Source organism: Aquarana catesbeiana, linkage group LG01 (genome assembly GCF_042186555.1).
Source record: "Aquarana catesbeiana isolate 2022-GZ linkage group LG01, ASM4218655v1, whole genome shotgun sequence".
NCBI classification, from domain to species: domain Eukaryota; kingdom Metazoa; phylum Chordata; class Amphibia; order Anura; family Ranidae; genus Aquarana; species Aquarana catesbeiana.
Window position 1 is genome coordinate 879092334 of NC_133324.1, and position 72089 is coordinate 879164422.

Genomic DNA, 72089 nt, shown 5'->3' on the forward strand with positions numbered 1-72089 from the left:
GGCCGCTGGTGCTTGCCAGTTCACCAGAAGGAATAGCGGCGCTAGTACTTCTCTGCTCCATACGAGAGCCCTGCGGTTCTTGCACTTCAAGGACAGAAGAAGATTGGGGTCTGGTACGCCTGACCCTAGCAGGGACCACAACTCTGTCGTCAGAGCTATCTGTCATGGAGCCGCTGTCCTCTACAGGATCGTATTCTGAGCCTGAACTTGACAGATGAGTGACTTCCTCTTCACTATCTGTCATACTCAGAAACGTGTAGGCCTCTTCACTAGTGTACCTTCGATTTGCCATTTTGGGCTCTAAATTTAGGGGTACACTAGTGAGACTCACAGGCAAAAAAGCTCCTGACTGTTAGCGACTGTATAAAAACGCTACCAAAAAACTGTTAGCGATCGCAGGGATCAGGCCTGACTCTGCGAACGCTGCAGTTATGTGTGCTTAGTGTTTTGTAAGTGTCAGTTATCGATCGATACTGCACTTGGGTGGGCTGGGCAGGGCTGGGCCGAGGAGCAAAACGCAGGTGCTAGCAGGTATCTGGGCTGATCCCGCTAACACTGCGTTTCAGGGAACCCTAAACTGCTGGGGAGTATAGATCTGATCGGATCAGATATCGATCCGTTCAGATACTATAGCACTAAGGGAGGTGTATGCTGCGTGCGTGGGTTTTAGCGGTACTGGCGCTAACCTGACGCTGCCTGGGGCGACGCAGACCTAAGCTGACCCTAAAAATGTAATTTATATCACCGCCGGGCAATTAGGGGGTTAAACCTTTATAGGGTAATAAACGGTGGGTGCCCTAAAACTATAATAAACTGTAATAAACTGTAATAAACTACAAAAAACAAACTAGCTAACCAGCGTCACCCGTAACACTTATACGGTGATCGCTGGTGAAAGGGTTAACTAGGGGGCAATCAGGGGGTTAAAACCTTTAGCAGGTAGTATATGGGGGTCCCTGTCGCTATAAAACACTGACAGCGAACCTATATACTTACCTCCCTAACTAGCGTCACCTGTGTCACTAATACAGCGATCAGAAAAACGATCGCTTAGCGACACTGGTGACGGGGGGTAATCAAGGGGTTAACTTTTATTAGGGGGGGTTAGGGGGGTACCCTGGACCTAAGGGGGGGTACCCTAGACCTAAAGGGGGCTAACCTAACTGCCCTAACACTTGTAACTGACACAAACTGACACCAATGCAAAAAAAAAAAAAAATGCTATTGGTGTCAGAGTGACAGGGGGTACAGGGGGGTGATCGGGGGGTGATGGGGGGTGACAAGTGTGCCTGGCGTGTTCTACTGTTAGTGTAGTGTTGTGCAGACTTACTTGATGTCTTCTCTCCTCGGCGCCGGATCAAAAAGATCAAAAAGACCGACTCGAGGAGGGATGACATCACTTCCTTTCGCTCTGTTTACCTTACAGAGGGAAAGGAAGCATTCTCATTCGCCGGGAGCGATCGGGAGGGGGTGGCCAACAATGGATGGCCTCCCCCTGACCTCTCAACACCCAGGAACAAATGGCGACCGCCTCGGGCACCGGGGGGGGGACCGATCGGACCCCCCACCCGTGGAAGGCAAATCACGTATATATACGTGATTTTGCCTGTCCGTGCCACCTTGCCGACGTAAATCGGCGTGAGGCGGTCGTCAAGTGGTTAAAGGTAGGTTTATTTTAACAGTGAAAGACAGAATAACAACAAAATATCCAGAAAAATGCATTTCAAAAAAGTTATAAATTGATTTGTATTTTAATGAGTGAAATAAGTATTTGATCCCCTATCAATCAGAAAGATTTCTGGCTCCCAGGTGTCTTCTATACAGGTAACGAGCTTAGATTAGGAGCACTCTCTTAACCACTTAAGGACCAGGCTCGTTTTGGATTTTAGGTGTTTACATGTTTAAAACAGGTTTTTTTGCTAGAAAATTACTTAGAACCCCCAAACATTATATATGGTTTTTTTTCTAACACCCTAGAGAATAAAATGGCGGTCATTGCAATACTTTTTTTTGCACCGTATTTGCGCAGCAGTCTTATAAGCGCACTTTTTTTGGAAAAAAATCACTTTTTTGAATAAAAAAATAAGACAACAGTAAAGTTAGCCCAATTTTTTTTTATATTGTGAAATATAATGTTACGCCAAATAAATTGATACCCAACATGTCACGCTTCAAATTGCGCCCGCTCGTGGAATAGCGTCAAACTTTTACCCTTAAAAATCTCCATAGGCGACGTTTAAAAAATTCTACAGGTTGCATGTTTTGCGTTACAGAGGAGGTCTAGGGCTAGAATTATTGCTCTCGCTCTACCGGTCGCGGCGATACCTCACATGTGTGGTTTGACCACCGTTTTCATATGCGGGCGCTACTCACGTATGCGTTCGCTTCTGCGCGCGAGCTCGTCGGGACAGGGCGCTTTAAAAAAATTTTTTTTTTTTATTATTATTTATTTTACTTTATTTTATTTATTTTTTCACTGTTTTAAAAAAAAAAAATTTGGATCACTTTTATTCCTATTACAAGGAATGTAAACATCCCTTGTAATAGAAAAAACATGACAGGTCCTCTTAAATATGAGATCTGGGGTCAAAAAGTCCTCAGATCTCATATTTACACTAAAATGCAAAAAAAAAAAAAAAAAAGTCATTTAAAAAAATGACACACAAAAAATTGTGGGCGGAGCCGTCGTAATGACGTCGCTCCGGCCGTCACATGGTATAGAGACGGGTGGGGGCCATCTTGGCCTCACTCGTCTCAGTACCTCAGCAGTGACAGGTCCCGATCTCCTCCGCCGCTACCGGCGGCTCCGGTAAGCAGTGGAGGGTGCGGGAGAGCGGCGGGAGGGGGGGTGGCACCTCTCCCGCCGCCGATAACAGTGATCTCGTGGTGAACCCGCCGCAGAGACCACCGTTATCGTGTACAGAATCGCCGGCCCTAAAGATGGATACCTCGGTTGTGGCAGCAGCTGCTGCCGTTACCGAGATATCCATCTTTAAAAAAATGACGTACATATACAGTGAGCGGTCGTCAAGTGGTTTTAAAGGGACTTGTATAAAAGACAGAAGCAATCAATCAGATTCCAGTCTCTCCACCATGGCCAAGACCAAGGAGCTGTCCAAGGATGTCAGGGACAAGATTGTAGACCTACACAAGACTGGTATGGGCTCCAAGACCATCGCCAAGCAGCTTGGTGAGAGGGTGACAACAGTTGGTGCGATTATTCACAAATGGAAGAAACACAAACTAACTGTCAGTCTCCCTCGGTCTGGGTCTCCATGCAAGATCTCACCTCATGGAGTTTCAATGATTATCAGAATAGTGAGGAATCAGCCCAGAACTACACGGGAGAATCTTGTTAATGATCTCAAGGCACGTGGAACCATAGTCACCAAGAAAACAGTTGGTAACACACTACGCTGTGAAGGACTGAAATCCTGCAGTGCTTGCAAGGTCCCCCTGCTCAAGAAAGTACATGTACAGGCCTGTCTGAAGTTTGCTAATGAACATCTGAATGATTCAGAGGAGAACTGGGTGAACGTGTTGTGGTCAGATGAGACCAAAATCAAGCTCTTTAGCATCAACTCAACTCGCCGTGTTGGAAGGTAGAGGAATGCTAGCTATGACCCCAAGAACACCATCCCCACTCTTAATCATGGAGGTAGAAACATTATGCTTTGGGGTTTTTTTCTGTTAAGAGGACTGGACAACTTCACTGCATCAAAGACACTATGGACAGGGCCAAGTACGTTAAATCTTGGGTAAGAAACTCCTTCCCTCAGCCAGGGCATTGAAAATGGGTTGTGGATGGGTATTCCAGCATGACAATGACCCAAAACACATGGCCAAGGCAACAAAGGAGTGGCTCAAGAAGAAACACATTAAGGTTCTGGAGGGGCCTAGCCAGTCTCCAGACCTAAATCCCATAGAAATATTGTGGAGGGAGCTGAAGGTTCAAGTTACCAAATGTCAGCCTCGAAACCTTAATGACTTGGCGAGGCCAGGTCAACGGGCACTTAATACAAGCGTGACAAAATCTTGTAATTTGTCTCCTGCATTTTAGAGTCAATAGAGCTCCAATGAGTGAGCTGGTACAGTAAGTGGATCAGTTGAGTAGCTGTAAGCTCAGACCCTAGGTCCTTTTCCCAGGCCCGGATATATGTGGGCTTGGCGGCTGAGGTGGCAGACCCCAACAGTTGGTAAAGTTCAGAGACCATGAGTGGTTTAGGTTCATCAGCTAAAAAAGGCCTTCAAATAACGTAAGAGAAGTAATATCTCTCATGGAACTGCCTTGCACCTCAAAAAAGTGGTGTAATTGTCTGTACCTCCAAAAATCCATTTGAGATCTCCCATGTTTGGCTTTCAGAGTCTCAAAGGGCAACAGTTTACCAATCCTCATAAGTTTACCACAACTAGCGTTTCCTTCATCCACCTAGGGCCCAAAGAATGCCATCTGTTCTCCCCGGGAGGGAACCAGAGGAACCCCCCCAATGGCGCCAGCAGGGACACAGAGGGAGCCAAATTGAGCATTTGGTTGATTCGATCCTATACTTGAAGTGCATGAGTCATGAAAAGAGAGGTGCTATCTGACACCCCCCCTGTGTTCCCGAGAGAGCCATGAGGCATAGGACAAGTTCCTGCCTGACATATATTTCTCCATAGAGACCAAGAGCTTAGAATGGGTATGGAAGGGCCAGTTTAGGATCCGTTGGAGAACTACTGTATAGCCCTATAGTATCTTTGTATGTCCGGGATACCCAAACCATTTGCACGTTTCGGGCACTTTAGTACTCTCAAGGCTATTCGCAGTTTCCGTGAGTTCCAGACAAAACCAGCCAGCATGCTAGACAATTGAGCAAAGAAGCTTTTGGGTAAGGGTACAGGTAGCATCTGCAAATAAGGTAGTATCCTAGGGAGGATATTCACTTTTATGATGTTTACCCTCCCCAGCCAAGTGAAAGCGGTCTTAGTCCATGTCGAAAGGTCTCGTCTAACTGGGGACAGCAACGAGGGGTAATTGGTCGTGTATATAGTGTCAAAGTGGTCTGTAAGCTGAATGCCTAGATATTTCAGGGAGGATTTTGCCCATGTAAAGGGGGAATGCAGTCTTAAGGCTATTTGTCATAGCAGGGGTTAGCTGGATGGGCAGAATTTCAGATTTTGTAAGACTAATTTAGAAATTCGAGAGCATCCCAAAATGCTTGAATTCTCGCATCAGGCAACAAGATCAGGGGGTCTGTAAGGTGGAATAGTACATCATCAGCTAAAGCTAAAGGCTTATGTTCTGTGTTGCTCACCTTTAAGCCCTTGATATCTATGTTCGCTTGCACCTTGCGCAATAGGGGTTCACCCCTATCTTGTGCCATTCCTGATCAAGAACATAGAAGGAAAAAGTCCATTGACTTTAACCTGTGCACTGGGTGTGAAGTAAAGGGCCATGATCCAGGTTAGCATATTCTGTCCCAACTCCATGGTCTCTAGCACCACGTGAAGGTAAGACCAATCAACGCGGTCGAACGCTTTCTCTGCGTCCGTTGATAAGATCAAACATGGTGAAGATTCCTGACAATTTCTAGCCCATTGTATAAGTTGGATAGCTCTTATTGAGTTTTCCCTGGCTTCAAGTCCTATAATGAATCCTGTTTGGTCATAATGAATAATGTGAGGCATGAGACACTTCATTCGGTTCGCCCAAATTTTTACCAAAATCATAATATCCGTGTTTAACAGGGATATGGGATGGTAACTTTGGGGGGGCAGTAGGGTCCATACCTTCCTTCCGTATCAACGAGATATGTGCTAACAGTGCCTCTGGGATATATATTACTTTATGCAACATCATCTTTTATATTTTACCAAAAAATCTGGTATAATATTGTGTTTGTGAAGATTAATTTTAGTGTATTTTTTCCTGAAAATCTAGGTTTGATAAGCAGCTGTGCAAATATCATGTGAAGAATAAAAGAATGGCAACATTTTATTCTCCAGGGCCTCTGCTTTCAGAAAATATATTATATTTGGAGGTTCTAAGTAATTTTCTAGCTCTAGCAAAAAAATAAATCTGATTTTAAGGTGTGTGAGAAATTAAAAAATTGCCCTGGACAGCAAATGATTAAAGTATGTATGCCAATATAAATACTTTTTGTTAGTGGCAGGGACTTGCCTTTATTTGCTGTACATTCTAACAGATGATGTGACATAAATGTAATGATAATATATATTTTTTGTAGCTAACAGAATATTTACATGACCACATCCTAGATGTGATTAGAGATGAAAAAAGGATGGTAATTCAGTGAACTCAGCGTACTAGATTTTTTCTGACGAACATGAAGAGGAAGTGTGTATGAAGGGGACCGTGTGTATGCCGCCAGCTGTCATATCTGGGTTTCCTGCATTCACAGCAAACAGTTAGATCAGCTATGACCATCCAGAGATGTCCATGGAACTTCTACTTTTTCTTGTATGGCTTCACGTGTATTGCAGATGTAAGTCCATTTTTCTTTCCTTGCAAAATGTATTGCTCTAGCTTTTGGCAGTATATCTTGTTGTGATCTCATGGTTAACTGCACTAGTGGGATGCATAAGTGGACCTGTCAATATAGAAACATTGAAACTGCCCTTGCTAACCTGGTTTTTAAACGTAAAGGTCCCAAGGTCATCCTGATCCTTCTAGCTTCTTTTCCTGAGTTAACTGACCTAGAACAGGCATAAAGGTCAATTAGACTTTGTAGGCTTTATGCTTTTTTCAGGTCAGCCAAAAATGGCAGCTCGCACATTTCTTAATGACAGGTTCACTTTAAATGTTATGTGCACTTTTAGTGCATTTAACTTTCTTGGTGTCCACTCTTCCTGTTGCAATATAACATACTTGCCTAAAATGCATCTCCATCGATTGTCACGATGCACTTTGCCTGGTGCTGCACAGCACCTCTTCTGAGTCTACTCACTTCTAAACCTTGCAACTTGTGCCAAGATTTTGATTACTTAAAATGGGAGCCAGGCAAGAAATGTATAAGCTTCTGCATTAACATGAATGGAGTGCAGGTCTCTTGTGCACCGGGGGACCAGCACTGCATGGCATTCCTGGTGCGGCACCAGGAATACCACTCAGCAATGATCACCAGATTAGTAGATTTTAGCTAAGTATGTTGGACTAGAAAAATGCTGGAGGAGGAGAACCTTGGAAAGGACACAAGCACTAAGCCCTTAAGGAGTAAGGAGTAAGCCCTTAAGGAGTAACTATTCAAGCATCATTTGAATAGATAATTTGACTTTATTTTTAAGGTAGACAATCAGAAAAGACATGGTGACCATATATGGAAATTATTCTGTAGAGCTGAGATGTGACGCACATGAAAATCAATCATAACCATGTATATAGGGGCAAAAGCAATAGCTAAAGGATACATTTCTAGGTTTTATAAGTATTCCCTGAAGATAGTTGTTTTTGGATAAATTCTGTTGCTACAAGTAAGGGTTTAAAGCATGGACAAATATATTTTAACCGTCCCTTGCATAGGAGCATGCTGCTCCCCCATTGATGCAGTGAAGTGAGTGAGTGTAGCCATCCTAAGACAGGAAGTGTGTTAGCAGGAATACTAGGTGATAATAAAAAGAAAATGCTGAAAGAATGGAAACTAATGAAGCCACTAAGTCTAAAGCAAACCATAGATGGTGCAAGAAAATCGCTTGATTTCCCCATTAATACAGTCAGTGTTGATGAGGGAATCCCTCCCGTGGAGCTGTTGTGTTTTCCTGGTGGGGGGGCATAGGGAGCCATCCCTACTGGGAGCACACAGGATGGGGATTTACTAAAACTGGAGCATGCAAAATCTGGAGCAGCTCTGCATAGAAACCAATTAGCTTCCAGGTTTTTTTGTCAAAGCTTAATAGAACAAGCTGAAGTTAGATGCACCAGATTGTAGGTGCTCCAGTTTTAGTAAATCTCCCCACAGTGATTATTGCTAGTGGCTATAAGTGCTGGCAATAATCACATGCCAAAAATCCGACATGCTGGTTGTACCCAAGTCGATTGATGGATCGACTTGGGTACATTTACCCTGTCCAATGATGGTTTGAATCTCAGCTAGTTCCTGCTGAATCGACCAAGATTCGAACCATCTATGGCCAGCTTCAGGCTCGGTAAACTGCAATATTATATTTTTGTACTTGTGTTTAGATACTCTAATGCCGCGTACACACGAGTGGATTTTCCGTTAGAAAAATCTTGGATTATTTTTCCAACGGAATTCGGCTCAAGCTTGGCTTGCATACACATGTCACACAAAAGTTCGCTGAACTTTCGACCATCAAGAACGCGGTGACGTACAACACTACGACGAGCCGAGAAAATGAAGTTCAATGCTTCCGAGCATGCGTCAAAATTTTTCCGAGCATGCATAGGAATTTTGCGCGTCGGAATTGCTGCAGACGATCGGAATTTCCAATCAGAACTTTTTCCGACCGAAAAATTGAGAACATGCTCTTAATCTTTTGCTGGCTGGAATTCGGCCAGCAAAAGTCCAATGGAGCATACACACGATCGCATTTTCCGACCAAAAGCTCTCATTATCATTATATTATAGTATGGAAAAAGCACTAGGAAGTACTTGGAAAACAAAAAGGTGGGTGGGAACACCCAAATCTCCCGGGTAGACACGAAAACATTTGGAGATTGGGCTATTGGACTATCCAAAACATATAGGATGCCAGGGTTGGACTGAGCAGGTACCACCTATAATGCCCCATACACACGATCGGACTTTCCGCCAACAAAACCGTGAATTTTTGTTCGAAGGTTGTTGGCTCAAACTTGTCTTGCATACACGCGGTCACACAAATGTTGGCCAACAATTCCAAACGTGGGAACGCAGTGACGTATGACGAGCGAGAAAAAGGAAGTTCAAAAGCCAGTGCGGCTCTTCTGCTTGATTCCAAGCGTGCGTGAACTTTTGTGCAACGGACTTGTGTAAACACGATTGGACTTTCCGACAACAAAGTTTTGTTGGCAGAAAATTTGAGAACCTGCTAGAACCTGCTAGCAAACATTTGTTGGCGGAAAGCCCGAAAGCAAATGTTCGATGGAGTATACACACGGTCGGACTTTCCGACAACAAGCTCACATCCAACATTTCCCGTCGGAAAATCCGATCGCGTGGACTGACCCTTTTATTTATTTTTTAATATGCAAAGCCATCAGGAAAATAAAATCTTTGTTAATAAAAGTGTTAACCTTCTGGGATTAATTGTATTTTTAATCAAATTTGTATTCCTGATTCTCACTTGTGTAACATGAATATACATATACACACTTAAACATATACAGTATATAGACACACACATCTTTTTTTTTTTTTTTTTTCACTGTTTAGTTATTCATTAAAAAGCAGTAATGTCAATCCTATAAAGGAAGTTTATTGCAGTCATTTCATTTTCAAGTATTTTACATTTTCTGATCGGTGATCATTTGAATCGTGACTGTAGCGTGTAAAGCCTAAACAAATTTTTTTTCCTTGAACATTTAAAGCTCTAAAATGTGAATTGGCTTCTGATCAGAAGTTTGATTTAAAAAATAAACAGGAAATATCAGGCACTGTCAAAGAAAAATGTCCTCCAATTCTTTCCAATTTGATGGAAATGTGCGTGGCCTGCTTAAAAATACAATAGATCAGTTAGCTACATGATTTACTTGGAAAGTTATATTCTGTAGAATGTATAACAGTCAGTGCTGCTCACTACAAAAGAAAACATCTGATTTTAATTGAAATATGTGTAATATAAAGAATTTTTAGAATTCACAGTTAAAAAATTGTTTTGAGAAAATTAAAAACTACTATTACACATACCCTGATATAAGACACAGTTCAGGACAGATATAAGTATTTGTGATGGGTTGAGAAACTACTTCTGCTTACTAATGTAAAGCTGGCCATTGATATTTTTATTTTTGTTCACCCAGCAGTCTGAACAAAACAAAACAGATTCCACCACCCACACATATGAGGTGGATGGAAGGATCTCACCCCCGCCAGGACATTGTGTTCTGAAGGAGAATACATTGATCAGCGGCTGCAGCCAATGATCGACAAAAGTTTAACATTTTCCGACATGTTTATTTAACAGAAATCAATCTAACGATGAGCCACACTCTCAATATAGCAGAGACTTTCCATCCATCTATGGCCACCTTATCTTAGATATAACTGATTCGAAATTTTAACAAACAATACATTCAATATAAACTGGATGTAAGCTAATATTTTTGTTAAAGACATTTCAGAACAGTCATACAGTTTTAAGATTTAGAGCTAATGACTGTGCACATACCAAGAGATCTCTTATATGACAGGAGCCATACAGGGTGGTAACCGATAAACACAAGCTTTTAAGGAGTAAATTCTTTAATAAAGTTAAGATACATTGTTGTAGGTCAAGTCGCAGATGTTCATGTAACATGCCACGGAAAGGTTGCTGCATGCTCTTGAACTGAATTCTGTTTCCTTTTTTTATTATTTATTTTATATCTTTCATAAACAATACACTGCATATATACAAAGTATATAAGAGTGCAGAAACCAGATAGGCATAAACATGACACTGGAGGACTATATGCAAATACGTATAGGTCAATACATCATTCAACAGTTTAACATAATGTAATGTACATAGATCCTTATTTATGCAAGTAGTTCTTTTACACATTGTCAAAGCCTCCAAGTGCTATAAGAGTGTATCTCAACCTCATTTTTATTTCATATCTTTAGCAGCAACTGGGGTAAAATAGTCTCAATGGGATTACTGTTATAGTCTCATTCCTTCACCTGAACCTCAACTCACCACCTCCACAGTCCTAAAAGAAAGCTGGCAACTCAGTAAAGATCAGCTAAAGAGTGTTAATTTATTGGTGAGGAACAATTATAAACAGTCACTTAAGAAGCCTACGCGTTTTGGCTGCTCAGGCCTTAATCATGGCTAACCACCTGTAGCCTCAGTGGGCCATCAACAGAGTTTGCTCTATACTGAATGCTCACCTAGCATGATAAAAATGATTCTGTTGGCTTGTAATTATAACCACTTCCGGACCAGCTGCCGCAGTTTTAATGTGGCATGTTGGCTCAGCTGGGCAAATCGATGTTACCTTACACCGCTTTTCCTTTTGGCCACTAGGGGCGCCCCCGGGCCCACAGCGTGTGCCCGGAGCCGATGCGAGTGCCCGGCGGGCACAATGCTTGCCGGGCACCCACGATCACTCGTGACAGAGCGAGAACCGGATCTGTGTGTGTAAAAACACAAATCTCGGTTCTTTCAGATGAGTAGAGACAGATCGTGTGTTCATACTAAGTATGAACACCGATCTCTCTCTCCTCCTAGACAGTCCCACCCCCCCCCACAGTTAGAACACAGGGAGGGAACACAGTTAACCCCTTGATTGCCCCCTAGTGTTAACCCCTTCCTGTCAGTGACATTTATACAGTAATCAGTGCATTTTTATAGCACTGATCGCTGTATAATTTTCAATGGTCCTAAAAATGTGTCAAGTGTCCAATTTGTCTGCCACAATATCGCAGTCCCGATAAAAATCACAGATCGCTGCCATTACTAGTAAAAAAAATAATAATAATAAAAATGCCATAAATCTATCCCCTATTTTGTAGACGCTATAACTTTTGCGCAAACCAATCAATATACGCTTTTTTCGATTTTTTTTTTTTTTTTACCAAAAATATGTAGAAGAATACATATTGGCCTAAACTGATGAAAAAAATCTGTTTTTTCGATAAAAAATGTGGGATATTTATTATAGCAAAAAGTAAAAGATATTGTGTTTTTTTCAAAATTGTCGCGCTTTTTTTGTTTATAGCGCAAAAAATAAAAACCGCAGAGGTAATCAAATGCCACCAAAAGAAAGCTCTATTTATAGGAAAAAAAGGACGTCAATTTTGTTTGGGTACAGCATCGCGCGACCACGCAATTGTCAGTTAAAGCGACTCAGTGCCGTATCACAAAAAATGGCCTAGTCATTGAGCAGCCAAATCTTCCAGGGCTGAAGTGGTTGACATAAAAATTTTATAATTTTCAACATAAAAATAAATGTTAATTAATTTACTTTGATATTTTAAGTACCTTACTTAATTTCCATTAGTTCTTAAAACACACCTTTTACATTTACAAAAATAATGAATAATATTGAGTAATCTAGACAAAACTTTTAAGGTGCATTTCCATATTCTAAATGAGTTACATTTACTGCAAAAAATTATCTATTCATTTGACTGAAAGTGCGGGACACATATGTTTGCCAAACGTGCAAACGCATGAGTTTTGATGCTGTCTATTTTAAAGAGTTTGACGTCTTTTGGAACTTTGAAAGCCTGCACAAGGCAGTTCTCATACCTTTGAGGCCCATCAGGACAAACGAGCACCACCAGTGACAAGAATTTTTCCAAGTCACTACAAAGCCATTTAATGCCATTGAAAGGTAAGAATGAACATTGAACAAATTATCGTTCACTTGCTTAAAATGTTGCTTAATATACCATCCAAAATGTTTATTTTATTTGCAGATTAATATAATTATAATAAATGGACATTCGTCCATTGTATACACCTATTGAGACAACTCACTTGTGCGCACGCAAAGTTTGCGCTTACTGCATGCGACAGAACGCAACCAAGATGCAGGGTGAGAGACCACCGGCTGTTAAGCTTAAAAACTATTTTGTGCCACAAAAATGAATGTTTCCGCCGGTTCGGTTTTTGAGATATTGGAATTAAAAACAAAGATAGCATTTGTTTGCACTGCATCTGTGCCGATTTGTGCTGCAAAAACGAATGGATGTGCTGGTTTGGTTTCAGAGATATTGCACATTATAGTTGATGAAACCTCTCCATTTTTGCACCACATGTTATTACATTTTAAAAACAATTATACAATTTGTTTGTGCTGCATTTGTGCTGATTTGTACCACGAAAACACAATTTATGTTTGTTCGGTTTTGAGATATTGGACATTCAACATTAGATTATGTAACCTAATCCTCCGCCCACTTTGCACTATGTTATCACATTTCAAAAACAAATATACCTAAGCATATTGGTATAGTGTATTATTTCATATAGCACTCTCATTTTGTATCAGAAAGAATGATTATGGGACTCATTTATGATTTTACTTACTTTTGAAGTATTTCAGAAGATCTTTTTAGAGCTACATGTGGGGAATCTGTCTTCAAAAGTTGACACTTTAACCGCTTGCGGACCAGCCACCGTCATTATACGGTGGCAGATTGGCTCTCCTGCGCAAACCACTGTATGTGTACATTGGTCTTTGCAAAGGAGATAGCGGGCGTGCGCGCCCGCCGTGTGGTGCGGGAGCGTGCCCGTGGGTCTGGTGGACTGGATATTCGCTGACGACCCACGATTGCGGTATACAGAGGCAGAATGGGGATCTGCCTATGTAAACAATTCCCTGTTCTGCCAGATGACATGTCAGAGATCTTCTGTTTCCAGTGATCGGGAACAGCGATCTCTGTAATGTTCCTGGTAGCCCATCCCCCCTACAGTTAGAACACACCCAGGGAACACACTTAACCCCTTGATTGCCCCTAGTGTTAACCCCTTCCCTGCCAGTGTCATTTATACATTGATCAGTGCATTTTTAAAGCACTGATCAATGTAATAATGTCACTGGTCCCCAAAATTGTGATTTGGGGTCAGATTTGTCCACCGTTAGGGAGTATTTATAATGAAGAAATCCCCAGTTCTAAGTCCATTACTGTTGGTTTTTGTATTGGAAAGCAAAAGGTTCTAAGTGGTTCTAAGTGGTACTAATAAATAAAGAAGGGAACTACTTCTTTACTTATTTATACGTTTTTCTTTTATGAGCCGAACCCCCCTGGTTCGGTTCGCACCAGAACATGCGAACAGACAAAAAATTTGTGCGAACATGCGAACACCGTTAAAGTCTATGGAACATGAATGTAAAAAATCAATAGTGTTAATTTTAAAGGCTTATATGCAAGTTATTGCCATGAAAAGTGTTTGGGCACCCGGTCGTGCCCAGGGGACATGTATCAATGCAACAAAAAGTTTTTAAAAACAGCCGTTTTTTCAGGAGCAGTGATTTTAATAATGCTTAAAATTAAACAATAAAAATAAAATATATTTCTTTAAATATCGTGCCTGGGGGTCCCCTTAGTCTGCCTGTAAATTGGCGCATCTTTCTGATGTGTTTTACTGTGCCGCAGCAAAATAACAGTTCTAAAGAAATAAATTTCATTTAAAATTGCTCGTGGCTGTAATGTATTGCCAGCTCCTGGCAATATAGATATAAAAAAAAAAAAAAAACGCCCCTCTCCATTGAAATTAATTGGAAGCCCTTCAAAAGCGCATGACAAGCTGCCATAACCCTGGTATCCTCTTCTTCAGCCGGCAGTCCGGTTTCCGATAATAGTAGTCTCTGCTGCAGATTTTCTGTGAGATCACTTTTATCGGGGGCGGGAGGGGGCCCCCACCGCGCTCCGGTGCCCACTGCAGTCGGCAGCGGCGGAGGCGATCATATGCTCTTCCTTGCTGGGTATGGAGACGAGTGAGGGGAAGATGGCCCCTATCCGTTTCCATACCATTGCAGGGAGGAAACAACGTCAAAACGTCACTCCTGCCCATAGCTCTTAAAGGTCCATTTTTTTTTTTTTTTTTTAAATTACAAATTTTTTTTATTGCATTTTAGTGTAAATATGAGATCTGACCCCCTTTTTGACCCCAGAGCTCATATTTAAGAGGTCGTGTCATGCTTTTTTTCTATTACAAGAGATGTTTACATTCCTTGTAATAGGAATAAAAGTGACACAATTTTTGTTTTTTAAAATAAGAAAAAAAATGTTTTTTAAATGTGCCCGTCCTGCCGCGCTCACATGCAGAAGCGAACGCATATGTGAGTAGCACCCGCATATGAAAACGGTGTTTAAACCACACATGTGAGGTATTACCGCGATCGGTAGAGCGAAGGCAATAATTCTAGCCCTAGACCTCCTCTGTAACTGAAAACATGCAACCTGTAGACGCCTATGGAGATTTTTAAGGATAAAAGTTTGTCGCCATTCCACAAGCAGGCGCAATATTGAAGCGTGACATGTTGGGTATTAATTTACTCGGCGTAACATTATCTTTCACAATATTAAAAAAAATGGGCTAACTTTACTGTTGTCTTATTTTTTAATTCAAAAAAGTGTATTGTTTCCCAAAAAAGTGCACTTGTAAGACCGCTGCGCAAATACAGTGTGACAGAAAGTAATGCAATGACCGCCATTTTATTCTCTAGGGTGTTAGAAAAAATATATATATAATGTTTGGGAGTTCTAAGTAATTTTCTAGCAAAAAACAAACAAACTGTTTTTAACTTGTAAACAACAAATCTCAAAAAGAGGCTCGGTCCTTAAGTGGTTAAAAAAAGCGCATCGCTAATGCCTCAAAAGCATTTGAAAAGCACTGCAAAAGAGCCTGACGTTTTATGGGCAGTTTTCAAGCACCTCAGTGTGAAAGGGGTCTTAGTAATAAGAAGTTTTTGGACTATTGCAGGCTGGGAGAGCATTAGGAGACTTTCTCTTGCAAAAAAAAAAAAAAGAAAAAAAAGAAGGGAAATGGTTGTCAGCACAGCATAGCCTTTCTACTACTTTTCTCAACTTCTATTATAAATCTATTTTTGTTTAACAGATTTTGTCTTTGGAAAGCTGATGATCACCCATGTTCCAAATGAATTAAAAATACATAAAGGAGAGTCTGTCAATATGACTTGTAGATGGAATATTACAGATGCCCAAAGGATCAGAGTGGAATGGAGAAAATACAACAAATCACATCCATGGGATGACAATGGAACTCTCTTGTCATCTGCCTTGTGGACACATCCAAATAATACGACTATATTTATAGTGATGAACCAAAACAGAAGTTCTTATGTAATTACCAATGACACAGCAATGATGACACTGGAATCCATCACAGAGGAAGATGAAGGACTGTATGTCTGTAAGATTGTTTCTGAAATACCCACACTGATCACAGTACAAGGAAATGGTACTCTGTTACATGTTCATAATAATGAATCAGATGGTAAGTGTACATTATATAAGCTTCTATATAAAATGTTAACTGCATATAGCTGTAAAAATATACTTATGGGACGTATAGTCACATATTTATTAAATTTAAGGGGAACTAGTATCGCTTTCAATATTATCCAGCAATCAGTGCTGGTCAGTGAACTAGGAGAAGAACGATGTACAATGTGGAAATTACACTCACAGGACTGTAATGTGTATATTGGCTACACAATTTTCATTTGGTTTGTACAGTCTCTCCTTTTATTGTTTTCACTGTTTGCTTTCCTGCTTGGGAGTTTCACCCTGGTGAACAATGTCTCAGGACAGAAAGTGATACAAAATCAAAAATGTTACAGTTCCCTTCCGTAGGCAACCTCTTCACACCTACAATCTGTTGTCTTCTGTATTCTGATCTCATAAAAGTATTGGATGTATCATGCTCGGAATGTGTTTGTGCCATTCATTTGACAGCTTTAATGCACTAAACCTTGGGATTCCCTTTGTTACTTGGCCAAACTATATGTTCAGGACTGCTGACAGAAATCACGGGGCCTCGTACAGCCTACCTGACAGGCCCCCCTCCTCCGAAAATATCAAACATTATTTTTGCTAAAATGCAACACCAGTAATCCTGTGATTTGCAGCCCTGGCAGAAATTATACCCCCGTCGAAAATGGACCCATTCAAATGAATAGCGGCACAGAGGCAATATCTGCACACCCACAGTGACCAATCGCTCACTGTGTTCATTCAGGGTGGTGTGTTCATTCGTTCATTCGGGACGGTGAGCCCCCCCCCCCAGGTTTACCACCTCACCATCCAGAAATTGCCCGCCTGTGTGTCCTCAGCAGCAGCCAGCGGGAAAGGAGAGGAGGGAAAACGGGGGCACTGCCAGCACAGAGGGTCCCCAGGCAGCAGGGGGAAAGGGGCACAGATACTAAAACCAATCCTCCTGCAGTGCAGTCGGAAGAAAAGAAAATTAAAACCTGGCCGCAATGCACAAGAGTCACAAGCATCAGCAATAAGGCAGTACTGCTGGCCCTTCTGCTTGGCAGGTGATTGGGCCCCCCTTTTGAACTAATGAGGCCTGGGCCCAGTACAGGAGGGCTGGCTGTACTGCCGTATCAGCGGCCCTGTATATGTTTACCATGCATATGTGCCTTTTGTATAGATAAAGAAGGTAAGAGAAATTCTTCCAGTGAGGACACCTGTTCCAATAGCAACTAAATAGGATTCCTCCTTCATATGGAGAAATACTTCTCACTTCTTATTGCATCTTTGGGACAGAAAGTGAAAGAAAATCTTCCCAAAAGGCCCATTTACATTTTTGAGGCATGTAATGCGCATTGTGTCCTGTGTTCACATTCAGGGTCTTAAGGCAGCCAATTCGAAATAATGGGCTGCCAACACACCAAAACATCCTGCAAATTGGACATGACACAAAATTTGTAACGCAGCACAATGCATTATAGTTGTGCTTTGCCTTGCTGCATTGTGTTGCCATTTAAAATGAATGACACTGTACGCTATTGCTGTGTACAGGCAGCCTATGTTATGCTATGGGGACGCAGCAGCTCCAGAGGTGGTTCTGGCCAGCTCAGTAGATTGCATTCAAAAAGGTCTGGATTATTTCCTAAATGTACATAATGTAACTGGGTGCTAACCTTTATATATATATAGTTGATCAAGGGAAAATCCAATTGGATCATTCTTTGCTGGGGTTTTTCGTCTTCCTCTGGATCAACTGTGGGTGAAGGATTGTGTATATGGGATTGTATATTTTTTTTTTTTTGGTTGAACTAGATGGACTTGTGTCTTTTTTTAAACCAGACTAGCTATGTAACCATGTAACTATGAACACAGCTGCAGGTCCTAACTTTAAATTGTGCAGATGCAGGTGTACGACCCCAAACGCATACAGTGTGCATCCAGGTTCACTCACCCGCACCTGCACACCTGTTTAATTAGGACCTGCGGCTGTGTTCATACAGCCACTACATCTTCATAGAGTAACAGGCGGCCCCAGCCTCACAAACAAACTGCTCATTCACAATGTATGGGCAAGAGAACCTATGTGAATGAGCCCTTAATCTTTTTAAATTATTTTTTACGATTTGTTATTTTTGTACTATTTTTTTTTTTTTTTTTACAACGCTGTTGGGGGGGGGCTTTGAATGAAATATCAGGGGTCTAAACAAACCCCTGACATCTCTCCTTTGAAATAGAGAAAGGATTTGAGGACACAGTTTCTTCAATTCCTTTCTTTGTAGCTTCAGTTGCACTGAAGATGAATGGACAGGATACAGAGGCTCCTGTTTATTCATAAACTGAAGCACAGTTTTACTCTGCTTAAGTTTTGAATGGACACAGAAGTGATCAGTATTGATCACTCACTGTGTCCAATTCAGAAAAGGAAGGGGTTGCTAAATGACATATTTACTGGCACCTTCCCCCCACTCTTGTCACTGTGATTGAAAACAACCATGGATTTGACTCCTCTAACTATTAAAAAATCAAATGATTGTTCCCTAAATTAAAATGTCAAAACCAGCTATTAACTCTTGCAGTGGGGGGCACAGCGCCACTGCATGGGGTAATTTTTTTCTGCCCAGAGTTGGGCTTTAAGTCAACAGACACTGTCAAAACAATTTATTAATGAATTCTGCATATACACCAAATAATGACATGGAGGTCCTCTTCATGTGGACTGATGACTTTACTGCTTTCAAATAAAGGGCTAGAGTTTGCTTGGCCATAAGATCATAGCATCAAAGATCAAGAGATAACAAAAAATAAACCTTAGCTGATATTAAAAGCTGGGCTTACACAAAGGCAGAAGAGTCCTTGGGCGTTACAAATAGATGGCTTAGCTGGGGACCTGCTTTACCAGTCCTCCCAATGTAATCTGAAAGGCTCTGCTGTTTAACAGTAGGGAACTGCTCTATGTATTAGGAGTGCTGACATTGACTTCTGAATGAATCCTGAAACATGGTAACATAATTGTTACAATGTATTTTGACTACAGGTGTATGAACAAAGCCTGCAAATAGTTCACAAATACAACTACAATGTATCTTGACTAGTGCTTGTATATGATACACAGTGTTTTAGCAAACTGGTTTCTCAACCTGTGGTACACGCACACCTGGGGGTACCTGCACCAAGGGCCGAGGGTACGCCCAGTACTGTGTCTCCCCAGTCCCACACACATACATTCCCCAGCGGCTTACTCTAGCGCGGCACTATGACCCACCCTCCATGCATGGATGGTCCCCTGGACAGCTGAAAAGCTATGCAGGAAGATCTGCGCTCACAGCTGTTCCTCCCGCCGCACTGATCCCTGACGGTTCCGTGTCCTCCTCCGCCCCCCACCTCCTCCACCCCCCGTGTGCTCCAGCCACTCCTCCGGGCCCCTGTCTTCCTCCAACGCCCCCCCGTGTGCCCCGGCTGCTCCTCCGCTCCCCTGTTCACCTCCTCTGGCTTCCTGTCCTCTTCCTCCTCCCCTCCACGTGCCCCGCAATCGACTTCCCTCCTCTCCTCTCCCGCCGGTTGCTGGGGAGATATGTCAGGATGGAGAACGGAAGAAGGGGTTGGTAAATATGTCATTTACTGACCCCTTTCTTTTCTCCATTGGACACAGTGAGTGATCACTCCTGTGTCCTTTGATAACTGAGCAGAGTAAACTCTGCCTCTGTCTCCTGTTCATTCATCTTCAATGCTGACAAAGGAACTAGGGAATCTGTGTCCTCAGTCCCTTTCTTTGTCTCAAAGAGGAAATGTCAGGGGTCTGTTTAGACTCTTGATTTTTCATCCAAAGCCCACCAACAGGGCTGATAAAAAAGTTGCAATAAATATTTAAAAAAATGTAATTGTAAAAAAATTATACAAAACAAAATTGTAAACAAATATAAAATTAAAAACTACTGATAACCCCCCCCCCCCCCCACTGACACTACTGACACTATCCACTGATCCAACTCCCTCCCCCCAAAAAGCATTGTGAAAGAAAATAAAAACAAATTAAAATTGTAAGTAAATACATAAAAATAAAAAACTACACCGTCCACTGCCACATACACACCACCCCCCCTGTACTCCCTTCCCTAGAAGCACTGTGAAAACAAAAAGTTAATTATTTAAAAAATATAATAAACAAAATTGTAAAAAATAATAGTAAGTGAAATTGTAAATAATATTTTTGTAATAAAACAATAAAAACTAAAAACTGCTGACATTGTCCACTGCCCTACTGACACCGTCCGCTACCCCCCAATCATTGTGAAAAAAAAAATACAAAATAAAATAGTAAAAAATAATACTAATAAAAAAATTCTGAGACTGTCCATTGACCTACTGACACCATCCACTGGCCCCCAGCCCCCAAAAAGCATTTTGAAAAAAAAAAAAAAAAATACAAAAAAATTTAATTGTAAAAATATAATAAAATAAAATAAGAAAAATAAAGAACTACTGACACCGTCCACGGCCCTACTGTCAGCATCCTGCACATACTACCCACCGCTGTTCACTCCGCACTCCTCACCTGCGCATTATACCCTACCTACATACACTCCACACTCCTCTCCTGCACACACTACCCACCTCCATACACTCTGCACTCCTCTCCTGCACATACTACCTACCTCCATACACTCCATACTCCTCTTCTGCACATACTACCCACCTCCATACACTCCACATTCCTCTCCTGCACATACCACCCACCTCCATACACTCCTTACTCCACACCTGCACATCATACCCACCTCCATACACTCCGCATTCCTCTCCTGCACATACTACCCACCACCATACACTCCACACTGTACATTCCCTATTTAACATTACTGCATTCTGCACTATGTAAATCATCTCAGACTCCATTAAACCACACCCCTTTAAGCCATGCCCAATATTTAGCGCAATTTAAGCCACGCGCACATTTTGAAACAGCGCACTATTTCATGATACGCCCCTGTCTCCTGCCATGTGTGAAAAATCCATCCGGATGATGCCTGCTACGGCTCCCTGATCTCCTCTACACTCTACAATCCTACACATAGCCAGCATTCTGCAGACAGGAAAAAAAAGGTGAGTAATGAATGTCACTTTCCCATCTCCCTGTGTCTGCTCAGAAACTACACATCCCAGCATACCCACCTATCAATGCAGCCTCATCGGTAGTGCCCATCAGTGCCTCCTATCAGTGCAGCCTCATCAGTGCCCATCAGTGCAGCCCCATCAGTGCCTCCTATCAGTGCAGCCTCATCAGTGCCGCCTATCAGTGCCCTTCAGTGCCTCATATCAGTGTAGCCTATCAGTGCAGCCTCATCAGTGTAGTCATGATGTCACACATATGTTCTATCTTTTGCAGAGGAGGTTTAAAGAAAAAATTATAGAGGATGCCAGATGCAGATCAATGGGGAAATATCTGCCCCTCTATGTGCTGTTTCAACCAAACTGTAAATATACCATGCCATGAAACAGAAGCAGCACATGGGTTTTAGGAGATCCTAGAAAATATTTTATATAAGAAAAATTGTTACATGTAGATAGGGTGTCAGGAGAGTTAATCAGAATACCATGGGGGTTGATTTACTAAAAGCAAATGCACTGTTCACTTTGCAAGAGATTTTTCCCCAGGGCTTAGTGAATGTGGTGAAGATTTGCTGACTTTTACCATCCAATCATATGCAAGCAAAAATGCTCCTTTTTTGTTTTTTAATTTTCCTTGCACATAATTAAAGAGGGAGTCCACCTAAATCCACCAAAAAAAAAAATATTAAAAGCCAGCAGCTACAAATACTGCAGCTGCTGACTTTTAATAAATGGCCACTTACCTGTCCCAGGGTCCAGCGATGTCGGCAGCCGATGCCAATAACCCGCTCGATTCTCGGCAGCTGCCACCGCCATCCTAGGTGAGGGAATCAGGAAGTGAAGCGCTGCGGCTTCACTTCCCTGTTCCCTACTGCGCATGTGCGAGTCGCGCTGCGCATAGTAACTGGTCCCCGCTATCTCCTGGGACCTGTGTGTTCCCAGCAGACAGCGCGGTCGGGACGGGAAGAGGCATAGACTCCCGTGGGAGTCTATGCCAGAAGTGGGTGCAAATACCTGTCTTAGACAGGTATCTGCACCCCCCTCCCCCCTGAAAGGTGCCAAATGTGACACCGGAGGGGGGGAGGGTTCCGAAAAGCGGAAGTTCCATTTTTGTGTGGAACTCCGCTTTAATATTGTTTGCAAAGTGAAATTGTACCACATTCACAAAGCTCGGGCTTTCACACTGGAATGAATGGAGCAGCTGTTTTAGGGCGGTTTGCAGTCGCTATTTTTAACGCTATAGTGCCTGCAAAATGCTCCAGTGTGAAAGGGATCTAAATGTCTACAATAAACTAAAATAAGCAGCAATAAAAATAAATAATGCTATATTACTATTTTTACAGGTGATTTCCAAACCCTAATACATTGTTTGCTGCCCCTCATTTGTATATTTCCTGTTGTGATAATTGTTGGATACCTTATTTGGAAAAGGAAGAAAAGACCAAGTATGTATATAGTTTCTTTTTAAAATTCGAAACCAAATATGTGAAATGCAGGGAACACCATTACTTGTTGAGTGATGTACTTTGCAGTTTTCATGAGCCTTTAATACTTCACTACATAGTAGAGCTGCACAATTAATTGTTAAAAGATTGCGATCTTGATTCAACACCCCTGATGATCTGTATTGCAGAGTTTCCCCATTCTTTCATGCAACAAGTATAGAGAGTTCTCTGCTCACTCTGGCAGTCTGCCAAGTTTTTAACAACATTGTAACTCTTCAGGCTTAGATCAAAGGGATAAAACTTCTGTGTCAATATGCAGAAAGTTTAACCACTTAAAGTCTAAACCTTTTTCTGACACTTGTTTCTTACAGTTAAAATCTGATTTTTTTTTGCTAGAAAATTACTTGGAACCCCCAAACATTATATATATTTTTTAGCAGAGACCCTAGGGAATAAAATGGTGATTGTTGCAATATTTTATGTCACACTGTATTTGCACAGTGGTCTTTCAAGAGCAATTTTTTTGGAAAAATACACGTCAATGAATTAAAAAAAAAAAAAAAATGAAACAGTAAAGTTAGCCCAATTATTTTGTTTAATGTGAAAGATGATGTTACACCGTGAGAATCGTGATCTATCTTCTAAGCAAAAAAATCACAATTCCCCATTTAGCCAAAATCGTGCAGCTCTACTACATAGTACTGTAAGGTGGTTTAGTGGAACATTTGTTTTCCAAAAATGTTTTATTTTGACTTTACAAATACGTTGGTACTAAAAGAAGAGAGAAAGAATCAATTGACATATATTTTCAGAAAAGTGGTCATAGTACAGATCAGGTCTTTGCATACTAGGATAAGAGTCCACAGCAACAGAAAGTCATAAAATAAAAACATAATCCTTTAGAAAGGTAATTGTTATAGCACATGGGGCAAAAAAACATCATAGTGTTGACAAATCCTTTAGGTCCATCTGAGAGGACATGAACTGAGCAAGCATCTGAGAGAACCTAAAGCACACACCAAGTAGAGTCTTCCTAGAGGAAATGCAGAAAGGAGAATCAAGAACAGATACAAGCTTGAGAAAATGCAAAGTTGGAGAGGGAAACCAAATGGGAAAAGAGAGAGGAGGAAAAAATGGGGGAGGAGGTGGGGGGGAAGGAACAAAGGGAGAACATGGAAAGAAAGAGAGATTTGAAGGAGAGAAGAGCGAGAAAGAGTGGAAGGCTTTGACAGATCATTGCCCAGCCTCCTGCCCTAACCCTCAAATCCTAAAGAAGAAGGGGCCTACCTCTATCTGGGCTGAAGTGGAGCATTTTTTACTAACCTTTTTTTTCCGGACCGCTGCTGGGAGCCGCATCGGCATCCAATGTAAACCGAGCCTCAGTGTTCTTGTGGCAACTAGACAACTTAGACAAATTTGTTAATTTGGGAATATCCGAATTTCCGAATAATCGGAAATTGGAAAACTTGAAAATTTGGAAATGGGAAAATTCGAAAATTCTAAATTTTGGAAATTTGAAATTCAAAAATTTACAATTTTGGAAATTCGGAAATTGGAAAATTCGAAAATCTGAAAATTTACAATTTTGGAAATTCGGAAATGTGAAAATCTGAAAATTCTAAGATTTTGAAAATTTGGAAATTCAAAAATTCGGAAATTCAAAATTTCGAAATTTCGGAAATTCAAAATTTCGAAATTTCGGAAATTCCAAATTCGAAAACCCAAAAATTCAACATTTTGGAAATTCGAAAATCCGGAAATTCAAAAATTCAGAAATCCAAAAATAAGAACAAAAATCCTAAAGTAAGAATGAAAATCCGAAAATTAAAAAACCCAAAAACTCGAAAATCGAAAATAGTAACTAACTAATAATAAATTAACTACTACTAACTATTAAATTATAGGTATCGGAATTTCCTTTCAAATTTGGCTATCAGTGAACGTAACGAATATGAATTTATCTGAATTTATGAATTATCCGTAATAACAAATGCCATATCTAAACAAATGGAACGTAGCGAATTAATAATAATAAATAACAATAATAATAATAATAATAAAAACATATTATTATTTATTATTATTTAGTTTCATTCCATTTGTTTAGATGCAGAATTCTTTATTTTATTTTTAATGAGTAACTTCAGATAAATTTATATTCTTTTAGTTCACTAACAGCCAACTTTGAAAGGAAATTCCAGTACTTATAAGTTAGTTAGTTCTAATTTTTGCATTTTTGGATTTTTGTTCTTTCTAATTTTCTGATTTTTCTTTCTTATTTTCGGATTTTTTAATTTTCGGATTTTTAAATTTTCAGATTTTCGAATCTTCGAATTTCCGAATTTTCGGATTTTTGAATTACCGAATTACCGAATTGTCGAATCTTCACATTTTCAAATTCGGAATTTTCGAATTTACGAATTTCGAATTTTCGAATTTCCAAATTGTCAAATTTTCTAATTTTCGAATTCAGAATTACCGAATTCAGAATTTTCGAATTTACGAATTCAGAATTTTCGAATTTACTAATTTTCAAATTTCCAAAAAAAGATTTGCCTTTAGTTATATTCTAAGGATAAAAACATACTGGGGTTGATTTTCTAAAGCAGTTGAGTATTTTTCTTTTGCAAAGTGAATTTTCACTTGGTTAAGTGAATGAGGTAAGGATGTTTTCACCTTAAATTCCCAGTTGCATGCAAGGATATTTTTTATAAATTTACTTTTGCTCTCACATGATTAGATGATTGAAGTTAGCACATTTACAGCTTATTCACAAAAGTGATCAGCCAATATGTCTTTAGTAAATTAACCCCAATGTGTTTTACAGCATATATACCATTTAAATAGTGTAACTAAGATGATAGTCAATAGGAAACAAAATGGGAACTACGTATATGAACATATAAATATGTATATTTTTTTGTGCAATTAACGTTTTTTTTTATGGTGACTCAAATGAAACGAACATGCAGTACTGTGGTACATTCTCTGCCCAACTTCTTATTTCAATTGCCATTTTGCAGCAGTGATAAGCTATAATTAAACAGTAATTTTTTTTTTTAATAATACATGAGAGTAGAATAAAATTGTATTCAAAGTATGCAACCCCCCACCCCCCTCTTCTGATATCATTAAGTAAAAAGGTGTTTCAGGCTATTTCGTATACCTTTCACCTCTAATAAGACCACTGGTATTTTTTTTTTATTAAAACAGTTGCATTTTACCTGTATTTTTCTGGGTATTTCAATAACACATATTTTTTGTTATATTTTCCAAGAGAGGAGAATCTTACAAAAAACTGAACAAGAATCTATGGAACTTCATCACCTGGATGGAGATAATAATGATGTAGATGAGAGCTCCTCTTCTAGCAATTCTGTGACATGGGTAATTGCTTCAGTGTCTTTTCTGTTGTGCCCTGGCTTAGCAATAGTAGGGGGCTAATGCCAATGACAAAATGAAATGAAAACCTTAACTGACATGTATAATGTTTCTCCTTTTTGATGCCAACTGCATTTGGCTTTGCATTCAAGCAAGACAGGCAAGTATTTGTAAAATGTATTCTTGAATATAATCTGGGCAGTGAATACGGGGAGTGCCGTCTAATCACAGAACTATGTCAACAAACTGTGTCAATAAATTATAGTGTGGTAAAACCTGATCTCAGTAACTCAATCTCACCCCAAAAATCCACCACAATAAATAAAGCTCCTCCATCCATACCACCACAATAAATACATCTCCTCCATTGATACCACCACAATATATAAATCTCCTCCATCCATACCACCACAATAAATAAATCTCCTCCATCCATACCACCACAATAAATAAATCTCCTCCATTGATACCACCACAATATATAAATCTCCTCCATCCATACCACCACAATAAATAAATCTCCTCCATCCATACCACCACAATAAATAAATCTCCTCCATCCATACCACCACAATAAATAAATCTCCTACATCCATACCACCACAATAAATAAATCTCCTACATCCATACCACCACAATAAATAAATCTCCTACATCCATACCACCACAATAAATAAATATTCTCCATCCATACCACCACAATAAATAAATCTCCTCCATCTATACCATCACAATAAATAAATCTCCTCCATCTATACCATCACAATAAATAAATCTCCTCCATCCATACCATCACAATAGAACAGAACATCTTGCAGGCCCCTCCTTTATGTTTAGCATTGTGTGCTCCAGCTCATGTGCCAGCCCCATCCATATTGTAACCTAGCGATAAAAAAATAGCTAAATTCTCTCAATCAATATGTATCTGACATGGAAATGGAAACTCACTTTCCTTGCACTTTCCACGTTTAAAATACACTGAGCATGCGATCTGCTGCAGGTATCAATGTAATCCTAATTGCATCCAAAAAGTAGATCACAATCGTAGTACATTTGCCCACACAGGATCACATGGTACTGCAGTATTGTGCGATCCGGTTGCAGTGCGTTTTTAAAAAGTAATGCATGCGCAACTTTGTGTGATCCAGTGTGATTTCAGCCAATTCAAATGAATAGGCTGAAAATCTCATTGCACTGAATCGCACAGGATCACAGAGCACATTCCTGTGCAATTCTGGTGTGAACCGGCACTTACTCAAGATAGCCATGATCAGAAATGTTAGGGGGGTGTTTTTAACCACTTGCCCACAGAGCACTTCACCTCCTTCCTGCCCAGGCCATTTTTCAGCTTTCAGCGCTGTCGCACTTTGAATGACAATTGCGCGGTCATGCTACACTGCACCCAAATGAAATGATGTGCGCTGATGAGGCAGAACTGATGGACACTAATAGGCTGAACTGGTGGGCAATGATGAGGTGGCACTTATGGGCACTGATGAGGCGACACTTATGGGCACTGATTAGGTGGCACTGATGAGGAGGCACTAATATGCAGCACTTATGGGCACTGATAGGTGGCACTGATGAGCATTGATAGGTGGCACTGATGAGCACTGTTAGGTGGCACTGATGGGGACTAATAGGTGGCACTGATTGGCGGCATTGGTGGGCACTGATAGGCAGCACGGATAGGTGGTACTGATGGGCACTGATGGGTGACACTGATGGGCGTTGATGGACAGCAGTGATGGGCATTGATGGGCAGCACTGACAGGCGGAACTGATAGCCAGCACTGACTAGCATCACTAATGGGCACTGATTGGTGGCACTTGTGGGCAGTTGTGGGCGCTGATTGCTGGCACTGGTAGGCACTCATCGCTGGCACTGATTTGTGTAGATGTCTCCTCTGAGGAGATGCCGCTGTTCGGCTCTCCTCTCCTCACACTTTGTCAGTGTGAGGCGAGGAGCACCGATTACCGGTGTTCTGCCGAGAAAGTTTCCCTCGGCGGATAAGGACCCCCCTGTACTGCGCAATACGAGCCGGCGGAAATAGCCGAAGGCGAATAGTTCTAAATCAGCTGTACACGGCGCCTGTAAGAGGGCCCCTCGCGGGCTCGCTTTGCTCGCCATGCTTTGGGCACGGCCTCGCTTCGCTCGGCACTTTTTTATTCTACCTCTAGGTCCACTTGGATGGTGGGGCTTGAACCTGGACCCAGGGAGCAGGCGCCGTGTACAGCTGATTGAAGGTTTTCAGGTTTGGCTATTTTCGGTGGCTCCTTAGTCGTTCGTACTGCGCAAGAGCTGCGCCTACGCAGTACATGGGGGGGTCCTTATCCGCCGGGAGAACTTTCTCGGCAAGACACCGGCATCTATGTGTTTATATGTGACCGGCTGTGATTGGACACAGCCGATCATATGGTTAAAGAGCCGCGGAAGCGGCTCTTTACAGAGATCGGGGTTGCGCCGTGTCCTAGCAACACGCAAAGACATACTTGGGGGGCACACCCTAAAATGCTTTACATTCAAGATGGTGCTGGTATAAGACCAAAAACAGTACAAAACAGATTACAGCGCACACATACAAAAATTACATTTATCCTGCAAGGCTAGTTAAAAACACCTGAACATATTAAAAAAAACGGGGGTTTGGTCACACTATATGGTCATATAGTGCTAAGCCCACTTATTGCTTCGAGCTTCCTGTTTTTTTTTTGTCAAAGCTTAATTGTACAAGCTGAAGTTAGAAGCTGATTGGCTACTATGTACAGCTGCAACAGATTCTGAGTGCTCCAGTTTTATTAAATCAACCCAACTAAATGAGATTTATGGATGGCGGAGTAGCAGTGAGCAAACAATACACTCACAGTTGTCCCTGGTCACAGACACCTGTTCGGCAGAGAACAGCCAACACTCAGCTGCTTGCAATTCTGACCAATAAACCATACAATAAAAAATCAGTTCATCTGAAAAATGTTTCAGACGCTCAAACTGATGCAAGACTCTACACCATTCCACTTGTGTAATATATGTTACAAATATACAGATGTTGGGAAATAGAGAACTGAAATATAAGTCCCCATCTGCTAAAAATAATAAATAGTGAAACAGCCTGTGTTCTCATTGAAATCACAACCCTTTTTTTTTTTTAATGTGGTTAGCTATATGTACCAGGCAAATGCATATATGGAGCTTTTGCATTAGGCAGCGCAAAGGGCAAAGCTCAAGTACAAAGCAGTCAGATTTTGGTATACTAAAGTCTGATAACACCAACAAAAATTTGAATGAACAACCCTGATAGAATTCCAAAAGGATCCCCTCCCCTGGTGAGCTGTCAAATCTGGCTCTGCTGTCTGTTCAACATTCTAGAAAATTTGCTGGTCTGCGGGCCTTGAAGTAAATTGGTAAAGGACTCCAAGGAATTAGTATGATCCAAATGAGGTAATTTATGCTATGATAATGTTATCATACCCAGAAGGAAGCCATGCCATCTTTATACATTAGGTGAAAGCCTTGTTAATTGGAGGACCTATTTTGGTGCTCCAAAACAGCACTTCGTAGCTCTGGGCTTTTGGTTGTGGTGGTTAATCTAACCCTAACCCTTAACCCTTCGCCTACCTTTAACCACTTCATCACTGGAGTCAGTCACACCCTTCCTGCCCAAGCCAATTTTCAGCTTTCAGCGCTGTCACATTTTGAATGACAATTGCGCAGTCATGCAACGCTGTACCCAAATTAAATTTGTATTTTTTTTCAGACAAATTGAGCTTTCTTTTGGTGGTATTTAATCACCACTGTGTTTTTTTATTTTTTTCTAAAAAAAATGAAAAAAGACTGAAAATTTTTTGAGAAAAAAATGTTTTTCTTAGTTTCCGTCAGAAAATGTTGTAAATAAGTAATTTTCTCCTTCATTAATGTGCACTGATGAGGCGGCACTGATGGGCACTGATAGGCTGCACTGATGGGCACTGATGAGGCAGCACTGAAGGGCACTGATTAGGTGGCATTGATGAGGAGGCACTAATATGCTGCACTTATGGGCACTGATGGGTGGCACTAATAGGCAGCACTAATGGGCACTGATTAGCAGGAACTGATGGGCACTGATGAGCGACACTGATGAGCAGGCACTGATGGGCACTAAAAGGCAGCACTGATTGGTGTCACTGATGAGCACCGACTGGTGTCACTGATGGGCACAGACTGGCATAACTTGCTTGGCACTGTTGGGGCTGCACTGTAATCAAGGCACAGTCTCCACGGCGAGGAGATGCCACTGATCGGCTCTCCTCACCTCACACTCCCACAGTGTGAGGCGAGGAGAGCCAACTAAGGGCACTTCCGCATTTGTGATTGGACACAGCCGATCACATGGGTAAAGAGCCGCGTCATCGGCTCTTTACCAAGCTCGGGGTCACACCGTGTCCTAGGGACACAGCGGGTCCACGATCACTGTGCAGCAGACCCGGCGGGTGAGTGAAAGTGGTGACACTGGGGCAACATATCGTCATCATATGACATCACCCCAGAATGAGAGGGGATTCCGCCCACCATCATTTCCCTATACGGCGGGCAGGAGGATGTCAAAATAAAATTGCTCTTAAATCCATTATATTTCCCTCAATACTTCAAAGTATATGTAAGGTCAAAAGTGTTTTTGCTTAGAATAGAGTGGAGCGCGTTAGAACCTCTACTGCTGTGATTGGGAGACTTACCCTCACTATTGACCTTGATGACCACTATCTCCAGTACAAAAAAGTGATGGAAAATCTAAAATGCTTCAAATGTTTCAGAACAGGGGGCGAGGGAAACTCTTTCAATAAGGAACCGGTTTCTGATGACAACTGTCTAAGAGGGGAATTCCATCACTTTTGAGAGAGCTTCTCATCATTCCCGTGGTGTCTTGCAAAGAGGGATGGGAAATCCCAACAGGACACAGACACCGAAAAAAACACAGCTGAAAAGCATCTTCACTATATTCTCTACTTTATTAAAAAATAAATGAAAAAGATTTGACATTACATACACTTGAAGGGGCTTCTTTATAAAGCGCAGGGCCGGATTTCCCACAAGGCCACCAAGGCCAGGCCTCGGGGCGGCAGTGGTACAGGGGCGGCGCCGCTCCTGCAAAGAATTCTCGGCCGCCCCCCACACTAACATAGCAGCATGTGATGCAGCGCACCCGGGCGTCAGAGAGGTGGGGGCGCTGAAGCACTAGAGTGCTCCTCTCCCTCCTCCTCCTCCTCTCTGTGTGTGTCCAGACTGAGGCGGCGTCCTCCGCTGGTCACCGCCGCTGCTGGTTTTTCGAGGCTCAAGCCTGTCCCCCCTCCCTCCTTCTGTCAGAGAAGGAGAGCAGCCGAAGGAGATCGGAGCGGCTGGTCTCTGTGCGGGGGAGGGAGGGGGGCGCGTGTTCTCCTGTGTCCTCCTGTGTCTCTCACTCCCGCCCAAGCCTGTCTCTATCTGTACACTTATGGAGGGGGGGTTGTCCTGGGGGGTCTGTACTAGTGAAGGGGGGGTTTGTCCTGGGATGTCTGCACTAATGGAGGGGGGGTTGTCCTGGGGGTCTGTACTAGTGAAGGGGGGGGTTTGTCCTGGGATGTCTGTACTAATGGAGGGGGGGTTGTCCTGGGGGTCTGTACTAGTGAAGGGGGGGTTTGTCCTGGGATGTCTGTACTAATGAAGGGGGGGGTTGTCCGGGGGGGTTTGTACTAATGGAGGGGGGTTTGTCCTGGGGGGGTCTGTACTAATAAAGGGAGGGGTGGTTTGTCCTGGGGGGTCTGTGCTAATGGACGGGGTTGACCTGGGGGGGGGTTGTACTAATGGAGAGGGGGTTGTCCTGGGGGGGTTGTACTAATGGAGGGGGAGTTGTCTGGGGGGGTTCGTACTAATAGAGGGGGGTTTGTTCTGGGGGGGTCTGTACTAATGAAGGGAGGGAGGTTTGTCCTGGGGGGATCTGTACTAATGAAGGGAGGGGGGTTTGTCCTGGGGGGATCTGTACTAATGAAGGGAGGGGGGTTTGTCCTGGGGGGATCTGTACTAATGAAGGGAGGGGGGTTTGTCCTGGTGGGGGTCTGTACTAATGAAGGGAGGGGGGTTTGTCCTGGGGGGATCTGTACTAATGAAGGGAGGGGGGTTTGTCCTGGTGGGGGTCTGTACTAATGGATGGGGGTTTGTCCTGGGGGGGTCTGTCCTGGGGGGGTCTACACCCAGGAAAGTACACCCAGGACTCCAGAGGGAGAGGACACTGCTGAGGGAAAACCATTAGAGAGAGAACCCCGCTGCCCTGTGCCACCAGAGGGAAAGACACACAGCCTGGTGCCATCCCTGGTGGAGAAAGGAATGGAGTCATTGCAGGAATACAGATCTGGGTGCTACTCAGCGGACTCGTCATGGGCAATTCAGAGTGAGCTGACTCCTGATCAGGGGAACAGTTGCTGTATCGCTGGGTCAGGTGAGAGGGCCGATCGGCCATTATCTACTAATGTCTATAGGAACTGCAGTCTCTGACCGTCTCCTGTATCATGTCTGCAGTCTCTGACCATCTCCTGTACTATGATTGCAGTCTCTGACCATCTCTTGTATCATGTCTGCAGTCTTTGACCGTATTATGTCTGGGGGCTCTTTCTGGTGGTGTGTGTGTGTGTGGGGGGGCGGCATTGAAGGGCCCGGCCTTGGGGCGGCAAAGGGAGTAAATCCGGGCCTGATAAAGCGGTTATTATGAAATTCACCAAACATTCACTGCAGGTAAATCTCCTTGGTGCTTGTGTTTTAAATGACAGTGGTTGATTCACTGTCAGTGAATGCTTGCCTGGTGATGTCAACACCATGAAATTAAAGGTTACCTTTTCTTCTGTGGATTTACAGGCTATATCAACACTTTATGAGTCATTTGACTACTTTGCAATGAAGAACAAAGATGAGAAGCCTGCAGAGAGCTCTGACAAAGATGCTGCCTTTTCCAATGGTCCTGCTGCCAGCTCCAGCGATCCTGCTGCCTGCTCCGATGATCCTGCCACCTGCTCCGATGATAATGCTGCCTGCTATGAGCAGATTACTGCCTTCTCTACTGAAGCCACTATTTGTCCCAATAAACCCGCTGCCTGTTCAGGCAAAAAAAGGAGAAGTACAAGGAAATGAACTAGTTTTAATACTTGCTTGCAAAAAATGAACTAACGTTTCACATTCAACACAGTATTAGTGATATCAAATTTAATTGTTAATGAGATTTTAAAAAAAACTTTTTTTATGGACATACAGATGATAATAGTTAGAGAAACGATTATTATGAACAGTATCTGTCAAGACTGAGGTATAGTGACCACATTTCCAAACTGCCATTCAGGGACAACCCCCCCTTCCCAAAAAAATATAATTTTAAAACTCTTGCCAATGAGGGTTTTAGAACAGCGGTCCCCGACCTTTGTACCGGGGGGGGATTCGGTTGGGTGATGGGAGAATAATGTCTGGTTGCTAGATGCCAGGTGGCTGTAGCAACCAGTGGCCTGGCCAGTAGAAGAGTCTCTCAAGTGATGGCAGAGGCAGAGCGAGCACCAGCGCTATGGCGGGGTTTGCTCCTCTGTCAGCTTTATTCCAGGACACTGTATTGTCCCGGAATGAAGGTGCCCCGAGACCTGGGACAGACCTGCCGATTGCGGTAAAGTCCCGGGCAATCCGGGACATGTGGTCACCCTAGACTAAGGTAGGGTTGGCAAAGCAAGGAGTGGAAAAAATGCCCTTGTGGCCACTCTAGGTTTTAACAAATGAGGAGAGAAAGTGGACTAGTTCCTTTCATGGTTAGCAACAATTTCACAGTACAGTATTAGGCCAGAAGCTGTATGCACTGCATAAGTGGAAGACCTACATGACCGAGTTTGCAAGTCTAGACTGTAGTTAGTGCAGGGTTAAATAATGTCTTACCTTATTGATGGGGGAGAAAGGTGTGGCAGGGTGTATCTCTAGTGGTCTGATAAGAGGGAGAAGTTGCCTCAAGGGTCAGTTGGAGCAGTGACAGCATCGAACAAGGTTCTCGTGCCCTTCCTCCCCTCCATGCTTTAGGTCTGGTTATTTTTTTTTCCTTCTTCCTCCTCTTGCATTTCTTTTCTCCTCCTATGCCAAGATGATTTTGGTTGGTCATTGTGGGTATTGTTTCCTAAGAGTTCACTGTTGGGGGGGAACTGGTAGTGTCATAGAAGCAGGCAGGGGTGTCAGGGTTTTTGAAGGCGAGGATGGTTTAAAAGTTCTTGGAGAATGATGAGTTGGGCATATCCAAGGTATGGGTGTACCTTTCCTACTAAATTACATCAGTAACGTGTTATTGGGCTGTATCGGGTGGTAACTTGGTAAGCAATTGTTTCTTAAGCAGTGTAATTGCAGCTGGGGGCCTTGATATGGAAGTTCGGTGGCAGATACAGCCGGTTGGTAGATCACATACAGTATGCCTTCAAAGACTTACTAGAAGGTCAGTTATCTGCATTATTGTTATTTTTGAATGTAATGTTAAAAGCCATAATTTTGCTATTTATGGCTATTTAATAAAAAGGCTGCTATGGCCATTTAAATGAATAAAAATAAATAAAGATGGCCGTTGTATGATTTATTCATAAAATTAGGGATTCCTTGTAATTTTGATAAGATCATGGCAGCCTTAACTTTGGCAATAACTCAGGTATATGAACAGTCATAAAAAGAAGGATTTTTTTTTGGAATGATGGACTTTGTAGGCATAACACAACAATTTTTATATAAAAAAAAAATGTTTTAACAAATTTTATAACAAAATTAAAATACAAGAACACATACAAAACCTTGCATGTTTTAACAAAGAGTGCCTATGAGCATAATGATCATACTATCAAAAAATCAGGTTAGATAATAAATAAATCGGATAATCGAATAATGTGCTTATATCAAAGACAACAATTATCAAACAGACAGATGGGGGTAGATTTACTAAAGCTGGTGCACTCAGAATCTGGTGCAGCTGTGCATGGTAGCCAATCAGCTTCTAACCTCAGCTTGTTCAATTAAGCTTTGGCAATAATGCCCCTTTCACACTGGGGCGGTGGGGGCGTCAGCGGTACAACAGCACTATTTTTAGCGCTGCTGTACCGTCGTTCTTGCAGCTGTATTCAGCCGCTAGCGGTGCGGTTTTAACCCCCGCTAGCGGCCGAAAAAGGGTTAAAATCACTCGTACAGCGCGGCTATAGCCGCGGTATTGCCGCGTTATAGCCGCGCTGTCCCATTGATTTCAATGGGCAGGAGCGGTTTAGGAGCGGTGAATACACCGCTCCTTCACCGCTCCGAAGAAGCGGTTTGCAGGACTTTTTTCACCGTCCTGCCAGCGCACCGCTTCAGTGTGAAAGCCCTCGGGCTTTCACACTGAACAAACAGCGGAGGCTGTTTAGGGGCGGTTTGCAGGCGGTATTTTTAGTGCAATACCGCCTGCAAACCGCCTCAGTGTGAAAGGGGTCTAAGGCTGTGTTCACACTGGTCCGATAAACGCTCTGACATTGGGAGCTCATGTCGCATGACGTGTGAAATCCAATGTTTCCCTATGGGAGCCGTCCTAACTGGTCCGACACAAGTCGTTCCGACTTTAGAAATGCTCCCTGTACTACTTTGGTCCGACTTTGATCCTACTTCAGCCTATTGACTATCATTGAAGTCGGATCAAAGTCGGATCGCCGTCTCGCACGATCCGACTTCGGCACGCGACTTGTGCTCAGATGATCTTGAGGGGGAACTCCGCGCCAAATTTTAAATAAAAAACCGGCATGGGTCCCCCCCAAGAGCATACCAGGCCTCTAGGTCTGGTATGGACCTTGAGGGGAACCCCCTACGCCGAAAAAACAGCGTGGGGGTTCCCCCCAATCCATACCAGACCCATATCCGAGCACGCAGCCCGGCCGGTCAGGAATGGGGGTGGGGACGAGCGCCCCCCCTCCTGAACCGTACCAGGCCGCATGCCCTCAACATGGGGGGGTTGGTGCCTTGGGGGAGGGGGGCACGCTGCGGCCCCCCCACCCCAAAGCACCTTGCCCCCATGTTGATGAGGACAAGGGCCTCTTCCCGACAAATGTGTAAAAAATACGTGCAGCGCTAAAAAAATATATAAGTGTGTCAACATTAATATGTAAATTAGTGACTATAAAACAACTATAAGGTAATAATGATCAACACAATAAACATTGGTGAGGTGTATATAATGTCCCAAAGAAATGTGTTAGGTATGGATATGTCCAGGAGTAAAGTCAAAGACTAGAGTCAATTCATATAGGTAGAAGATGTCTTCTCAAACACAGGGGGTGCTTGGATACATGATGTTGACTGAAGACTGGAAAACACATCAATCACAGACGACATGTCATAAGTATCTAGAGTTAGGTACTCTTACCAGATCCAGTGGGACGTATCAGCCATATAGCAGTACGTCTGTCAGAGCTTGTGTAAGTAGCCTCCCGTGAACTCTCCCCAAAAGGTTCACCCTTCGGTCGCGATCTCCGATAGGTAGGTAATCACTTGGGTCACAGTCACCGATAGCCAGGGCAGTCAACGATGGGAATGGTCAGCTCACTCCCACACTCTCCGGTTCTGGGCAGGTTCAGAAGGTCTCCAGAAACCAATCATAGATGAAATCATGGAGAAAAAAGAAAAAAAGGGCTCCACATGGCGTAGGTCAAAAATAAAAGGGATTTATTGAATAAAAGCCTTACAAGATAAAACGTGATCACTGAATAAAAATAGGTGGCAATGTGGAAAGCTTAAACGCGTTTTTATTGACACTTTTCCCTAGGTGAATGGGTAGGGCTCCCGGATTCCAATAAGCCCTCCGCCCGCAGACCCCGACAACCAACGGCCAGGGTTGTCGGGAAGAGGCCCTTGTCCTCATCAACATGGGGACAAGGTGCTTTGGGGTGGGGGGCCCGCAGCGCGCTCCCCTCTCCCCCAAGGCACCAACCCCCCCATGTTGAGGGCATGCGGCCTGGTACGGTTCAGGAGGGGGGGCGCTCGCTCGTCCCCACCCCCATTCCTGTCCGGCCGGGCTGCGTGCTCGGATAAGGGTCTGGTATGGATTTGGGGGGACCCCCATGCTGTTTTTTCGGCGTAGGGGGTTCCCCTTAAGGTCCATACCAGACCCAAGGGCCTGGTGTGCTCTTGGAGGGGGAACGCCGTTTTTTTATTTAAAATTTGGCGCAGAGTTCCCCCTAAAGATTCATACCAAACACAGTGGCGGGCATTGGCAGGGATCCAAGTCGGATCCCCGTTCATTGAAAGTCGGACACATGCCGGCTTCATGTCACAAGTCGGATCCAAAGTAGGACAGCTGTCGTGTCGCACCAGTGTGAACCCAGCCTAAAACCCAGAAGCTGATTAGTTTCTATGCAGAAGTGGGCCTGATTTTGCACTTTCCAGCTTTAGTAAATAAACCCCATAGTGTATTATATATGACTCAGCTCAACTTGCTCTACATGTTACGCATTCAATTATGCTTCATGAGGAGCTTTGGCGTATTCTATGGACAAAAAGATATGCATAAGTTCATGACAATTTACATATATAACATATGTATTAGTACATTATATTATATTGTTGCTACCGCGACCTTGGCAGTTAAGACCAAAGCCCCTGGCCGAAGCGTAGTCCCCTGTTGCCAAGGAATACAGCCAATGTATTAAAAGAAAAGAAAAAAGAAAAAAAAAATAAAGAAAAAAGAAAAAGAAAGAACAGAAGAAAAAGGAAAGAGAGAGAAAAAGAGGAAGGAAGCAAGGAGAAGGGAGGGGGAGGGGGAAAGGAAAAGAGAAAAAGGTGAAGAAGGGAGAAGGGGAACAAGCAAAAAGAGTGATTTTTGGTGTGGATTATGGTCAACTATGGGAACAGGTGTAACATTAAAGAATTTTTTGTGATGGAATAAGCAGTAATAAGAGACTCTGTCAATATAGATAAATAAAGATATAGTTGCTGCCAATTAGTTACTTACATTTCCAGATACGAAGGGTAGAATTAAAATAAATTGAGCGGGGAAGGATATTCTAGATCTTGGTTGGCGACCAAAGGAAAGGAGAAGAGGGAACTTCTTAGTCCTATTAGGGTAATCTGTATATAATATACATGTATATAATATAGATTCAATAGTACATATTTAAGCCTAATTTAAATTTTAAAATACTTATTATAAGTAGATAAGAAAGATGTAGCTTGTTGTATCTATAATCTCACCTATTACTAGACACACTGGGGTGACTAATGATGTCTGATATACATGGAAACATCTGAAAGTGCCCAGCTATGAATTAGGTCAGTCTGAGAAACTCCCAATAATAGAGAACCAATAATCCAGAGGGGAATAGATATTCCCTGGTAACTATCTTTTTAAAAACGGGGGAGGGAAAGAGGGGAGAAATTGAGGAGAATCTTGTGAATGTCTGGTCGGATAGCTAGCTCCGGTCGTTGATATCAAAATCATAATGTATTAGCCTTTTAACATGTAGGCATTTACCTTAAGGACTGGCATTCCTCATGCTCCCCGCTTAAAAGACAGCACCGTGCCGGGTAGAGGCTGCTGTACCGGACGCCAGCCCACAGCGTCTCTTTGTACACCCGTCCCGGTAGTGACGTCACTCCGTGTGCCGGACGTGACATTCACATACCCGGCCAAGTTCTAGTGCGCATGCGTCATGACCCCCGGAGTGTCACACCGCATCCAACATAGCAGCGGGCGGTATGGGTGGTTGACGCAGCCGCAGAACATAGCACCCCGGAGAGACAGTGTACTGTCTCCCTCCTGGGGCTGAAAGCGCCACTGAAAGCCTGGTGGCTATATCAGACGATGCTTTGCGGCCGCATAGTACGTCAACACTCCACACCAACCAGCCAGGCCTGTTTGTTTTGATTTGTTCTGGGCTGGGAGTGGCTCAAGTAGCAGCTGCTGACTCATAGGCAGCATCACTGAGACCTCCCTCTTCTTTTGAGGAGGTTCTGGAAAGAGAGGAGGAGAGGAGAGGTGGAGCTGCCTGGGGTATTCTGAGGAGCCATGACCAATCCCAAACCTGGATTGACAGGGGGCAGGCCTCCCTAAATACCCAGGGTCAGCCCAGCTAGGGAGGAGTTGTCGGGTGGAAGAGCTGGAGTGAGAGAGTGTGGAGGCTGTCGGGGCCTTTGAGGGAGCTCCACATTCTGGAAGGGGGGGGGTGACCTTGGGCCTTGGCTAGGGTGCAGTTGGGACTACTTCCAAGAACACATGGAGAGGTCCTGGACCGGAGGCACAAGAGAGAACAAGGGGAGAACAGCGGGAGAGAGCACTGCTAAGAGACTTCAGGGAGGATAACTGGTCGCAGCCAGGAAGGCTGGTGAGTGAGGCACAATTGGGAGGACAAGGGAGGCACGCTAGAGAGGACTGGGAGCTTGCAGTCTGAGATGGGCACAGAACCAGAAGAGTGGACTGTGGTGAAGGGGGCAGTGGAGAGAGGCAGCTGCAGCCAGGGGAGCTGGCAGGGCCTGAAGATGGCTTACTGGGCTCAGTAGCCACATGTAGGACAGCTAGCGCTAGAGACTTTCTATTTTGCTACACTAAAGGGGTCTGCGGTCCCTGCCTGCAAAGGGCAATTGTCAAAGGCCTGACTGAGCCAGTGTCAGGCCTATCCACTTTGTGCTAGCTGTGCCTGGAAGATTAGAGAGGAAGCGATTTGCTTAAGGGGAAAGACCTGAAAATTAGAGAGGAAGTGATGTGCAGGAGGAAAAATGGAGTGTATATACTGGAGTGTATATAGTCATCCCAAGCAAGTTCTAACAATTATCCTGGGCATCCCATATTTCCCTTACCCCATCCAAGTTCATTCCCCTCAATAAAACAAAAAAACAAAGCATGTGGACTGTTCTATGTCTCTGAGTGTTTGAAAAGTGAATGCCGGGCTAGGCAGGGTGACAGACTATCCAACTTTTCAGCAGCCCCTACGGGGGTACCCAACGCTGTATCCTGGCCTAGGCAGACAAGGCCCAGGCCTAGGGCAGCACTTTGCAGGGGGGCAGCATGGAGAGAGTCCCCGCCGGCTTGCGCTACACAGTTAGTGTAGTGCCAGTCTTACGGTGTGGACTGGATTGAGAGCCAAATTAGTCTAGCGCCCCCATAAAGCGTCTGCACTGCTTCCGGTATGTTGGCGGCCAGCATTCTGCAAATGTGGGGGGGGGGCTGCTTCTAATTTTGACTGTCCTATCATCCTGGACCACAAACATTCCTCACTGTGCTATATGTTTTCTGCTGCACCATTGGCAGGGTTATATCTTCTTAGTCCTCTCCATAAAATTATCAGAAATTTGTGCTTAAAGTAGAACTATAGGCAACACTTTTTTTTCATTTTGGATAGAATAAGGGAGGGTTATAGCCCCTGTCAGTTTATTTTTTACCATCCCTGTCCCATTGCAGAGATTTCCCTTCACTTCCTGCCCCATAGCCAAACAGGAAGTGAGAGGAAATCTATGCAAATTAAGGGAATCAAGCCCCCCCCCCCAGGCCCTCAAAACTAGTGTCCCCACTCACACTTCAGGGCGGGTCTTAAACAGCAAGGGGTGTGGCCTTGACAGGAAGTGGGGGGCCATATTTATATTAGAGTGTGCACAGGTTTAGTCAGGTCTAGGGCAGCACAAAACCTAAATACACTACTGGGGGTATCGCTACGTCCCTTTAACTCAACCTGGTTATCGGCTCTCTTCATCTGATAATCGGCCTCTGTTTACATCATGATCAACTGTCATTGAAGACAGCTGATCATGTGGTAAAGGGCCGCTGTGATTGGCCCTTTACCCCGATCTGTGAACAGCTGCGCCCACACGCTGCAGGGGGTACGTGGGCATGCGGGCAGCGCGCTCACGGACTGACATCAATAGACACCCTCCCGGCAAAGTAAGCCACACTGTAGCCGCCATTTGGCTCTTGCGCGTCCGCGGGCGCACACAGCGCGGCGATCGCGGCCGCGCCATGTTGCTAGGACATGGCGCGACCCCGATCTCTGTAAAGAGCCGCATCTGCGGCTCTTTATCGATGTAATCGACTGTGTCCAATCACAGCCGGTCACATGTAAACATGGAGATGCCGGTAATTGGCTTTCCTCGCCTCACACTGAAAGAGTGTGAGGAGAGGAGAGCCGATCAGCGGCATCTCCTCACAGGGGGACATCTAGGAATGTAATCAGGGTACTGATCATCAGTGCCCTGATTACAATAAAGAAAAAAAGTGTCACAAATCAGTGCCCACCGCTGATTCATTTTTAATACATTACATGTATGTCGATTGTTTGTCTATTTTTTAATGTCATGATGATTGTTCATTAAACTTGTCCTGATCCACTAACATTACCCACAAGGAATATTTTATTCAACCCATCACCTGCCATTCATGGTTCCTGCCAGTGCTATGTCCACCTAATGTTACCCACTGAGCGCTGACATTGTTTGTTTTGTCTTGTTGCCATCCATACTCCAGGCCAGTGTTGCCAACCTACCAGATTGAAATTTACTGACACAACACCCAAAATTTACTGGCACAGCCACGTTTTTGCTGACATTTCCAAAAGTTACAAAATTAAATTTTTAAGTGCAAATTAGGGTATTTAGGCTAAAAACATATACAATATCCATTTAGCAATATGTTTTAAGGTAGGTCATAAGGCAAAAAACATATTTCTTATTTTATTTTCGATATAGTAAGTAAGTAGCTCAGGGACAGGACTCAGGAGGGCAAGAAATTAGAATGGGCTGCACACACACATAAAATTCACTCTCACAGTGACACTGACAGCAGTGTGCAGCAGCACAGATGATGAGATCTCACTGACACAACATGTCCCATCCTGAGTCACAGTGACAGTCTCTCTCCAAGCCAAGTGGTCCCTTCAGTCCACTCCAGTCTAAACAGCACTGATGGTCCCAGCCTGTCTTGCTCCCATACCGCAGACCCGCACATGAGGCTCTGGCCGCTTGGCTCCATTTCACCACCTCTGCCAGAGCCGCCTGATCACACTGTAGAAGGCACTCAGATGGTCTCACCCAGCTCCGGACCAAGCCGAGCGTCACAGCCATATTTTTTACTGGCATGCTTTTACTTTTACTGACATTTACTGGCAGGAGAAAAATGCCTGTTTTTTACTGGCTGCCAGTAAAAATACTGACAGTTGGCAACACTGCTCCAGGCATGGTTATTGTCCAGCTGCACTGGGGATAACCGATAAGTCATTATCATTTAACTCTGTTTCTACATTTCTTCACATGGTCTACAGTGGAGCGCTTTTGAAACTTTTGTTACTCATTTATTAAAGCCAGAGAGTGCAAAATTAGGCTCACTTCTGCATAGAAACCAATCAGTTTCTAACTTCAGCTTGTTCAATTAAGCTTTGGCAATAAAACCTGGATGCTGATTTGTTTCTATGCAGAAGTGAGCCTGATTTTGCACCTAGGCCTCTTTCACATGAACGATCCGTTCAGGTCCGCCTGTCAGTTTTTTAGGCGGACCTGAACGGACCCTCCATAGACATCTATGGAGCGTCGGATGTCAGTGGTGACATGTCCGCTGACATCCGACCCGCTCCGATCCGAAAAAGTGTAACGGAGGAAAAACCTACTTTTCCATCCGTTTTCAGATCGGATCGGGTGACGACGGACTCTACGGTCCGTCATCATCCGATCCCCCACAGGGGAGAGCGGCGCTCTGACAGGTCCGTTGCTACACAGTGCGCAGAGATAGACCTGTCATCTGCCTGCTCAGCGGGGATCGGCGGAGCGATCCCCGCTGAGCAAGCAGGTGTTCACGGGGCGGATCATCACGGATCCGTCCCGTGTGAAAGGACCCTTAGCCTTATTAGTAAATAAACCCCAGTGTGTATATAAAATTCTAAATGTTTTTGCGCTAGTGGATCAAAAAAAATAAGCAGCTGGCAGCTACAATCAGGATGTGATTGTAAATAGCAAACATAATACAAAATTTTCTGTGCTAACATGAAATGGTGATAAATGCAATATATATGAAAATCAACTAGAATCATCAAAAGAAAAAAGAAAGTCCCATGAGTGGTAACAGTCCAATAATGAAACTTTATATTCACTCCAAAAAGATGAAAAGAAATCTACTGCTCAACATAAGTCCAATATATGCCTTTGATGTGAATATCAAATGAAAAAAGTGAATCACCCAGGTGTGCCTCTACCATGTGATAAAAAAATGGCTGCTTACCAGAGAAAATGGACTCTAAAGTATAAGAATCGTGAATAAAAATATGTATGGAAAGCTATCCCTTAGGGTGGAAGTCCTCAACACTTTTCTTCCTTTTCAATGGGAACGCTCTCATGAGAGATGGTAGGTAGTTACCCCAGCATGTCATACATGGAAATAAATCAAAATATTCCCAGAGTGTAAAACTGTATATGAAATTTATTAAAAGTGAAAGTGCCAACTACTCACAATGAAACAATTAAAAATGGGCATGTGTGCAGCATATACCAGTCCTGGGAATCAAACCGACAGCCTTGTGGAATCGGTGGGCTTGGAGACGTCGCAAGCGTGGACTCCGCCCTGTGTGTTTCGGCACAATATTCACCAATAATAGACATGAAGTAGCACTCTGATATAAACATCAAATATAAATAATGGTCCCTAAAATCAATTGTCCTTGAAAAAGTTCAGGAGGGAAACTGAATAACGGAGAGGCATATTTTATGCAGAGTGCATTTGTCATTCTGTTTGTGAGTATATACTGTATATTTTACTGTCTGGAATACGTTAGTATTTTAAATGTCATTACACTATTCAGGGTGTTTCTTTTTACTTGGTCACTTTATCATGAGAGATGATGATGAGAGATGATGATGGAGTAAGTTGAGATGATGATGGAGTAAGTTGAGATGATGATGGAATAAGTTGGGACGCTGCGAAATCTACTGGAGTATATTTGTAGAAAGTGTATTTGCTGATCATTCATTTGAGAGGCAAATCTTTTTGGTGAGGGCAAAGAGTGACTGGGAGTGGGTGCAACACACTATTGGTGTTATCAAAGAAAGCCTAGTGCTCAGGGCACAGTGTACCCCTCAGGATTTTGAGGACAGACCAGGAGAGTGTTTATAAAAAAATCCTTTATTAATACATAAATCTTTATACAATAGAAAATATAAAATCAATAATGTTTGTACAAAATTGCAAGCATAATAATACTGCCTTGTGATGTAGCAGCGGGCTGATACAAGTAGCTGTATAGAATGACCTCTGACATGTTTCAGACTAACTGTCATTCTTCAAAGTCTCTGTGTCATCTAAAGCATTTCTTTTCTATAATATAAACATATTTAAGTGTTAGTACCGTAATGCAGTCAAATTGAGATTGTTTATTACGGAGATTGAATAGTCATCTAATCAATAAACATAGAAAGGGAAAGAAGCGCCTACATACCTGAGCTGATCACTGCCAAACACAGAGGGGAAAGGCAGAGTGGATGTAGCCTGCACAGTTGGTGCCTTGCAGTGTGGGAATAGGATATGTGGCTAGATGTAGTAGCCAAAACCAGAAAGCATGGAAGATCAGAAATGGATGAACCACAATCACTACAGGAACTCCCACTGACTGGAGCAACCACTCCAGTCAGTATAAGGTCAACCAACAGGTAAAAAAAGTGTACCAGAAAAAAACTTTCTGTCTGGGAAAGACAGATATGGAATAATAAATATATTGAGGTAACAAGGTATATAAAGGGTTAATAATGTCAAAAGCCATATAAGAATGCTCAAAGTGTGAACTTGTCTTGGCAGGAGTAGGTACAGATCAAAAGGTCTCAGCAGCAGACAAACACCAACACTATGGCTTCTGCTGCTGACCAAGATCTTTAAATAGTCAGTGTGGCCATTAACAAACAGTTGAGTATGGACTGCAAACAGCGGCCAACTCAGCTGTGGCTGATGAAACAGAGTATTGCGGCAGCAAGGCTGCAACACTCTGCCTCAGAGTTCCCAGGCTGAACAGCACGCGGCGTTCTGGTTTTGGCTACTACATCTAGCCACATATCCTATTCCCACACTGCAAGGCACCGACTGTGCAGGCTACATCCACTCTGCCTTTCCACTCTGTGTTTGGCAGTGATCAGCTCAGGTATGTAGGCGCTTCTTTCCCTTGCTATGTTTATTGATTAGATGACTATACAATCTCCGTAATAAATGATCTTATTTTGACTGCATTACGGTACTAACACTTAAATAGTTTATATTATTGAAAAGGTATGCTTTAGATGACACAGAGCCTTTGAAGAAGGATAGTTAGTCTGAAACATGTCAGGCGTCATTCTCTACAGCTACTTGTATCAGCCCACTGCTACGTCACAACGCAGTATTTTTATGCTTGCAATTTTGTACAAACATTATTGATTTTATATTTTCTATTGTATAAAGATTTATGTATTAATAAAGGAATTTTTTATAAACACTCTCCTGGTCTGTCCTCAAAATCCTGAGGGGTACACTGTGCCCTGAGCACTAGGCTTTCTTTGATATTACATTGGATTGGCCAGAGCAGCCTATACATGCACTGCCATTCCCCATCTATTCACTATTGGTGTTATTGCTGCGGATTCTAATGGGAATAAAGATCACCGTAGAACAGTATCTTCTTATCACTGGTGTGGTGGCATTTGGACTTTTATTTTTGGAAAGACGATTGATTGTAAGGACACTTATTTATATATCAGAGTGCTACTTCATGTTCATTATTGGTAAATATGGTATATATTACTAGTGAATAGTCAAATGAAATTAATAATGTTAAATGCTGACTACACCGGTATCTATAGAGAGTGCCAGCACAGTAGGGTTATGTGAAACTCACCTGCTGCTAGCACATAGGTAGGCAGGTACAGCCTATTTTGTCCACTGTAGGTGGTGCTCGACGGCAGCGGCATTGCAGTTGGAGGGGAAGTCAAGGTTATGGTTCATTTATGGTTTCCTGGGTCACTGGGGAAGCTAACTGATTGGATGATGCTGCCCCATGTGACTCTGGCAGCCATCTTGGGTCATGCAGAGCCTATTTAAAGCCCTGGCTCCCAGGTTTGGCACGCATTTGTTCTGTGGGTAAGGCAGGGGCAGGTCACCCGTCCGTCAGGGATAGTGATTAACAGCAGGGAGAGGTTTCAGACAAGTAGGGTAAGGATAGGGACACGCCATCCTTCCTGGACACCTCCCCATTTGGGCATAGACTGGCCAGGCTGCATTCTACCTGTCAAGACAGACACTGTCGACACTTCTGAGACCTGCTCCATTGTTGCATTCAGGGAGTGTATTTGGTCGGGCGCCTTCCCGACAGGCTTATTGTGAATTGCTGAACTTTACCATGCCATTTACCATTTACCATTGCCGGTTCACATACATGCGAATTGGAAGCGTTTTGAACCACATCCGATTAGCATGACATGTGAAATAACATTAGGGTTTCTATTGAAGCTGTTCATATATATGTGGTGCATCCGCAGTGCAAATTGAAAAAGAGTCCTGTGCATTTTCTGAGCACTGCGGTGCGGTTCAGGTGCGAATTGCAAACTAATTTATTTGTATGGGAACACTTTTCAATCACACGTCTTCAGTTTTGAAAACGATTTTGACTGTTTTTTCTGTTTCTCTCCCTACTCTCCTGTGCTACTCCCCTTCTTCCAGGCTCTTGATGACGTCAGTTGTGACAAAATATATGTAGGGCATAACCGGAAGCCGTGACATCCCATGCATGTGCGGTCCTGCATTGCTTTGTGGGACTCGTAGTTTGTCTCTGACGTGATGCCGGGGATTTTTGTTTGTCTGTGTTTGTATGTTTTTTTAATAATTTATCTGGCGATTTTACACTATGAGCCTTTGTGCTCCTTTTTTTTTCATAACAAGTATTTTAAACAGTGGAGCATCTACCTGCTGAGACCAACCTGAAAATCCTGGGGAATATAGTGAAGGGTCATTCACACAAGTGTTCATTGACTTCTTTTCCCAGAGAGTCACACTGGCTTCAATAAGCACATTTACATGTGGGTGTTTGGAAGAACATGTGGTGCTTTCTCTACACTTGTTGATGTTTTGTGGATTCACCTTGAACTACCTTTATTGGTGTTGGACATTTTATTTTTGCACAAACGTTACAACAATTATTTCATGATAATTATTTTTTTCCACTTCTTATATTTGATTAATATGGGTTCCACTGTTATACTAATCACTAGTTGTGGTTTTTCATATCAGTTGAATGGAATTTAGCGCGGCATGTAATTGTGATCATTTAAGTTATGTACTTTATCTTTTACATCTGCAACTTTTCATATATTTTTATTTCAATTTTTCACCATTTGCGCAGTATTTTCTTTTCTGTTTTATCTCCTGTGTTAAAGCTGGTTAAGGAGTGGGCCGGCAAGCCGATCGCCTCATCATAAACAGACGATGACTCATCAGCCGTTAGCGGTGTTCCCCGCTGACAGCTGAATGTAAACAAAAGAATTGCTAGAAATTAAAATTGAGAAAAAAAACAGTGTGGGGGTCTGGAATGGATTTTAAGGGGAGCCGAAAGCCAAAATGTAAAAAAAATGGCATGGGCCCCCCTCCAAATCCATACCAGACCCTTAGATTTTTTTTAACCTCCACCCCCCCTCCTCCCCCAGAGCACCCTGTCCCCATGTTGATGGGGACAAGGGCCTCAACCCCACAACTCTGGCCGGTGTTTGTGCCCCCAGACCCCCCCCATGTTTGTACATTATATTATTATATTACATTAAAAAAACAATGTCCCCAGAAGTAAATGCTGCGTCAATTACCATGAACGCCGGCCACCACCAAACCGAAAAACAAAACAAAAAAACAGGTTTGAACCCAACTCTGTCTCCCACCATCTGACTCCACCGCCTCTCACCAATAAATAAACTATGGGGAGGGGCAACCGGTGAAGCCACCATGTGGCCCCACCACCTTGTGATGTCATCAACTGGGGGCATGCTGGGTTGATGACGTTACGAGGGGGCTGGGTCACCTAGTGATGTCACTGAGTTGCCCTGCCCCTTCGTTTATTTAGTGGCGGGAGGTGGCGGGAGGTGATGGAACTGTCAGAGCTGTCTGTATTTGGGGTCAGCTGTGGCGTTCATCGTGATTGACACTGGATTTACTTCGGGGGGGGGCCTTGTTTTTGTTTGTTTGTTTTTTACCAAAAGACTTGACAAAACTGTCTCTTTGTTTTTATTTATTTTTGACAATTTTTTTGCTGAATGAGTAGGGAAACGATGTACCCCTACTCGATCCCATTGGGGGACTGGGATCTGGGGGGCCCTTGGGGCTTCCAGATTCTGATAAGCCCTCCAACTGCCTGGAGGGGGGAGAGGCCCCCTACCCCAAAGCACCCCCCATGTTGTAGGAATGTGGCCTGGTATGCTTCAGGGGGGTGCTCGCTCGCCCCCCCCCTTTACTGGCCTGCCAGGCTGCATGCTCAGATAAGGATCTGGATTTTGGAGGGACCCCAATGCCATTTTTTACAATTAATTTCCATTTAAAATCCATACCAGACCTGAAGGGCCCGGTGTGGATTGGGGGGGACCTCCGCGCTATTTTTTTTTTATTTTAATTGCCGGCAATTGTTTTGTTTACATCCAGCTCTCAGCAGGCAACCCCCATGTCCTCTATTTGGGTAAATATTAGGGATGCTGCATTTAATCGCAGCATTGATGCATTGTGATTCAGCAGTCCACAATGCTACGACTGGCATAATTGATAGTTTGTGATGATGTCACCCGTACGCCATGCTATGCCCCGCCTCTCTCCAAACTGAGTCGCACCTCTCCGATCAGAGCCAAAAGGAGCCGTGGGCGTTACCCACGCCCTCTTTTCCCGCTTCCCGCTGATGTCATCCCCAGTTGCACGTTGCAGGCTGCTGTGAGAGACCCGGAATACAGGATGCGACTCCCCCTCCTCTCTGTTTACATCTACACAGGAGGAGGAGGAGAGAGTCCAAGGGACACACCGCTGTGCCCCTCGGACTCTTTTTTTTCTTTCCACACCGCTGTGCCTATCCCGCGCTGAGGTCTGTACAATTTATTGTAATGGACATGCTGGGGGGGCACTATGGGAGGGAAGGGGAGAGGGGGGTCTGCACAGAGGGGGAGTCTGACTCTGCACTGAGGGGGGCTCTGAACTGAGGGGAGGTCTGCACTGAGGGTGGAGGTCTGCACTGAAGGGGGGGTCTGACTCTGCACTGAGGGAGGTCTGCACTGAGGGGGGTCTGACTCTGCATTGAGGGGGGGGCTCTGCACTGAGGGGGGTCTGACTCTGCATTGAGGGGGGGCTCTGCACTGAGGAGGGTCTGCACTGAGGGGGGTCTGACTCTGCACTGAGGGAGGTCTGCACTGAGGGGGGTCTGACTCTGCATTGAGGGGGGGGCTCTGCACTGAGGGGGGCTCTGCACTGAGGAGGGTCTGCACTGAGGGGGGTCTGACTCTGCATTGAGGGGGGTCTGCACTGAGGGGGGTCTGACTCTGCACTGAGGGGGGGGGTCTGCACTGAGGGGAGGTCTATACTTAGTGAGGGGGGTCTGTACCACGGGAGGGGGGGACTATACTGCGGGAGGGGGGTCTATATTTAGTGGGGGGGCTATACTGAGAGAGGGGTGTCTGTACTGAGGGAGGACTATAGTTGGCGGAGGGGGGGTGACACCATTTTTTTTCCACACCGTGTGACACCTCACCAACCCTAGTGATGCCACTGCTAAGTAAGGACATTAACCTCCCACGGATCTCTTTCTTTCTACTTAAAAATGACTATATAATAACTGTATTTACCCAAGGATATAGTAGCAATGACAAGTAGTCTCAGAACTGTCAACTTCATATTTCATCTAGCATTGTGTTTCTCTATCAGCAACATATGCATCTCCAGCAGCAAATAACCCAATCTCTGACCATCCCTGGCAGTATGTCTGCAGTCTCTGACTATCTCCTGTACTATGTCTGTAGTCTCTGACCATCTCCTGTACTATGTCTGCAATCTCGGACCATCTCTGGTAGTATGTCTGCAGTCTCTGACCATATCCTGTATCATGTCTGCATTCTCTGACCCTCTCTTGTATCATGTCTGCATTCTCTGACCCTCACCTGTAGTATATCTGCAGTCTCTGACCCTCTCCTGTACTATGTCTGCATTTCTGACCCTCTCCTGTACTATGTCTCTAGTCTCTGACCCTCCCCTTTTGTATTTTGGGGGGGTCGCCTGGAGCTCCTCTTTAAGTTGTCTGCTGTGTTTAGACTTTGCTACATGCAGAGAATGTTGTCTTTTTTGTAGGAACAGATAAAATAAAAAAAATGAAGTTCTTCTGCCTCCTTGATTTTTTTTTTATGAAAACCATGCGCAGTAATCGTGATGCATCGGAGAATCGAATTGAATCGTTAACCTGATAATCGTAATCAAATTGAATCATGAAACCAGTGAAGATGCGCACCTCAGTAAATATATTAGCCCACCTAGATTTACAATGCTGATGTCCAATGGTATCTCTGTTACTTATCTATATAGGATAGAGACACCCTAAGACAGAAAGTGTGTTACTGGGGGAATCACCAGGTAAAACCAAAAGAAAAAAGTAAAAAAAAAACAAAAAAATAAAATGAATGCTGCTACCAGATTTAGTGCCTATTCACACCAGGAGAGGTAGCACTGCATTGAGCGGCTTTTCCAGCACAGTTCCACCACAGTACTATTGTAAATCAAGGCAAAATGTCTTGTCTCCTACCTGGCTGGTTCATATCACTGCACTGCAGTGGTGTGCGCTGAAAAAAGTACAGTAGGCCCATACTTTTTTTGCAGTGCCCTTCAGTGGCCAACAGAACTTACCAAAAGATCACCGAGTAACAATTTAATAAACTTTGTGAACAGTGCGATGTGCCACGGTCGGCAAATTTCCACTGCAGTGATCCCACTGTATCACACCACACACCAGCAGCTGTATTGTAACACAGCGACTGGTTTCCTTAAAATGGTTGTAAACCTCAGATATGAAATATGAACAAAGCATATCCCTCTATAGTATGTACTTGTCTCAATTAAGTGTAATTTCTCTCTGCTCCCTCATTCCTCTGCCATCAGCATGAATCACTTCTGACATGTTTTCCTGACACCAAGAGAAAAAAGGTGACAGAGGACAGAGCTCCAGATGTTTGACAGCCTCAACTCTGTCCCTGTGTGCTGTGTGGAGGGGTGGGGTGTCCCTCTTACCCATCTCAGGCTGTGGGTGTCATATCCTGTATTAATTATCTTAGGTTCCCGCATTATTTTTATCTTCGACCTCACACATTACAGAGCGGGCCCAGAGTAGGGTTGCCACCTGTCCAGGATTCACCCGGACAGTACGGATTTGGAATCATGCGTCCGGGTTTCAGACTGCCTGAAACCCGGACACATTATTCAGACTGGACTATGGCTTCCCAGCTGGGTTGCTGGCTGCAGTTGTCTAAGCTGAGAGTATCTGTTACACTCTCTTTCACACTGCCCAAAGCCAACACTAACAATCCCCCCCACAAACGCACACACACACAGACGGGAGAGGAGAGAGGGCTTGACCTGCACCTCTTCCTCCCAACCCTACCCCTCTGTGTCTGCCCACACCCCAATCCCCGACACTGTGCCTCAGAAAAGGAAAGTGGGGGCCGGAAATTTGAAGTCCAGCAGCCTCAAATACATCTGGATGAGAGATGCTGACTGCCAAGGGGTGAGTGAGCTCACCATCCATCCCTGTCTGTGACTAAAGTCTCCCCCCTTCTCTCTCCTGCCTGTGAGTGAGTACACTAAGGTAAATCAGGACACCCCTTACATCAGAGTTCCCCTTTACACCAGAGGCCACAGTGTTCTCCCCTATATCAGAGTCCTCTCCGTACATCAGAGTTCTCAGTGTTCCCCCTTAAATCAGGGTTCCCAGAGCATCCCTTATGTTAGAGTCCCCAGAGGTATTCCTTACATCAGAGTCTGCACAGTCCCCCCTTACAGTGAAAGGAAACTCTGCGAGTTCAGATGTAAAAGAGGAACTCTTGTTATTAACTTCATATGATTAGAAATGTTTTTTAATATCAAAATATATGTATAGTTTATACTATAAAAAACAAACAAAATGCTGCGCGCCGCTAAAGTGTTCGGGTTTGACTTGAAGAAAAGGTGGCAACCCTAGTCCGGAGGGTAAATGTCATCAGACGATGCAGACTGCAGCCTGCAATGGAAGACATGAAACTAGAATGAGTCATGTAGCAAATCACATATTGAAGAACATTCACAGCTCAGCCAGGGAATATTATCATAGGGTCTGCAGTCTACGTCTATAACTTACACTGGTGAGCAAGGAAATGGAAACTGAGAATCAACAGTGGAAAGCAATGTGGTTTCTGTACTGCATCACTGACTACGGTGTACAAGGGGTAAGTAGCCGGGTTTACACGGCCAAACTTTCCACTTGATACACACACAGACTTTTATGCAGTCTGCTATTTATGGTTTTTTTAGAAAGCAACAATACCTAAATATCTGCTATGCTTATTCACAGTCAGTTAAAATACACTATACAGTGGGGACGGAAAGTATTCAGACCCCCTTAAATTTTTCACTTTTTGTTATATTGCAGCCATTTGCTAAAATCATTTAAGTTCATTTTTTTCCTCATTAATGTACACACAGCACCCCATATTGACAGAAAAACACAGAATTGTTGACATTTTTTCAGGTTTATTAAAAAAGAAAAACGGAAATATCACATGGTCCTAAGTATTCAGACCCTTTGCTGTGACACTTATATATTTAACTCAGGTGCTGTCCATTTCTTCTGATCATCCTTGAGATGGTTCTACACCTTCATTTGAGTCCAGCTGTGTTTGATTATACTGATTGGACTTGATTAGGAAAGCCACACACCTGTCTATATAAGACCTTACAGCTCACAGTGCATGCTCTGTCTTATTGACCCCATATCTCACTGTAAAGAGGACCTGTCATGCCATATTCCTATTCCAAGGATGTTTACATTCCTTGTAATAGGAATAAAAGTGATCAAAAAATGTATTTTTTGGACAAAAGCGTCAAATTAAAATAAATAAAGTAAAATGAACAATAAAAAAAAAAAAAAAAAAATTTTTCCCCGTGTGCTCACATGCAGAAGCGAACGCATACGTAAGTCCCGCCCACATATAAAAATGGTGTTCAAACCACACATGTGAGGTATTGCTGCGATCGGTAGAGCGAGAGCAATAATTTTGGCCCTAGACCTCCTCTGTAACTCAAAACATGTAACCAGTAAAAATTTTTAAAGCGTTACCTATGGGGATTTTTAAGTAGCGAAGTTTGGCACCATTCCACGAGCGTGTTTGAAGGGTGGTATCTATTTACTCAGCATAACTTCATCTTTTACATTATGCAAACACATTGGGCTAAATTTACTGTTTTGTTTTTTTAAAGCACAAAACTGTTTTTTTTTTTCCAAAAAAAACGCGTTTGAAAAATTGCTGCGCAAATACCGTGCGAGATAAAAAAGTTGCAACGACCGCCATTGTATTCTCTATGGTCTTTGCTAAAAAAACCTATATAATGTTTTGGGGTTCTATGTAATTTTCTAGCAAACAAATGATGATTTTTACATGTAGGAGAGAAATGTCAGAATTGGGCTGGGCACTCCAGAACGCCTGACGGTGCTCCGTACATGTTGGGCCTCTGTATGTGGCCACGCTGTGTAAAAGTCTCACACATGTGGTATCGCCATACTCGGGAGTAATAGCAGAATGTGTTTTGGGGTGTCATTTATGGTATGCATATGCGGTGTGCGAGAAAAAAACCTGCTAATATGACAATTTTGTGAAAAAAAAACAAAAAAGAAAAAAAAAAAATCTTGATTTTGCAAAGAATTGTGGGAAAAAATGACAACTTCAAAAAACTCATCATGCATCTTTCTAAATACCTTGGAATGTCTTCTTTCCAAAAAGGGGTCATTTGGGGGGTATTTGTACTTTTCTGGCATGTTAGGGTCTCAAGAAATTAGGTAGGCCGTCAGTACTTCAGGTGTGATCAATTTTCAGATATTCGCACCATAGCTTTTGGACTCTATAACTTTCACAAAGACCAAATAATATACACCGATTTGGGTTATTTTTTACCAAAGATATGTAGCGGTATAAATTTTGGCCAAAATATATGAAGAAAAATTACTAATTTGCAAAATTTTATAACAGAAACGAAGAAAAATGCATTTTTTTACAGAATTTTTGGTCTTTTTTCTTTTATAGCGCAAAAAAATAAGGAACCCGGTGGTGATTAAATACCACCAAAAGAAAGCTCTATTTGTGTGGAAAAAAAGGACAAAAATTTCATATAGGTATAGTGTTGCATGACTGAGTAATTGTCATTCAAAATTTGAGAGCCTCGAAAGCTGAAAATTGGTCTGGTTATTAAGGGGGTTTAAGTGCACAGTGGTCAAGTAGTTAATGAGGAAAAAAAATGAACTTAAATGATTTTAGCAAATGGCTGCAATATAACAAGGAGTGAAAAAATTAAGAGGGTCTGAATACTTTCCATCCCCACTGTATTGTCAAAAGTATTGTGACGCCTGCCTTTACACGCACATGAACTTTAATGGCATCCCAGTCTAATAGGGCGTACACACGGTCGGACTTTGTTTGGACATTCCGACAACAAAATCCTAGGAATTTTTCCGACGGATGTTGGCTCAAACTTGTTTTGCCTACACACGGTCGCACAAAGTTGTCGGAATTTCCGATCGCCAACCACGCGGTCACGTACACTACGTACGACGAGACTAGAAAAGGCCGGTTCAGAACCAAGCGCGGCACCCTTTGGGCTCCTTTTGCTAATCTCGTGTTAGTAAAAGTTTGGTGAGAGACGATTCGCTCTTTTTCAGACTCGTGGCTTTCAAATCGTTTTCTGCCGTTCAGTTTGTGCTTGTGGGTTTGTATCTGCTCTTCAGTGCGTGCAAGCAAGTTCCGCGTGACTTTAGGTAGTCATTGTATTCTTGTTAGTTCGTTACTGTTTTTCAGGTCGCTCTTCACAGGCCTTGCTGTTCTTCAGTGCGTTCTGTTACTTCGTTCTGAGCAGCTGACCGTTTTCTAGCCATGTTTCGTACGCGTACTCCTCGTAGAGTTCGTGCTGTGCGGGGGCTTGGTGTTGGGGTCCTGACCTTGACACAAGTCCAGTCCATGAACAGGGTGGGGAGGAGTTCATGGACCAAGAATTGGTTGCTTCAGCGTGACCAGTTCTCTCATATGCCTTTGCTCCGTGAGATCCGTGAGAATAATCCTGATGATTTCAGGAACTTTCTCAGGATGACGGACCCCGTGTTTCACCGTTTGTTGGCTTCACTGACCCCTTATATTAGCAGGCAGGATACCTGCATGAGGCAAGCCATCACTGCGGTACTTGGCGACAGGGAGAAGCCTGCAGGACCTCAAGTTCTCGACAGGCATCTCCCCCCAGACTCTGGGTATCATTATCCCAGAGACCTGTTCTGCCATCATCCAGGTCCTGCAGAAGGAGTATATGAAGGTAAGATTTTTATCCTTTTATATCACATTTTATTGTATTTAATGTTTGATAATATATTGTATTTCTTTCCTCATTCCCTAATTACCATGCTTGTAATATGCTGTGAATGTCCCCTTTGTCCTCATGCATGCTGGATTTTTATGGAATTATTATTTTAGGTCCTTCATACATATTTGCCCTTCACTAACCTACCCAGCATGGTGTCTCCTGCCCTATATTCACCTCATGTAGTCACTTAACAATGTATTTTATCAGCTCCATAGTAGTGCTTTACCCCAAACACCCCCTAAAATGTTTGGAAATGTAATTTTTGATTTAAATTCATGCAGAGTGCCAGAGGCTTTTTTTTGTGGTGTCCCCAAATATTTTTACTAACCCTCCCTCCCCCAACTGCTAAGTCAGCTGATCCCAATTCTCTATCTATCCTCAATCATCTATCTGCTGACTTTGCCAAACCCATACAAACTATACCCATCTCTTTAGTGCTCAGATTTATGGATGAATTCCCCAAAGCATGTAGTGCAAGGGCCTGACTGTATACTTTCCAATGGTAGTGTTTAAAGTTTTTGTATCCTATTATTATCTTGATAGGTAATAGCAGAATGTCCAAATGTCCTCAAATGTGTACAGTGTGTATTTATATCTTTGTATTATGACACTTCTTACCTGTCCAGTGGGCTGCCAATAGTGTAACTAAGGAGGGGCTGTTCCAAGTAATACCCATTATTTAGGCATTCATCTCTCAATGAAGTGAAGAGGGTTACCTGTCCAAGATTTCCACACACCCCCTATAATGTTAGAAATGGCCCATGAGAGGGGGGGGGAAGGGGGAATATGATAGGTGTACCTTATACTTTGGCGTTGTTAAATTCCCCTTAATAAATGCTATCTGGAGGTTGCCCCATAATGTTTGTGTCTAATCTGCTTGCCATGTTTCTGAGTAAAAATAGTAATGTTTATTGTTTTTTTCCTCAACAGTTTCCTTCCATGCCACAGGAATGGCAGACTGTGGCCTCCCACTTTGCCCAGCGGTGGGACTTTCCTAACTGCGGAGGGGCAATTGATGGGAAACACGTCCACATCGTCCCACCACCCAACTCGGGGTCGTACTATTATAATTACAAGGGGTTCAATAGTATAGTGAAGTTGGCGGTGGTGTCGGCTAATTACGACTTCTTGTATGTGGACGTGGGGAAGAATGGCCGGATGTCCGATGGTGGAGTCATCGCCCAGACGGAGTTTTACAGGCGTCTCCAGAATGGCAGCTTGGACTTGCCAGCTCCAGAGGACAATGTGGAAGGACTCCCATTCGTGTTCATTGCTGATGAAGCGTTTGCCCTGGGGGACCACCTGATGTGGCCATTCCCAATGAGGACCCTCACCCCGGAACAGAGGGTTTTTAATTACCGGCTGGCCAGAGCCCGAAGAGTGGTGGAGAACACATTTGGAATCCTGGCCAGCCGGTTCCGCCTATTTATGACACCCATCCATATGGCGGAGTATAAACTGAACCATATAATACTTGCGTGCTGTGTTCTCCATAACTTTTTAAGGAAACATTCGGCCAACTATGCTGGCTCAGTTGGGCCTGAGGCCGGAATGATACATCAAACCACACTGACGGCGCTTGAAAGCGGCCGTCCTGGCTTGCCCTCCCTGAGTGCCCGTGATGTCCGGTTACGATACCAGGAGTTCTTTGCGGGTAGGGGGGCCATCAATATGCCTGACAATCTGTGAAGGCTTTTTATAATAAAAAAAATAAATAAATCTTTGTGGACATTTACTGCTTGTGTTTGTTTTAGCTGACCCTGACAGAAGTGTTTGGAGTGCAGAAAATGGCGTGACTGTATAACCTTATACAAAGCACTGTTGTCTGTTATTTACTAAATGCAAAAACACATTTCACTACAAGTGCACTTGCAACTGCACTGAAACTGCACTTGTAGTGCAAAGTGGATTTGCCCTTAGGAAATAACCCCCATTTTCTAATAAAACAACAATTACATCACCCCAAAAGTGTTGTAGCATTGAGACAATAATCCACACATTCTTGATTAACAATCTTTTTAATACCTGCACAATCACATGTGCATTTACCAAAGGTTTTTCACACAAACCAACATGTTTGTTGTATACCAATTTTTGTGGTGGCATTATCCAAAATCAAAATGTCCATTTTATAGAAAACAGGCCTGTGTAAAACCAACAAGAAAGACACAAATCTTGATCTTACAAAGTTCACATTTGGTAGAACTTGAAGGCAATATCAGACATGAGTATTTAGGAACTGTGTTTGATATTGCGTTCAGATGGGGGGAAATCACCCCTGGAAAAGCCAAATTTTTAAGATGCACACAAATTTCCCAATGTCAACATGTGCTACCTGCCATCACGGGGGATCAAGGGATGTGTTTTGGGGGAGCAAGCCCTTCCTCACCGCTACTTTATTATTGAAGAAGGGGTTGCACCCCCAAAACGCGTCCATTGATCTCCCGTGATGGCAGATAGCACATGTTGACACACTGTGTGCATCCTCCAAATTTGGCTTTGGGAAAAATCACAAAAACATTTAGCACATTGTAGCACACAAAAGAAGAAAGTGATTTGGAGGGGTTTTAAATTCGCCCCAAAACATCAATGATGTTTTTATATTTTGGAATAACATCATTGATGTTTTTCTTGATGATTTCCAATTGTAAATTACACCCCATGATCTCCCCGATCAGGATCTGGGCACTTTCAGATGTGAAAGGATCTTCATCCACAACCTCACGATCACCTAAAAAGAGAGGAACCCCAAAATAAATTTGGTTTCAAAAAAATGCCGCCATCCATCTCTTATCTGAGCCTGTGGTTGCAGACACTCACCTGTTGTGGTGACTAGTTCCACCACATCTTCTTCCTCCTGCTCAGCTTGTGTTGGGGGGATTTCCCCTTCTTCCAGAGGGGGGGGCTCTGGTCTCCTCAGATGAGGGATGTCCTCCGAGTCTTTTCTCCCCTATGTGAAACAAAATGGTATACTTAGCACACAGATATTTAATGTCAGAACTATAAATAGGAAACATTGCTTGGAAGTGGGGTACAATTGTCAATTTTAGCAGAGTTCCAAGTTGTAATTTTTTGAATGCCCTTTGTCAACCTGCAATACTTTACCTGTTTAGTGTGAGCTTCACAGATGGAGACCCCCCTATAGTATACACTGGAGCACCTGTGTGGCCCCCCTAATAAAAATGGCGTTTTTGTGTCCCACACTAGTGCTCCAGTGTCCAGATGTGAAAACAGCTGCTGAGTGTCCTCTCCTTACACAGAATCTAGTTTGCATTTCATTCTAGTAACAAAGCCATCTACACAACCCAATTCTTTGAAGACAAGTATAGGGCGTCAAAATGGTGGCCAAATGCATATGGGCTAAACAATGGTATTTTATATTTGGAACGAAAAATGTTTGATCCGAACGAATAATGTGCCCATGAACATGAAAGTTGCCATTTTAAACTGTACAACAGTTCCTAAAAGCACATGGAGCAGCACGAACGTAATAAACACAAAAAGAATAGGAACACAGCACAACTACTTACTTTTTTGCAGCACTCTCCGGATCTTTCTGTACTGCTCATGTTCTCGTAATTTCAGGTTCGACCACCGCTTCCTGAGCTGATCTTTCGATCGTCGTACCCCGAATTTCCGGTGCAGACTCCTGACCACTTTCGCCATGACCTTGGCCTTTCGGACATTGGGGTTGGGGTAAGGCCCATACTTTCCATCATAGTCGGCCTTCTTCAGGATGTCCACCATCTCCAACATCTCCCCAAAGAACATATTTGAGTCCTTAAATCTCCTTCTGGATCGGGACGTTTCAGGCTCCGGCCTTTCCTCCTCCTCCTCCTCTCGTTGCTACAATTAGCACGCACCTGCTGTCTATCCGCCATGTGCTCTTCCCCCACTGCGCCGAACGAAAAGGGGCAGGGAATAGACTAGAAAGAACGTCAGGGGCGGGCGGAGTTATACGCATGCGCAGTGTGTATAAAGCGTAACACACGTGCGTCTTACGTACGATCTGTGAGCGGAGGAAGGAGCATCGGAGACGCCGATCGTGATAACGAAGGTAAGATCTAAACTTGGGCCTATACTGCTTCGAAATGGAAGCCTATATTGTTACAAAATTAGGGGAGTTTGGCCTTACATTAGGGTTTGTCTTGTGTAGTGTCTTGCAGAGAAAATGGATGGGTTCAACGACCACAATTTCCTGCCCCTGTTCATAGACAAGTACAGGGAGCTGCCCTGTCTGTGGCAAGTGAGACACCCCCACTATAACCACAAACAGAAGAGGCAGGCAGCGCTGGAGAAACTGCTGGAGTTGGTGACGCCGGTGGTCCCCACAGCAACCATCCCTTATTTAAAAGCTAAAATTGGTGGCCTGAGGAGCACTTATCTAAGGGAGCGCAAGAAGGTCACAGATTCCCAGAGATCCGGAGCTGCAGCAGATGACGTTTATGTCCCCAGGCTGTGGTACTACGAGAGACTGCGATTTCTGTCAGACCACACTGAAGTCAGGGAATCCCTCTCCACTCTTCCTTCCACGCTTCCTTCCATCCCAGCTGAGGCTTCCGATGTCCAACCTGGGCCTTCCAGCCAGGAAGAAATGGAGGAGCCCAGCTGGAGTCAGGTATAGCATTCTTCTACAGATTTCTGGTCAATAAATAAATGATGTTTACTAGATTTTATTATTGATCACTAATTGCTGATTGAAAAAAGTGTTTTACATATCAATAGACAGTAGTGGACACCCAAAATTGGGACAAGAATGAAAAATGCTGGGCTCAGAATGATAGTCTGTTATATTTGTTAACATTCAATATGCAGCAGTCAGGAGGTGAAAATTGTGTGTGATTGATGAAAAAAATACTAAAACAATGTCCCTTTTTCATACACAGGAAGACCTCAGCCAGGAGGAGGTTGTGGAATGTGGCAGTCAGGAGGAGGCGGGGGTTAGTGGCAGCCAGGAGGAGGCGGGGATTAGTGGCAGCCAGGAGGAGGCGGGGCTAAGTGTCAGCCAGGAGAAGCCTGGGACCAGTCGCAGCCTGACTGAGTCTCAGGTCCCTCCCCTCCGCCTGCCACATAAACGAGCCAGGAAGACGACTCCGAGTCCCGTGCAGGATTCAGCGTACAGGCTGATCCAGGAGGCTTCTGCGTCCCTCAGAGCCTTACCAACTCCTGAAGAGGCCTTTGCCTGCATGGCTGCCACCAAATTGCAGGGCATACAGGAGGGCCAACGCAGGCTCTCTGAGGACCTTATTTATAAAGTCCTACGTAAGGGGGTGAGTGGGGAACTAACACCCAAGACGGATGTCATTGAGATGGACGATCCTCCTCCTCCTCCTGCTGCCACAACTCCACCACCAGAGCCACCACGTGGAAGGAGGCGTGGAAAGAAGACCAAAGAGTGATGGCCCTGGGTTCAGTCTGGTCTGACAGAAGATGCAGTCTCTCGTATGACCACAGCCTGGGGACATAGATGTCATCTGCTGCTTTCCGGATCTCTGGGACTTCTGGACCACACTGCCCTCCCTTAGATAAGGACTCCTCAGGCCACCAATTTTGCTTTTAAATAATTGATGTCTGCCCTGGGGGTCCAAGGCTTCACCCACTTCTGCAGTTTCTCCAGCGTTGCCTCCCTCTTTGTTTATAGTTGTGAGCCCTTAATACATTTTTTGGGGAAATTCTACTCTCCTGTGTGTGTTTTCATCCAAAAAGGACAGTTTGTTGGTGACGATTCAGGTACATTTCTAACATAAAATGTGAAATTAACAAGGGACAACAACACCAAACAATCTCCCACAGATTAAATAGAACAACATATCAATGGTGTTGTGGGAACTTGTCACAAAAAACACACTCAAACATTTTCGGGAGTACAAATCAAAATCGCAAAAATAAAAAAAATAAAATAGAAACACAAAAAAAGAATCTACATTAAAGCCAAAAAATATATAAAAAATATACAAAAATATGTTGTCAGATGTGAGAAATCAAAATATATTGAGGGAATCCCCATAAATAGTAACGAAAGAAGTTTGTGAGAAGTGTGTGTGAATATGAGCAGCAAAACTACTTAATTCTTGTCACATTATAAAGAAGAAGAGAGTGCGCTGTATTAAAACATTTTTAACATTGCAGCGTGACGAAAGTGCTGTATCCATTGCGAACGCTAAGTTTACCAGAATGAGCTGTCCCGTCTCGGAATTTCTTCTGAGCATTCGTGGCACTTTGTGCGTCGGAACAGGCCACACACGGTCGGAATTGACGCGATCGGATTTTGTTGTCGGAAAATTTTATCTCCTGCTGTCCAACTTTGTGTGTCGGAAAATCCGATGGAAAATGTCCGATGGAGCCCACACACGGTCGGAATTTCCGACAACACGCTCCGATCGGACATTTTCCATCGGAAAATCCGACCGTGTGTACGGGGCATTAGTCTGTAGAGTTCAATATTGAGTTGGTCCACCCTTTGCAACTATAACAGCTTCAACTGTTGTCCACAAGGTTCAGGAGTGTGTCTATGGGAATGTTTGACCATTCTTCCAGAAGCACATTTGTGAGGTCAGACACTGATGTTGAACGAGAAGGCCTGGCTCACAGTTTCCTCTCTAACTCACCCCAAAGGTGTTCTATCCGATTGAGGACAGGACTCTGTGCATGCCAGTCAAGTTCCTTCACCCCAAACTCGATCATCTGTGTCTTTATGGACCTTGCTTTGTGCACTGGTCCAAATCATTTGGTGAAGGGGGATTATGGTGTGGGGTTGTTTTTCAAGAGTTGGGCTTGGCCCCTTAGTTCAAGTGAAGGGAACTCTTAAGGCGTCAGCATACTGTCAGTACTAGGATCCCTTTAGGACCCAGCACAACTCACCTGACACAGCCTTTACCTGGAAAACAACAATGATTGGCCAGCTCACCTTTAAATAACTTGCATCAGCATTCAATCATTGCTCGTGTTAGAGTTTACCTTGTGTTTGATCCAGTTGATATCTGCTCTGTGTATTTCGTGTATGACCCGGCTCGTTTGACCCTGTTTGCTTGCTTCTGATTCGGTACCATTTGGACTCTGATCTTCCTGTGTATGACCCAGCTTGCCTAGACTACGTTTTGCCTGATACTACTAGTACCTTCATCTGCAGCGGTGAACTACAAGCACCAGACATCTATCCTCACCTGCAGCGGTGAACTACAAACACCAGACACCATCTATCCTCATCTGCAGAGGTGAACTACAAGGTCCAGCAAACATCTACCTACATCTACAGCGGTGAACTACAAGTCCCAGCTGACCTGCTCTGCTCAGACCTGCTCATGGTATGTGTTCTTGTTCTTTGAACTCTTTGCATAATCAGAACACCTGAACTGTTACCTGTTATATGCTCTAGCCTGACATTAACACGAGCCATACATAATAAAGGAAACCTATCATGGATCCTGAGCAGGCTCAGTTGTTTGCACAGGAACTTTGCCGCTTATCCCATCAAGTTCAGGAAATGGCCACAGAGCTCACCAAGGTGCAATCTCCTTCTATTACCACTGCTACAAAAACTCCATCTGAACCAAAAATTCCTTTGCCTGACCGGTTTTCTGGTGACCGTAAAGGGTTTTGCAACTTTAAAAACAGTTGCAAATTATATTTCAAGTTAAGGCCATCCTCGTCTGGCCCTGAAACTCAGAGGGTTCAAATCATTATCTCTCTACTACAGGGTGACCCCCAGGCTTGGGCCTTTAACCTGGAACCAAACCATCCAGCCTTGCTAACAGTAGATGCCTTCTTTGAAGCCCTAGGGTTGCTTTATGATGATCCAGATCGTGCTGCTACTGCAGAATCAACCCTGCGTAACTTAAAGCAAGGAACTACCACAGCTGAAATGTATTGCTCAGAGTTTCGCAGGTGGGCCCCGGAATCTGGCTGGAATGATGCAGCACTCCACAGCCAGTTTAGAATGGGCCTTTCAGATGCAATTAAGGATGCTCTGGTCAACTTCTCCTACCCAGCCTCACTGGAGGAGGCTATGAGTCTAGCCATTAGAATTGACCGCCGCCAGCGAGAGAGGAGACGAGAACAAACTACAGCTGTGGCAAACTATATACCTCCCTTGCCGCCTGACTATTCCACCTCCAGTGCCAAATCTGAGGAAGAACCTATGCAGTTAGGCTCCACCCGGTTATCTGCCCAGGAACACACACGCCGGCGTAACATGGGACTCTGCTTGTATTGTGGCCTCAAGGGTCATATGCTCCGTTCGTGCCCTACACGTCCGGGAAACTCCAGGACCTAGGTAATTGCGGGGAGGTTACCTTAGGTCTGCTCTCATCTCCCCAGGGGGACAATCGTATTCTTTTACCTGCTGTCATTCACTTTGGGACAGGGGCTCATGAACTGCTGGCCTTGGTAGATTCTGGAGTCGCTGAGAATTTTATTGATAAGACTCTGATTACCTCTTTGTCCTTGGAAACTCATGCTCTAGATTGCCCAGTCCGCCTGATTTCCGTGGATAATCGCCCTCTCTCACAAGATCTAGTGCTCCAAGCCATTAAGCCTTTCCAGTTACAATTGGGGGCTTTGCATTGGAAGAAGATTTCATGTCTTGTCATTGACTCTCCATCCACTCCTTTGATCCTAGGCCTTCCCTGGCTTCAGAAGCACAATCCTGTAATTGACTGGCGAACAGGAAATATTCTGCCTTGGTCCAATCAGTGTAAAAAGAACTGCATCCAGCACCCTGTTCGACTGGCTACCTGTCAAGTGGGAATGGAACAGATTCCACTTTGTTATAAGGACTTTTGGGATGTGTTTTCTAAAGGGATTGCTGACACTTTACCACCTCATCGCAGTTATGATTGTCCCATTGACCTCTTGCCTGACACTACACCTCCTCGAGGGAGAGTCTTTCCACTGTCTGAGCCAGAGAATCTTGCCTTGCAAGAATACATCCAGGAAAACCTAGCTAAGGGTTTCATCCGTTCCTCCACTTCTCCCGCAGGAGCAGGATGCTTCTTTGTCCCAAAGAAGGATGGGGGACTGAGACTTTGTGTTGATTACAGAGGTCTAAATAAAATAACTGTTCCCAATCGGTATCCCCTTCCTCTCATCACAGAATTGTTCTCTCAAATCCAGGGAGCCAAAATCTTCTCCAAACTGGACTTAAGGGGTGCCTATAATCTGGTGCGCATACGTGCAGGTGACGAGTGGAAGACAGCCTTTAACACCAAGGATGGTCATTGCGAATGTCTTGTCATGCCTTTCGGTCTCAGAAATGCACCAGCTATCTTTCAGAACCTTATGAATGACATTTTCCGTGACATGTTGGGTCACTTCATGCTTGTATATTTAGACGACATTTTGATATATTCTCCCAATCTTGAAACACATCAGAAACATGTCTGCTCAGTATTGGCCCGATTAAAGACTCACTCTATTTTTGTAAAGCCTGAGAAATGTTCATTCCATGTTAAACAAGTACCTTTCCTAGGCTACCTAATTTCTGACACAGGCCTCACCATGGATCCAGCCAAGATTCAAGCCATTTTAGACTGGGCACCACCTTCAGACCTGAAGGCAGTTCAGTGCTTCCTGGGCTTTGCAAATTTCTATCGAAAATTCATTAAGAACTTTGCCACCATTGCACATCCCATCACCTCTCTCACCAGGAAGACTCCAACTACCTTTAAATGGACTACTGAAGCCCAGGCAGCCTTCACTCAGTTAAAGAAAGCCTTTACCTCTGCACCAATCCTACGCCATCCTGTTCCTGAGCTACCTTTTATTGTGGAGGTAGATGCATCTGAAGTAGGGGTTGGGGCGCTTTTGTCACAAAAGGATCCTGTAAATGCTGCCATCCACCCCTGTGCCTTCTTGTCTCGGAAATATTCCCCAGCAGAGCGCAATTATGATATAGGCAACAGAGAACTTCTAGCCATAAAGCTCGCTTTGGAGGAATGGAGACATTGGCTGGAGGGAGCTTGCTATCCATCCATAGTTCTGACTGACCACAAAAACCTTGAATACATCCGTTCTGCTAAAAGACTGAACTCACGTCAAGCCAGGTGGTCATTGTTCTTCTCCAGATTTGACTTCACAATTTCATATTTACCAGGACCAAGAAACATTAAGGCTGACGCCTTGTCTCGCAGCTTTCTTTCAGAGTCTCCTCCTCCGCTTCCTCCACAACCCATTATCTCTGAGGATAGGATTTTGGCTTTCACCCAGACTGACATCTCTGAGGCCTTGTTACCTGCACAGGCTGAAGCCCCTCCCTCCACTCCCTCCGGTATGCTTTTTGTGCCCCTGGCTCTTCGTTTGCAGGTATTGCAGCAGGTACATGCATCAAAACCTGCAGCACATCCGGGGTTTAGACAAACTTTTGAGATTATTTCTCGCTCTGTGCTGGCTTTTAAGAAAATGGCAGACAAGAGGTGCTCAAAGGCACCAGGATATAAAGTCGGTGACAAAGTGTGGCTATCATCTAGGAATCTGTCCCTGCATGTTCCATCTAAAAAACTTGGCCCAAAATTCATCGGGCCCTATGAAATTTCGGAGATTGTTAATCCTGTAGATTAAAACTCCCCCCATCCATGCGCATTCCAAATGTCTTTCATGTTTCATTGTTGAAACCTGTTCATTCCAGCCTCCAAGTAAATGAACCAGAACCTGTGGATGTGTTGGACAGTCAGGAATATGAAGTGGCATTTATTCTTGATTCCAGACGAGTGCGCAATTCCTTACAATATCTCGTTCATTGGAAAGGTTTCGGCCCAGAGGATCGATCTTGGGTCCCAGCTCGTGATCTTCATGCTGACCGACTTAAGAAGAAGTTTCATCTTCGTTATCCAAGTAAGCCTGGAGCAACCCCTCGAGAAAGGGGGGGTACTGTCAGTACTAGGATCCCTTTAGGACCCAGCACAACTCACCTGACACAGCCTTTACCTGGAAAACAACAATGTTTGGCCAGCTCACCTTTAAATAACTTGCATCAGCATTCAATCATTGCTCGTGTTAGAGTTTACCTTGTGTTTGATCCAGTTGATATCTGCTCTGTGTATTTCGTGTATGACCCCTCTCGTTTGATCCTGTTTGCTTGCTTCTGATTCGGTACCGTTTGGACTCTGATCTTCCTGTGTATGACCCAGCTTGCCTAGACTACGTTTTGCCTGATACTACTAGTACCTTCATCTGCAGCAGAGAACTACAAGCACCAGACATCTATCCTCACCTGCAGCGGTGAACTACAAACACCAGACACCATCTATCCTCATCTGCAGCGGTGAACTACAAGGTCCAGCAAACATCTACCTACATCTACAGCAGTGAACAACAAGTCCCAGCTGACCTGCTCTGCTCAGACTTGCTCATGGTATGTGCTCTTGTTCTTTGAACTCTTTGCATAATCAGAACACCTGAACTGTTACCTGTTATATGCTCTAGCCTGACACATACCAAGACATTTTGTGCAACAATTTCATGCTCCCAACTTTGTGGGAACAGTTTGGAGATGGCCCCTTCCTGTTCCAACATGACTGCGCATCAGTGCACAAAGCAAGGTCTATAAAGACTTTGATGAGCGAGTTTAGGGTGGAGGAACTTGACTGGGCTGCACAGAGTCCTGACCTCAAACCGATAGAACACCTTTGGGGTGAATTAGAGCAGAGACTACGAGCCAGGCCTTCTTGTCCAACATCAGTGCCTGACCTCACAAATGCGCTTCTGGAAGAATGGTCAAACATTTCCATAGACACACTCCTAAACCTTGTGGACAGCCTTCCCAGAAGAGTTGAAGCTGTTATAACTTCAAAGGTTGGGTCAACTCAATATTGAACCCAATTGAATAAAGCCCCGTACACATGATCAGATTATCGGACAAATTTTCTTCCGTTTTTTTTGTTGCATGCTAATCTCATTTCGAAAGTGAAGAGGTTACTCACCATACGAAAATTTTCGTACGCCAGAATTCAACTTCAGAAGTGATGTAATTCGTTAAATTGTTTTGTATGTATTCTTTCATTTCCAAGCATGCGTAGTCTTGCTCTTACAATTTTTTTCGGACAAAACTGTACTAATTAAATGAAAATCAGACATTGTGTTCACAAACGATTACAATTTTATTGTCTGCACATCCAACTTTTGTCATACGAAAATTTGAAATCAGCTGTCGAAAGCACCATACTAACAATCCGAAAATCAGCAGATTGTTCTGACGAAATTTAACTTCCAATTTTCTTATCGTGTGTACGGGTATTAAGATCGGGATGCCATTAACCACTTCTCGCCCGGCCTATAGCAGAATGACGGCTGTGCGGTGGTTGCGTTATACTGACTGGGCGTCAGCAGGATAATCCCTAGCGCGCACCCATCTGTGAAACAGCCCAGCTGTCAAACAGCCCACCTGTCACAGGCCCACCGCCACCAGCACCGCCATCAGGCCCACCACTAGTACCGCCATCGGTACCCCCACCCGTACCACCATTGATACCGCCACACAGGCCTGCCACACAGACCCAACAACGGTAGCGCCATCCGGCCCGCCACTAGTACCGCTATCGATACCGCCACCCGTACCAGTAACGCCACTAGTACCACCACCCGTACCGCTATCGGTACCACCACCCATACCGCCATCAGTACCACCACACAGGCCCGCCACTAATACCGCCATTGTTACCGCCACACAGGCCCGCTACCACTACCACCAGCAGTACCATTACACAGGCCTGTCAATAAGTACTGCCATAATGTCTCAAAGGGTTTACACACCTGAGGAGGCATATACCATTCTTACCAGCGGGAAGCCCCCATCTGATTCTGGTTCGGAATACGAGCCAGTGGAGGATAGTGGATCAGAGTCCGAGTCAGCGGAGGAAACCGCCCCTCCCAAAAGAATAAGGAGATTAGGACCAAGATCAGCACCGAGATCAGAAGATCTGCTCACCACCAGCAGCGAGAGGAGCCCAGTACAAGTACTGGAATTAAACACCCAACACAAAGAATTCAGCCCCAGTCCTACCTTCTTGATCCCCTGGCAAACCCCTTATGGTTGCCTTCCAACTCAGGATCCTCTATAATCCCCCCTTTCACCGCACAGCCAGGTGTGCAACACAACACAACAAATTTTTCCCAATTAGATTAGTTTTATTTATTTTTCCCACAAGATTTGCCCACAAGATTTGCTGCAAAATATGGTGGACCAAACCAATCTGTATGCATCTCATTTTATTACTGCCAATCCCAATTCATTCTACCCCGCATGTTCCAGTGGCGACGTCTAACACTGGACAAATTTAAATTGTTTTTGGGCCTTACGTTCAATATGGGGCTTACAAAAAAGAACACCATGCCTATTGGCCCACCAACCCCATCCACCACATGCCGATATATTCTGCTGTCATGTCCAGGACACGATACGACCTAATTATGCGTTTTCTACATTTCAATGATAATTCACACTGCCTCCACAAGATCATCCCAACCACGACAAATTGTACAAGATACCAGGGGCGTTGCTATGGGGGTGCGGTGGGTGCGGCCCGCACCGGGTGGCACCTGCCAGAGGGGTGACACCGTCACCGAGGCCGCCGCTAAACACTATAGCTTCTAGTGGAGCGGTGCGAGCAGGGCATTCAGCCGTGCGGGAGAGGCTGCCTACAACATTCCCCAGCTGTCACTCAGGGATCTCCAATATCTCCCGTGGCAGCCGGATTAGGTGGGCGGAACTGGGGGTGTGGCCGCCTCCTCCACTCCTCCCACACACCCCTTCACGCTGATCCCACAGCTGAAGGAGATAGAGCCGAGGACACAGCCCCGCCCACCCGCCCGGGTCTTCATCTGCAAGTATGCAAGCATGAGGTGTGGTATGAGTTACTGCACAGCACACTGTCACACACCCCTACCTGCCTTGTACCACCCCAAACCTGCCCTGTACCAACCCCAACCTGCCCTGTGCCACCCAACCTGCCTTGTACCATCCCCAACCTGCCCTGTACCATCCCCAACCTGCCCTGTGCCACCCCAACCTGCCCTGTGCCACCCCCATCCTGCCCTGTGCCACCCCCATCCTGCCCTGTGCCACCTCCAACCTGCCCTGTACCATCCCCAACCTGCCCTGTGCCACCCCCATCCTGCCCTGTGCCACCCCAACCTGCCCTGGACCATCCCCAAACTGCCCTGTACCACCCCAACCTGCCCTGGACCACCCCCAACCTGCCCTGTGCCACCCAACCTGCCCTGTACCATCCCCATCCTGCCGTGTGCCACCCCAACCTGCCCTGGACCACCCCCAACCTGCCCTGGACCACCCCCAACCTGCCCTGTGCCACCCAACCTGCCCTGTACCATCCCCATCCTGCCCTGTGCCACCCCAAACTGCCCTGGACCACCCCCAACCTGCCCTGGACCATCCCCAAACTGCCCTGGACCATCCCCAAACTGCCCTGTACCACCCCAAACTGCCCTGTACCACCCCAAACTGCCCTGGACCACCCCAACCTGCCCTGGACCACCTCCAACCTGCCCTGTGCCACCCCCAACCTGCCCTGTGCCACCCCAACCTGCCCTGTACCAACCCCAACCTGCCCTGGACCACCCCCAACCTGCCCTGGACCACCCCCAACCTGCCCTGTGCCACCCCAACCTGCCCTGTACCAACCCCAACCTGCCCTGGACCACCCCCAACCTGCCCTATACCACCCCAACCTGCCACTATACCATTCTATACTACCCTAACCTGTCACTATACCACCCTATACTATCATTTACAGGGGCTGGTTTTGGGTGCGCCCCGTGACCGTGCGCTGCCTGCAGGTTTCTGGGCAGCCTAGGCGGGGGGGGGGTGACACCATGTTTTACCGCACCAGGTGACACCAACCCTAGTGACACCACTGCAAGATACGCCCCCTAATCAATTCCTTTACCCAGCTATTTACAGAAGTTTTTATCCCAGACCAAAAAATTTGTGTGGATGAGTCCCTTATACATTTTACTGGCCAAATGCACTTCAAGCAGTATATACCAAGTAGGAGAGCCAGGTATGGGTTGAAATTAAATAAATTGTGTGATCGAGCCACTGGATACGTGTTCACATTCTGTATTTATGAAGGCAAAGACTCCCAGCTCCAGCCCCATCATTGCCCCACATATATAGGAACCAGTGGGAAAATTGTCTGGGAGCTGGCATACCCCCTGTTCGAAAAAAGGATACCACTTATATGTCAACAACTATTGTACCAGCCTGCCCCTTTTTCGTCATCTTTACAGTAAACAAACCCTGGCCTGCGGTACCTTAAAAAACTCGTCTGCTCTCTCTTAGCCCGCAGCTAAAGGCTCAATTGGGGACGCTACACCACAGCTACATGGGCAGATCTAAGGCCACCCGATCCGCTAAAGCCCGGGGATCATCACAGCCACCACCCGGCTCCTCGTCGGACCTCCGGTCCTTCTTTCCACAGACAGACGCTCCTTCTGGCGGCGCAGACAACATGGCGCCGGAGGCCTCGGCGGCCCGCTCCAGGCTCTCTTCGCAGCTCTCTCGGCCGGACCTGGACTCAAACCGAGCCCTGGAAAGCACACCGCCAGCCCTGCAACACACCACGGGCACCTTCTCTTCTTCGGGAGCAGTGAGTTCGCTTCGCCCTGTCTTGGCCGGGACCTCGCCACGTGAGTCTCAGGCCGCCATGTTTGGCCCCCCTCCCTCCCACTACACCCAATGCTCGGAGGCCTTCCCGCGCCTGCTGCGGACTGCCTCGGATCCCTGCCTGCCGGGGGACGCTCCGGGATCCCCGACATCTTCTGATTTACCTCTTCTACGCACACTTCAAGAAGAAAGCATCCCTTACCGGTGGGGATTTCCCTTCACCCTTACAGCCAAGAACCAAGGCAGATCTGCTATTCTCCGCTATCCAGAGGATCTAACAAATTTTTGTAACACTTTGGGGATCACTCCCCCTCAACTTCCGGATTGGGACTTGGTAGCTACCCCACCCCCACCGCCTACAGTTTGGCAGAAGGTCCCCTCTTCTAATCGTACCCGGAAGGACAGTACCCCTCGCAAGTGCTCCAAATCCATAAATGGCTGAACTGGACTCGCAATCTTTTCTTGGGTCTTTTACCTTGTAGATGCTCGGCCATTCCACTAGGCTGATAGATCTGTCCTGGATGTTTTGTTAATTTAGTCCCCCCTTTTTTGCCTCAGTTTTTTCTACTTTTGCTTTTGTTCTACTTTATGGGCGTGTCTCTATTGAGACTTGAGAGAGTAAGTGATTTTATGCTCACCAACCCCTCCCTTAGTTAAGTGATGACAATCACAGTAGTTTTGATAATATCTTGTTACATGACCAACTTAGGGCTCCCCTGCATCCACCTGACCCACTCTACTGGAGTGGAGTTGGGTGGATCCTTGGGAAACCGTACTGACCTAGGTCCAACAACCTTTCAAGGTCAGATGAAAAGATCTTCTTGGATCTGTTTTGTTTTGTCTAACATTA

The 72089-nt window shown here is 44.3% G+C and overlaps 1 protein-coding gene across 1 annotated transcript; it reads left to right on the forward strand.

Moving 5' to 3' along the window:
* The first annotated feature begins 6309 nt into the window (after positions 1 to 6309).
* Positions 6310 to 34601, forward strand: LOC141117554 (uncharacterized). Its single transcript, XM_073610463.1, has 5 exons — positions 6310 to 6485; positions 15712 to 16110; positions 22541 to 22642; positions 25920 to 26029; positions 32886 to 34601. The coding sequence occupies exons 1-5, from the start codon at positions 6434 to 6436 to the stop codon at positions 33156 to 33158; spliced, it is 936 nt and encodes a 311-aa protein (XP_073466564.1). The 5' UTR covers positions 6310 to 6433; the 3' UTR covers positions 33159 to 34601.
* Positions 34602 to 72089: the final 37488 nt, after the last annotated feature.

What these genes read in the sequence shown, in the direction of transcription:
- LOC141117554 (XM_073610463.1), top strand. Translation starts at nt 6,434, where the DNA reads ATGTCCATGGAACTTCTACTTTTTCTTGTATGGCTTCACGTGTATTGC. An exon ending in GCTTCACGTGTATTGCAGAT is followed by an intron (nt 6,486 to 15,711) that starts GTAAGTCCATTT and finishes TTTGTTTAACAG; the next exon opens with ATTTTGTCTTTGGAAAGCTG. An exon ending in TCATAATAATGAATCAGATG is followed by an intron (nt 16,111 to 22,540) that starts GTAAGTGTACAT and finishes CTATTTTTACAG; the next exon opens with GTGATTTCCAAACCCTAATA.